Below are 72089 nucleotides of genomic sequence, written 5' to 3' on the forward strand. Positions count from 1 at the left end.
TGGTCAAAGTCAAAGTCCTGGCCAAAGTCAACCTTCCTGATTGACCCTACTCGCCGAGCCAACCCACTGACTCGCCGAGTTCCTAAACTCAAAAAACTCCCATATCACGACTCGACTCGCCGAGTCACCCCATGACTCGTCGAGTTCAACAATCTCTGAGTCCTATCATGTCCAACTCACTGAGTCACCACCCAACTCAACGATCTGAGTCTTAACCAGAAGAGGTTGGGGTTTTGCGTTCTGACTCGCCGAGTCCACTGCAATCTTCAACAGACTCGCCGAGTTGTTCCTCCAACTCGTCGAGTTCATGCCTATCTTCATATGACTCGTCGAGTCCACCCAAGTGACTCGTCGAGTCTCTTCAGTCCTTTATTCATACAGAGGCTTTTCGAGCCATGCAGGGGCTCCAAACTGTAGATCCACTCTTCTAGGGCATGACTCTCAAGTAAAGTTGCAAACTTTACGTGGAAACAAAGAGCTATAAGCCCAAATCAATCTAGGGCTAAGGTTTAATACAAGGATGCTTCACCAACAAACCAAGGGCTGATACTTTGTGAGTTTCTGGACCAAGACAAGTCTAGATCTGAAGTAGCAACCTCAGATCTAGACCCCTAACCCGAAATAGATCATTAACATGCCAAAATGGCCCCAAATCTCATTCTTGAATAGATATAAATGCAATAGAGTCAAGGTAACAGCTTGTTACCTCCAAAATGTGCCCAAGCTGTAGTAGATTCTGGATCTACACCAATCTCTTGATGCTAGCCTCTTGATCTTCAAGCTCCCTTCACAATATTCCTCCTCCAAAGCTCAAATCTCTTTAACAATGGAAGCTCACACGATTTTAGGGTTTACTGACTCTCAAGGGCAATAAGGGGGCTGAAGGGAGGACATATGGTCCTTTAAATAGGGTGCAAACCCTAAAATTAGGGTTTTCTCTTCCCAGCACCGACTCGTCGAGTCTCGCCGCCGACTCGGCGAGTTGGTCACTTAACACGTGGCCAAAACCCGCTCCGACTCGACGAGTTAAGATACCTACTCATCGAGTCTACTCCTTTATTTACACATAGCACCCTGAACTTGTATTCCTGAATTTGGGATGTTACAACTCTGCCCCACTTAAATTAGGCTTCGTCCTCGAAGCCTACTGCAGTGTACGATTCTGAATATACCTCTTGCACTGCAGTCTCCAATTTCCCAATCAACTCAGGTCCTTCCAGACCCTACCACTGTACCCCTTTTAAAATAACTTCTTCTCGTGTGGTATCCTTGCCAATACTCCCGGCCGACCACCGGCCTTTTCTACTTAATGTCAGAACACATCAATCCAGTATCACCCGGTGATACTGCCACCTTCCTGACATGAACACACCTTCGAGACTTGCAAAAATTAAACACCACAATAATCCACTGAGCTCTGCTATAACACTAATCCACCTTTCCTCCGCCCAAAATTAGCGATAACCCGGATAACCTGCAATAGGGAACGAATCCTGTTCCCATCCCGAATCTATTCCATTTTTACAATGACAGGATACTGCATCCTTCAGCTTCTAGCAACTCCCATGAATCAACCAGCTATATCACATAACCATTCGTACCTAGCTCAATCAGCCTCGGGCTGGGATAACAGGTACGCCTATAACGGGTCCAATCATCCCAAGGATGGTATACCCTCGCATTCTCAGACATGTTTGGCCCAATCAACCCTCAGGTTGGAATACCAAACACACCAGGTCCAATAAATCATAGGGTCTGGTCATCCTCATGATGGAATACCCTAGATTGGAATACCACTACCCACATAACCCATGCCTACAACCATACTTGAAGCCCAAGGATCCAACCTTGCAGCTCCCTCAATCTACTCTGATTCGACACATCCGAGTGTAACTCACCCAAATCTCGACATCACGTCTACTCCAAACGTACCATGACAGGGAACATTACTTTCGCGATCTCTAGGTCCACGACCTACGACTGGAATATCCTCACACGGTTCTTAGCGCCGGTCTAGACTGCTCCCGAGTCTATCAACTCCGCTATCTCTAGCTCCTCTGACCAAATCTCCAATCTGGAGCTACTCACCTTCTCCTCTTCCAAGGAGACCTGAACCATGACTTCACATCATCAGTCGGTGTCGAAATGTCGGAGCCTCACTCTACATCGTCCACTTGTGGAGCACGTCGCTATCCCATAACACGTATATATACTCAGAAACTGATTGCATAACCTACAATCCATAAAGAGTCTTCCGCATGCCCCTCAACATTTTCGACACTTGGGAACAACCCCGCTGATTGTTATAGCATAGCAGTATCCTCACTGCTCGCTCAAAGATCCACTATACATACAGGGTTCTTACCATAACTGGAACGCCTCATCGCACCACTTCCCGTAACCGACATCCAAACTGTGTCAGGCGACTTCCTTCCAAACCACGCCCCAACTGAGAATTTCCAATTCTCCCCCACTTAGAGCACTAACTACTGTCTACCGGCGGCGAAGCTGGTACGCGACTCAATCGTCCCAATCCGAGACAATGAACTTCAAGGGATCCGAGTTCCCGCTAATGATTCCGAATCTCTGGATCATGTCCTTCCTCTCTCTTGAATGCATCACCAGATACTACCCCTCTATAATTTCTCAAAAATAACTTCTCACTATCATCTACTATGCTCTAATAACTTATGCAGGAAACAAACAACTCATAATAACATGAACAAGATATAAAGGAAAAGACATACCGGCTGTCACCTCTGGCGCTGTCCCGATCTCCTCGGCCACAAGCTGATAATCACGCCCTGGAGCCTTCGGAGGCTCTGCTCGACCTTGACCCCCGTCAGTAAGTCTCAAAGTGGCTGGTGCTGGGACCTGCACTGGCCTGGCAGCCAAGAGAGGACACTAGGCCTTCATATGGCCCACCTGATCACAATGATAACAAAGTCGGACTCCGGCAGCTGGAGCCTGCTGCCTGCAATCCCTTGCTATGTGGCCCTCCTTGCCACACTTGTGGCACCTAGAAGAAGATCAGAAAACTCCATCATGTACCTTACCGCACTTCCCACAAGTGCGACTCCTCTGACTTTCCTGACGATAATCAGCGGCCCTCATCCGTTTCGGCGCAGGCTGCGATTGCACCGGGGCCTGCCTCTGCTCCCTCAGCTGGAGCTCAATCTCTAACTCACGCCGCCTGGCGGCCTCCTGCAACTGCAACAAAGTATCACATCTCTGTATGGACACAAACTGTCTGATGTCCCTCTTGAGCATGCTCAGATACCGGGTCATCTGAGCCTGCTCCGAAGCAAACTCAGGGCAGAACATCGCCCTCTCCGTAAACATCTTGGTGATCTCCGTCACCGACTCTGAATCCTGTCTAAGCTCCAAAAACTCCTGAGCCAATCTCTCCCGCTCTACCCGCGGAACATAACGAGTACTAAACATATCCCGAAACTGATCCCAAGCCACCGCAGCTCGCTGCGTGTCCGAGTATGATCCCGTAGTCAACCTCCACCAATCCTTCGCCCCGAGCCTCAAAAGGTTCAGAGCACACCTCACCCTCTACTCAGCAGGGCACGAACACGTGAAGAAACATCCCTCCACATCCGACAACCATCTCATAGCAACGATCGGATCCTAAACCCCATCAAAGGTAGGGGCTTCGTATTATCGAAGTCCCGGTACCGGAAGCCCCGACCGGCTCCTCCCCCTACCGTTGTAGCTGTCGTGGCAGCCCTCTCAGTAAGAGCTGCATAACGATCATCGAAGTACTCCCTTATAGCGGACTTAATAGTCCCAAAAAACTCCGGGATCTAACCCCGGACAATCTCGACCACCTCCTCGCGGATGATCTCCCTGACCCGATCCTTTGTCAACATTGGCTCCCCCTGGCCGATAATCTCAGGTGCCACTGGGGCCTCCTGCTCACCCTGTCCCGATCCCGATCCGGATCCGGTCACGACACGCCTTGTAACCACCATACTGAAAATAGAAGAGGAAGATATCAGACAATCCGCCTAGATAACCGGGGACCAACTCCCTTCTAAACCCTAGGGGTTGTGACTTCCTTGCTACGCGTATGGGTCCTGTGCTTTCAGTAGTACGGGCCCATACTACCTTCAACACCTACCCATATTTGTCTCAAGTATCATCACAACGCCCTAACAATATACATAAACATAGTGAGCGCTCAATCCTCACTCCTAGAGGAATGCTAAATATCTCATAACTGGCCTCCCGGCCTCACATAACCCACCCATCCATGAAGCTTCCACCAACCCTGCAACACTAGTGTATGCTAGCCATACATAAAGCTGGACCCCATAGACTTTTGAATATTCGATCCTACCCTAAGCCCTAATCAATAAGAATAGAACATAAGACCAAATCAAAGATTCTCAGGCTATAAGATCTTAATTATATACAGCCGTGATGCATACACAAGTAACTACGATAATGATGTCAATCTCATATAAGGAAAACCCTAGGCTAGCAGGCATCATGTATTCAGGCAATTCTATCATGCAATTCCTGAAGATCCTTAGCCTAGTACTAGCATGCTGTTCTAACATATCACATAATCAAATAACTATATGGTATTTTGGGGTCTACTTACTGGCTCCGGCTGATCGTACACCCTGCCTCCTCCTTTACTTATTTTGAAAACCATTTTAGATATCATTTTGAAAACCTTTCCTTGATTTGAGACTGGATTCACACGAATGTTCCTCCAATTCGCTCAAACCAAGGCTCTGATACCAACTTGTAACACCCATAAAATTCAAGCCAATTTAAAACATTTTAACCCATTCAAAAACCATTAAGTTATTACAACCTATTTTCAAAATAGTTTAAACATCAGAGTATCCCCAGAACCAAATCACAAAATCATGAAATATGAGGAGCGGTACGATCACGCCTTTGCCTTGCCACGATCACATGATGTACCTGAAACAATAAACTGGAACTGTAAGCTCGAAAGCTTAGTGAGTTCCCCCAAGATACCCGTACACACATAACCATACAAATACAACAATGAACATCATACTATGGGTCCAATCAACCGTCGGGTTGGAATACCCCAGGCCCTCAACTATCGGGTTGGAATGCCAACATACTACGAGTCCAATCATCCTCGGGATGGAATACTCTCGGCCCACAACCATCGGGTTGGAATGCCCAGACACCTATACATACAATAACTACTATGGGTCCAATCATCCCTCTGGATGGAATACCCTAGGCCCTCAACCATCAGGTTGGAATGCCCACCTACTATGAGTCCAATCATCCTACCGGGATGGAATACTCCTGGCCCTCAACCATCAGGTTGGAATGCCCACCTACTATGAGTCCAATCATCCTACCGGGATGGAATACTCCTGGCACACAACCATCGGGTTGGAATGCCCACATACTAGCAAACATGTGCACCTATCAAATAACCATATAACAGTCTACAAGACAACATACTAGGGCCCTATCATCCTACCGGGATGGAATACCCTCTACTACTGCTCAACACGTGCACATATAACAGGTAATCTCCTACCAGCATACAGACAGTCAGACCAACTACAGGTCACTAAGCATAGCCACATCCAATCTACCAGAATACCGATCTAACAGAGCATACCATCATTTAGCCATCCTATCTACCAAGATTCTGATCTAACAGAGCATACCATCATATAGCCATCCTATCTACCAGGATTCTGATCTAACAGAGCATACCATCATATAGCCATCCTATCTACCAGGATTCTGATCTAACAGAGCATACCATCATATAGCCATCCTATCTACCAGGATTCCAACTAACATATCACAGCAGTAACTATCTCAAATAACAAATCAAAGGGCCGGCCTTGGTGCCTTAGACCCTTGGGTATAGTGAGGATAACTCACCTAGCAACCGCCGAACCGAACCACGAAAGCACAATCCCAAAGCACTGCCCCAAACTCCAACACCTATAGCCATCAATGATCCATTGACATGAATATCCAAATTACCATAATACCCTTGAAGGCCAAATTGGTCAAAGTCAAAGTCCTGGCCAAAGTCAACCTTCCTGATTGACCCTACTCGCCGAGTCAACCCACTGACTCGCCGAGTTCCTAAACTCAGAAAACTCCCATATCACGACTCGACTCGCCGAGTCACCCCATGACTCGTCGAGTTCAACAATCTCTGAGTCCTATTATGTCCAACTCACTGAGTCACCACTCAACTCACCGATCTGAGTCTTAACCAGAAGAGGTTGGGGTTTTGCGTTCTGACTCGCCGAGTCCAAGAACAGACTCGCCGAGTCCACGACAATCTTCAACAGACTCGCCGAGTTGTTCCTCCAACTCGTCGAGTTCATGCCTATCTTCATATGACTCGCCGAGTCCACCCAAGTGACTCGTCGAGTCTCTTCAGTCCTTTATTCATACAGAGGCTTTTCGAGCCATGCAGGGGCTCCAAACTGTAGATCCACTCTTCTAGGGCATGACTCTCACGTAAAGTTGCAAACTTTACGTGGAAACAAAGAGCTATAAGCCCAAATCAATCTAGGGCTAAGGTTTAATACAAGGATGCTTCACCAACAAACCAAGGGCTGATACTTTGTGAGTTTCTGGACCAAGACAAGTCTAGATCTGAAGTAGCAACCTCAGATCTAGACCCCTAACCCAAAATAGATCCTTAACATGCCAAAATGGCCCCAAATCTCATTCTTGAATAGATATAAATGCAATAGAGTCAAGGTAACAGCTTGTTACCTCCAAAATGTGCCCAAGCTGTAGTAGATTCTGGATCTACACCAATCTCTTGATGCTAGCCTCTTGACCTTCAAGCTCCCTTCACAATATTCCTCCTCCAAAGCTCAAATCTCTTTAACAATGGAAGCTCACACGATTTTAGGGATTACCGACTCTCATGGGCAATAAGGGGGCTCAAGGGAGGACATATGGTCCTTTAAATAGGGTGCAAACCCTAAAATTAGGGTTTTCTCTTCCCAGCACCGACTCGTCGAGTCCCGCCGCCGACTCAGCGAGTTGGTCACTTAACACGTGGCCAAAACCCGCTCCGACTCGACGAGTTAAGATACCTACTCGTCGAGTCTACTCCTTTATTTACACATAGCACCCCGAACTTATATTCCTAAATTTAGGATGTTACAATGGCTATGACAAATTCACATGGATAGGAACACATACACCATAAAAAATCTAAGTGTCATAAGGTTTCTCTTCGATTCATGAAAATGATGGTAAGGAAACGCTTTCACTAAGTAGATTTCAGGTAGATAGAAATTGTGATATTTTCATTCTCAAAGTCATTAGTGGAGCGCGTGTGGTTAACCGACACACTGACATGGACTTGTGAGAATGGAAAAATGTCTAAACATTATGATTATGGTATCCTTCTTCATAATTGTTTAGACACACATGTGTGCTATCTAAGGAAAGGTGTATGATTTTGATAAAGACTTATCAAAGCATCTCGTATCAGAAATCTGAACTTTGGTAAGAAAGTCAATAAAGTATTGATTTCTAGAAGTCCAGTTGATTTCTGGGTACATGTCAGAGCTAGTGGGAGCATAAGTGTTATGCTAGTAAGATAATAATCATTATGATTATTATGTTTAGTGTTCCAAGTTAGCAATGTTAATTATAGAAAACAAAAGTTTCAGTTCGCTTTGAAAAGTTGTTTTGCTATAATTAAGGGAGAGGATTTTATACTTCATTTCATTTCTACAAGCTTAGATTGAGATTTTAATCAAATTTAGTCAAAAATATATATGAATTTTATGTTGTAATGGTTCAACATGAGGAAATTCTATATATGTTGCATTCTCAAAATTCGTTTATGATTACGGCATCCCTCTTCATAGTTCGAATTTTGAGAACATGACAAATAAAAAAATTATAGCATGAATCGTGTCCCATATGCTTCGAGTATAGGTTCGATTACATGTGCTATAATATTTATCCATTCTAAATTTTCCAAATGCCTAGGGCATTAAGAGGGAAAAAGGAATAGAACTGGATATGACTAAAATGATTAAGCAATTATCGAGGACAATCTGAGGTTTACCAAAGATTGGTTGCTCATGGACAATTGGAAGTATATAGTTAGGATATTGACATACTATGAAAATAGGCAACTCTTGTTCACAAGTGATAGTCAAAATGGGCATATGGAATTGTCTCCATACGTGGAAGTTATTCTTTGAATCTGTGTAAGATTAGAGAACTTAATGCAAGAAGGGTGTTCAAAGGAATGTACCTTGAATGTGAGACTTCGTTTCCATGGAATTGTTCTCCATTGGAATACTTTGTAATGTTTGTTGCCAAGTCTTTGTGACTTGGGCATAGTCATTATAAGGGGATCATTGCATATAAGTTTAGAATCTAACAGATTACGGTGAATGGCAAGAATTTGGTATTCTTACATTTACAAAGAGAGGATTGGGATTGTGAAATGAGTATCATTGAAATATTGTCATCGATAGGTTTCACAAAGTAAGGATCATAGAAAAACATAGTGTGCATACTTGGAGTATGGCATAGCTAGTGTTTGGACAAACATAGTGTGCATGCTTGGAGCATGGCATGACTGTTGTTTTAATTCAAGTATTAAGTTGATGAATCGAAACATTGAATAATGAGTAATCAATATGGTGCTTAGATAAAAGGTGTTTTTATTTACACTCAAAGTGTTGGGGCCATATAGGATTAGTATTATTCTTGTGTTTCACTTTGCATGTTTTGACTTCCAAAATAATTAGGTCATTCTTACCGAATGACTAAGTTATTCAAAGCATCCACAGTCGGTCATATGTTGGAAGTAGATATGAATCAAGACTGTCATGAAGCTGGATTGTAGATGTCCAAGGTATGGGACATAGCAAGAGTTGCTGCAACATTCATGAGTGGTCATAAGTTTTGAGTATTGGATTAAACCCACGCTCATTTGAATCACTTCATGGATTTTATCACGAGTGAATCATGAGACGATAATATCTTATATTCTTCAAACCTAGAGATATGAGTTGTTGACTATGAGTTGGTTATACATTGATTGCACGGAAACGCATTGGTAACTCGATGTTATAAAACGTGCCTTTGTGTATGATTCAACAAGTAGTTAGTACAAGCATATGAGTCAAAGTTTATCCATTCCTTTTAGCCGTAAAGGGATAAAAGCGATATCTGTGGGCCCCTCGATGATTTTGTGATGACTCCCCTAAGTGCTTGGCCAAGCCTGGACTGATTTGATTTGTTCAATTAGTCGGTCGTCATAAATCAGAAATCGGGAAACAACAAATGGACGGAGAGAATGATTATAATCCATGTCTCAGTCCATATGATATCTAGAATGGAGGAATATATGATCACTTATCTAATGGACGCGTCATTGATTTGTTCAGAGTTCGACAGCGGCTTTAAGAGCTACGATTGCTAGTCGGGTTATAAAGTCATACTTGCAATAATAGTTATTAGACGTATCCAAGTTGGAAACTGTTGGATTAGTGTCTAAGTCCATAACTATAATTGGTATATACTTGACCCGACCCGGCATGGTCCATTTGGGTTGCATGGCATCGGGACGTTTGGATAGACCTTTTCTGAGAAGAGGATATTTGTGACATATTAATATATTATAAGTTCTAATATATTAATATGCAATCATATTATTTAATTAGTATTGATCAAGAATTAATTTGGAATTAATTTAGTGATCAAAAGAGACTAATTAAATATATGGGGATTGATTGTGTAAATCATTGATTCTTGTATATGTAGGCTTATGATCCATGATTCCCATGATTCCTTATGTTGGGTTTAACCCATGTGGTGATCCATGGATACTCCATGGAGGTTAAAACCCATGGAGCATAAGGAATGGGTAAATTCATGAGTTACATGGTGTAACCCTAATAGCCACACTATATAAATGATGGGTTTCAAGCAATATATCAATCCTATGGTGTACATGCAAACCCTAATAACTTTGGATCTAGTTTGTCTAATGAACATGCAGATGATAAACCAAAGCCATAAACCCTAGATCTAATAAACTATAACTGAAATTAGGGTTTAGATCTTACCTTTTATTGTTATATAGCAATAACAATTAATCATTGGCTTCAGAAAGCTTAGTGCCTCAAGTGTTGCACCTCTAATGGAGTCACAAACACCACTAAGCAACTTGGATGAAGAGGGAGGCACCAAAAACGGCTGGAAACCCTAAAGGATTAGTTGTCCACGTTTTTGGGGCTTAAGGGTCCTTTATATACATGTAGGCTATTAGGGTTTACAACTAGGAAACCCTAATCTGGCTGCTTAAGCCCTAAGCAGCCCATGGACTCCTTTAACATATCCCTTGGACGAATTCCTTATGGGCTTCCCATAGAATTCGTCCAACCTATACATTATTAGGTGATCCATAGCCCAATTGTAATTATCTTATAATTACAACTCCAGTCCCCTAAGTTTAATTAATCTCTTTTAGTCACAAAATTAATTATTAATTAATTCTTGACTAATATTAATTAAACAATATGATTTTTCCTTTAATATATTATTCTTATAATATATTAATAAATCATAATTAAACCTTTCTCTCCTTAATTCATCCTACATATTGCTATGGTGAAGGCAACCCAAAAGGACCATGCTCATAATCGGGTCAAGTACATACCAAAATAGTTATGGACTTAGACACTAATCCAACAGTCTCCCACTTGGATAAGTCTAATAACTATTTTGCATAACTTCAGAACTTGATCAGCAATCGTAGCTTTCAAAAGCCGCTGTCAACTCTGATCTTATCAGATACGCGTGTCCTTTAGATAAGGCATCATATATTCCTCCATTCTCAAGATATCGTATAGAAACAAGACATGAATTTCGATCATTCTCTCTATACTGTTTCCCGACTTCCGATTTATGACGACTGATAACAGACTACAATTGAACACATCAACTTAGTCCCGGCTTGGCCAAGCGCTTAGGGTCATCACTAAATCATCGAGGGGCCCACAGATATCGCTTTTATCCCACTTTGGGTAAAAGGAATGGATAAACTTCGACTCAAATGCTCGCTTGCATTTACTGATCGAATCACACACAACAATAAGTTTTATAACACCAAGTTACTGGTGTGTTTTCTTATTATCAATGTGCAACCGACCAACAAATAACAACTCACACGTCTTGGTTTCAAGAATATACAATGTTATCGTCTCAAAATTACTCATGACAAAAACATGAAGTGATTCAAGTGAGCATGGGTTTAATCCAATACTCTAATCTTATCAAAGCACTCATGAACTCTGAAGCAAACTTGTGCTATGTCTAAACACTTTAGACAATCTACAGACAGATTCATGACAGTCTTCCTTCATACCTACTTCCAACGTATGACCGACTGTGGAGGTTCGAATAACCCAGTTATTCTGGAAGTCAAAACATGCAAAGTGAAACGCAATAATAATATTAATCCTATATAGCCCCAAAACTTTTGAGCGTAAATAAAAACACTTTTATTTAAACACCATATTGATTACTCATTATTCATGGCTTACTGTTTCAGAAAACCAACTTATTACTCGAATTATAACCACAATTGTCCCATGCTCCAAGCATGCACACTTTGGTTTCCTATGGTCCATACTTTGTGAAATAGATCAATTGAAAAACTTTTCCAATGAAACTCATTTCACAATCCCCAATCCTTATTATTAGTATAAGAATACCAAATTCTTGCCACTTTTAGAATATGTCAGATTCTAACATTTTATGCAATGATTCTTTCGTAATGTCATAGCACAAAAGTCACCAAGACCCGGCTAATGAAATTACAAAGTACTCTATCAGAAATTGTCACAAAACAATTCTATAGATGTGATGTCTCTCACTCAAAGTACATTCCTTCGAACATCCGTTTGCATAAAAGTTTCTAATCTACATAGATTCTTAATTTCCAACTCCCATTTATGGAAACATTTCCATATTTGCTATATGGCAACTCATTCTTAATAGAATCTTATCTATTCATAATAATGTCAATATAGTCCATCCAGTACTATAATTCCAACTACTCACAAGCGACAAATCCTCAGTGAACCTCAGATCGCCCTTTGATAGTTGTTTAATTATTTTAGTCAAAACCATTTCTAGTCCTTTTTCCCTCTTAATGCCCTAGGCATTTGGAAAATTTTAGAATGGTCAAATATTATAGCATATGCAATCGATCCTATACCCGAAGCGTATTGGACACGATGCATAATGTCTCACATAAAGACGTGATACTTTATCAGCCTTCTCCCATAATATTTTATGTGCCCTGTTCCCATAATTCGAACTATGAAGAGGGATGCCGTAATCATAATCGAATTTTGAGAATGCACTATGTATCCTTGACTAATATTATTAACATTTCTCGATCTAAGCTTTAGAATTTTGAAACGAAGTATAATATTCTCTCCCTTAATTATAGCAAAACAACTTTTCAACCCTTGCAACGTTGCAAAGTGAATCTTTGTTTTCTATAATTAATATTGCTAACTTGCAATACTTACCATAATAATCATGCTCCCACTAACATGATGATTATTTTTCTTACCAGCATAACACTTATGCTCCCACTAGCTTTGACATGTATTCAGAAAACAATTGAACTTCCAGAAAACAATGCTTATTGAATTCCTTAAGTTCATATTTCTAATACCTAATGCTTTGATAAGCCTTTATCTAAGCTTTTTAAGCTCATACACCTTTGCCTTAGATAGCTCACATGTGTGTCTAAACAATTCAGAATTTATGTTACTAAGTCCCAATTGTTCAGACCAATTGCCAAATCTCACAATTCGAACTATGAAAAGAGATGTCGTAATTATAATCGAATTTGAGAATACAATTTTCACAATTGCTATCTTCTTAAAATCTCTCTTAGTGAAAGCATTTCCTCACAATCATTTTCATGAAGTAGGGAAACCTTATGACACTTAGATTTTATGATGTATGTGTTCCTATCCATGTGAATTTGTCAAAACGAAGGTTTGCGACAAATCCAAACTCATATGGACCGAACTTTCTCAATCTTGATTTCTTGCCTCATGGTAACACGAGTGCCCACCATGTCTTCCAAATAGTTTAGCAACTCACCCTTACATATCAATGTACCTTCCATTGATCAAGGTGCTTGCCTTTATGCATACAAATGAGACTTCATAGAACTCAGAAGCATAACTAACTTAACTGGAATGGCGCAAAAAACAAAATTGTCATCCACGATAGGTTACAAACCTCAAGTCGTGCGCTAGTGATGATAAATTAGGTTTATTCTTGATTTATTCTTGAACCTTTTCAAGACCATTAAGACTCCCACTGACTCCTTGACATATAAGGTTCTCTTGTCAAGAAACATTTCTTGACAAACAAATATTCAAGAGTTAGTGTAGCTTCTTATCAAGCTTAACACTTCACACAATTGGTCTTAGTTGCTCTTTGACTTATCCAAGACATCACAACTTACCAATTTCAAATGTGCAAGAATATGAAAACTTTTCCAAATTCCACATTTGATGAGTGCCATAAACCTTCTTAAGACTTGTCACTCAAGTCACAATCTTAGACTCTAAGACTTGATATTGGAACGAAGTATGATTGACTTCTTGATTTAACCATTTCTACAATTCTCGATTCCTCTTCTTAGACATGCAATTGCACTAAGACTCACTTAGAGGATCAATTGAGACATGGTTCTTAATCATTAAGACCTATCATAAAACACAATAAAAGTTACTCTCCCTTCTTCTTAGAATAGAGAAACTTTTATCTTTCTCCCTACTAGATTCTTCTTATTCGTTCTGCTATTGATTGAAACTCTTTCAATCAACTCAAAATTATACTCAATCTTATAAGTATAACCATATTTACTAAACTTTAGTAAATCATGACGAATATCTTTATTACTCTTGTGGTGGACTTGATCGACGCACAACCTAGTGTACTCGATCTCTTAGTCCTTCACTTGACACTTTGTCAAGGAATTAGTCTAATTTTCAAATATGAAGTTTCTCATTCATCACACAATGCAGGTTGCATGATTCCAAGTTTCTGTCCAATTGAAACTTGGGTGATGAGAAACTCTCCCTATTTGGTAAATTCTCGACATTTCCACAAATAACACAATTAAGAATCAAATCCATTATTGCTAATAGAAGAAACATTCAAAAATCAATTTTTCATACATGCCATTGCAAGGATAAATAAATAAGACAAAAACAAATTTTATTTTATTACGGAAAAACTTTGTCCTTACAATGCAATTCAACTGAAAAACTATGCTATTACATATTTCTTAGAAATCTACCCTAACTCTAAAGTAGCAGCTCAAAAATCCGATCTTTGAATCCATGCGATCGAAATCCATTTCTTCGTGATCAGATTCAGCACGCTTATTCCTTAAGTTTCCTTTCTTTTCTTTGATCCTGCAAAACATCAAAATGTAATCTTATCACATCATGTATTAAGAACCAAAAATAGGAACTTATAGAGTTAGTTAATGGATTTTACCTAAAGTAGAGCCATACGTCTTGACTCTCCCATCTCTTAGATCTCTCAGGTAAATAGGGCAGCTTCGTCTCCAATGCCCCTTCTCTTGGCAGTAAAAGCAAATGGACTCCTTTGGTACATAGCAAGGGACAATCTCAGCCTTTTCTGGACTTCCAATGTAGCTAGTGTCCAATGAAGCATGGGAGTTTGATTGACCAATCAAGTTTGCTTGACCAGTGCGCCAAATCATCACTGATTCAGCAGCAATAAGCAAATAGGTCAAATCAATGAGGGTCATGTCGTGAACCATCGCATAGTACTCTCTTACGAACTCACTATACGAATCAGGAAGTGAATAAAGAACCCAGTCAACAACCAACATCTCTGAGATATCGACACCCAACATCCTTAACCTATCAATGCGTGACTTCATCTCTAAGACGTGTACACACACAGGTTTTCCATCTTCGTGCTTACTTGCCAATAGGGATTGAGTGAGCTTGAACTTTTCAAGCCTTTGAACTTGTGGGTCAGGGAGAACAATTGGAGGAGGTGGAGGAAGTGAAGCATGACTCTCATTTCCTTGATCGTATCTTGGAACTTCATCTTCATTTGGAAAGCTTGTTCCAATGGATTTGGGAAGACCATTGTAAGATTTAGACATCTACAAAACGGGAGAAAATTCAGGTTAGTTGATAAGGATCCTTGATGCAACACCCAAATGAAACATCAAGGCTAGGATCCAACACAATACTCTACAACCTAGAAGAGGGATGTCGTAATCTAGTTGCAGAATATTTGAAGGTAGGTAAATGACGATTTACCAATTTCCACCATGAAAAACGAAAAAGAAGTTTAAGTTTTAAATGAATTGAAACTCCTAGATCTTTTGAGATTCATTGAACTTTTCAATGGCGTGTTTAATCTCGATTATGCCCTTCAGGTTTGCGACTGGGATGCCGAGGATCACAAACAAGGTGTGAATAACCATGCGAATCTACGTGGTGCACTCAATGCTACTACCACCTAATCAATGTGCCGGTTAGCCACACATTCTTCATTGATCTATGATAAACATCGAGCCACCCTTCGCCACCAATGTCAATCCCAAATTTGTGTGCCGGTTAACCACACACGCTCCACTAGCGTTTGACAAGGGTACGAAGTGTAATTCCATGGATTAGCATACAATTTCACATTTTGCCTAAAGCAACTAGAGTTTGGGAATTTGTAAAAGCATGTAGTTACTTTGTACTTCATTATACTTATAATGGAAGGTTTCGTCCTATCCTACCCGTTCGGTTAACGACCCTCCACTAGTCAAGAGTACGGTGGGTAAGAGTGGATACCCATTCAATCGCCATTTTATAGGCAACTTCCTTAAACACCCCTTATAGACCAGCTTCGTGAATGAGGCCTACTAACGGTAAGACTGACTGTTTACTTATACATATATAATATTAGACTTTTAATGTCATATATACATAGTGTAGGGTGTATTTTAAACTTTTTAAAATACTAGGTGGTCTAATTTAATTAATTATACTTTTAATTTAATTAAATGTAAACCAAAACTTTATGGATTTATTAACTCTCTTTTAATTATACACTTTAATTAATTAACAAACCATAAGGGTGTAATTTGAACTTGTCCAAAAAATACGAGGGTTTTAGAATTTAACATTTCAAAATTAAACTTTTAATCAACTTTTAAATTCCAAAACTATAGGGCAAGTTTTGAAACATTTCAAAACATTAGGGTTTAGAATTTAAATATTTCAAAATTAAACTTTTAATCAAAAAATTTAAATTCCAAAACTTGAGGGCAAGTTTTGAAACTTTTCAAAACATTAGGGTTTAACTATTTAAATTTCAAAAACAAAACTTTTAAGTTCAAATTTAAACTATAAAACCTAAAGGGGAAAATTGAAACTTTTTCACAAGATAATTCAAATCTAAATTACAAATAATCAATCTTTATCTAATAAAACAAAAGATTATCTAAATTTTGACAATTATCTTCTATTTTGGTAAGGATAATCACCCAATATCAATAAAAATCAGATTTTATGAATTAAAAACGTTTATGGTAAGTATCCCAAGCCAAAACAGCAAGAAAATCGCCAAAAAACGTTGCCAGACTCGCTGACTCGTCGAGTCAGCACTGGACTCGTCGAGTACCCAGTGGACTCGGCGAGTTCAGTCATGGACTCGGCGAGTCCAGCCCCAAAATTCAAAAATTTTCGTTTTTCAGCCAATTTTCGATCAAGTAAGCATCAAATTCACTAACAAACAGCCCTAGGCTCTGATACCACTGATGGGTTTCAAGCAATACATCAATCCTATGGTGTACATGCAAACCCTAATAGCTTTGGATCTAGTTTGTCTAATGAACATGCAATTGATAATCCAAAGCCATAAACCCTAGATCTAATAAACTATAACTGAAATTAGGGTTTAGATCTTACCTTTGATTGTTATATAGCAATAACAATTAATCCTTGGCTTCAGAAAGCTTAGTGCCTCAAGTGTTGCACCTCTAATGGAGTCACAAACACCACTAAGCAACTTGGATGAAGAAGGAGGAGAGAGGAGGCACCAAAAACGGCTGGAAACCCTAAAGGATTAGATGTCCACGTTTTTGGGGCTTAAGGGTCCTTTATATACATGTAGGCTATTAGGGTTTACAACTAGGAAACCCTAATCTGGCTGCTTAAGCCCTAAGCAGCCCATGGACTCCTTTAACATATCCCTTGGACGAATTCCTTATGGGCTTCCCATAGAATTCGTCCAACCTATACATTATTAGGTGATCCATAGTCCAATTGTAATTATCTTATAATTACAACTCCAGTCCCCTAAGTTTAATTAATCTCTTTTAGTCACAAAATTAATTATTAATTAATTCTTGACTAATATTAATTAAACAATATGATTTCTCCTTTAATATATTATTCTTATAATATATTAATAAATCATAATTAAACCTTTCTCTCCTTAATTCGTCCTACATATTGCTATGGTGAAGGCAACCCAAAAGGATCATGCTCATAATCGGGTCAAGTACATACCAAAATAGTTATGGACTTAGACACTAATCCAACAATAAAGACCCCATTGGTTGGTGAAATAGGCACTAGTGAATACACAAGAGGGCAAGTCGATTTCTATGAGTCAAGTATCCTCTCTCATGGTTATGCCAAGATGTTCATGGTGTTGTGTGAACCATTTGAGGTGTCACACTTGGGCCACTAGGTTGTTAAGCTCCATGGAATCAAGCTACAACAAAGATGTATGTATTCTATCTAGTTTTGTTGTCCTAGTACATATGATTGTATGCTAGTTAGGATAATACCTTGGAATATTCATATTTGCATGTATAATAGAGAAAACATAGATCCAAGGTATTTAGGGTTGCGTGTACACTTAGGAGTGTTAGAATGCTCAAAACCCAACACAAACGCCGAGTAAATTCTGGAATCATCTCCCTGATGAAAGCCATAAAATGTTTGTCCAAGGGATGTGCATCATACTTGGCATTCGTAATCGATGCTAAGAAGGAAAAGAAAAAGGTGCAGAATATACCGGTTGTGTGTGATTATCCGGAAGTTTTTCACGAAGATCTTCCTGGATTACCACCTGATAGACAAGTGGAGTTTCGTATAGACTTGTTACCAGGAACAACACCGATAGCAAAGGCACCATACCGATTAGCACCGACGGAGATGAAGGAGCTCATGACGCAACTTCAGGAGTTGTTGGACAACGGTTTCATTCGACCTACTTCATCACCCTGGGGAGCTCCAGTGCTATTCGTGAAGAAGAAAGACGGGAGCATGAGAATGTGCATAGACTACAAAGAGCTGAACAAGGCAACGGTAAAGATCAAGTACCCATTGCCGAGGATTGATGACCTATTCGATCAGCTGCAAGGTTCGAGCTATTTCTCAAAGATCGATATTAGGTCAGGATATCATCAGCTGAAGGTGAGAGATCAGGATATTGAGAAGACTGCATTCAGAACGAGATATGGACACTACGGGTTCTTGGTTATGTCGTTTGGACTAACCAATGCTCCAGCAGCATTCATGGATTTGATGAACAGGGTTTGTAAACCATTCCTCGATAAATCCGTGATAGTGTTCATCGACGACATTCTGATCTACTCGAAAAGCCAGGAGGAGCATGGCAAGCATCTACGAGAGGTGTTGGAGGTATTGAAGAAGGAGAAGCTGTATGCAAAGTTCTCCAACTGTGATTTTTGGACCCGAGAAGTCCAGTTCTTGGGTCATGTGGTTAACCAAGAAGGGATAATGGTTGACCCAGCAAAGATCGAAGCGGTAATGAAGTGGGAATGGCCAAAAAGTCCCACGTAGATTTGAAGCTTTTTAGGATTAGCCGGATATTAGCGACGATTTATCCAAGGATTTTCTTCGATAGCTGCTCCATTAACAACTTTGACCCATAAAGGAGCTACTTATACATGGAGCGAGAAGCACGAAGAAGCATTCGAGAAGCTAAAGAAGAAGTTATGTGAAGCACCGATTATTTCTCTACCCGATGGAGTCGAAGAATTCGCAGTCTACAGTGACGCATCTGGAGTCGGGTTGGGTTGTGTTCTGACCCAAAGAGAAAAAGTGATAGCATATGCCTCTCGACAATTGAAAGAGCACGAAAAGAACTACCCCACTCATGATCTGGAGTTGGCAGCGGTAGTTTTTGCCTTGAAGATATGGAGGCATTACCTTTATGGCACGAAGTGCAAACTTTTCACTGATCATAAGAGTCTCCAGTATCTCTTTAATCAGAAAGAATTGAACATGAGGCAACGACGTTGGTATTCGGTACAAACCGTCAAGGACTGAAGGTATTCCAAGATCGGATCTGGGTACCTAAGACGGGAGGAATAAGAGACCTTCTGATGGAAGAAGCGCACAAGACCATGTACTCGATTCATCCCGGTAGCACTAAAATGTATAGGGACCTAAAACCCTACTACCGGTGGCCGACGATGAAGCTCGATGTTGCGAAGTATGTGGCCGAGTGTGTAACATGTGCGAGAGTTAAGGCACAACATCAGAAACCATATGGGAGTTTAGAACCTTTACCTGTACCCATGGGTAAATGAGAAGACATCACCATGAATTTTGTGACTAAACTGCCCAGGACGAAGAACGAACACGACATGATTTGGGCGGTCATTGATCGTTTCACTAAGAGTGCACACTTCATAGCAGCCAACGAGAGGTGGTCTATGGATAAGCTCGCAAATGCTTACGTGAAGGAGATAGTAAGACTTCACGGTGTTCCTCTAACGATTGTATCCGATCGTGATAGTCGTTTCACGTCGAGGTTTTGGAGGAGTCTACAAGAGGAACTGGGTACGAAGTTGTGTTTGAGTACAGCTTACTATCCGCAGACTGATGGTCAGAGCGAAAGAATGATTCAAACGCTTGAAGATATGCTGAGAGCATGTACCCTAGAGTTCCAAGGTAACTGGGATGAACACTTACCTCTGGTAGAATTTTCCTACAACAACAGTTTCCACTCGAGCATCAAGATGGCAACCTATCAAGCTTTGTACGGACAAAAGTTTCATACGCCGTCTTGTTGGCTTGAGGCTGGAGAAAAGCAGTTTATGGGCCCCGAGATAGTCCATGAGACTGCTGAAAAGTTGAAGGTGATTAGGGAAAGAATGTTAGCAGCTCAAGATCGTCAGAAGAGCTATGCTGACAAGAAAAGACGACCGATGACGTTCGAAGTTGGGGATTCAGTTTTGCTCAAAGTCTCACCGTGGAAGGGACTTATAAGATTCGGGAAACGAGGAAAGCTAAGTCGAAGGTTTATTGGACCGTTTAAAGTTCTTCAGAAGATTGGGAACCAAGCTTACAAGCTCGAATTACCCGAAGAACTTGATGGAATTCATAACACCTTCCATGTGTGTTATCTGAGGAAATTCACGGGAGAAGTTCCCGACATAATTCCAATCTCAGAATTAAGAATGGATGAGAATAAGAGGCTGATTGAAGAGCCCGAGGCAATTGTTGACCGTAAGACTAAGAATTTACGACGCAAGATGGTCGACTTAGTGCTAGTTCGTTGGAAACATTCGAATGGGCCGAATCTCACTTGGGAAACAGAGAGTGACATGATGAGTCGCTATCCGCATCTGTTTGCTGATGCATGATTCCAGGAATCATCCTAAGGGGGAGAGAATTGTAACGCCCGGGTTTCGGGGCTAAGCATTTTTAGACGATGTAATAGTCTAGGTCAACAATTGTAACTCTTTTTGATGTAATAAAGATGAAATAATTGAGTATTATGTGAATTATGTGAAATTATATGCTTATTATTTAGTTATAAATGTATAATAAATAAGGAATAAAAATAAGCGTCAAAATTAAAGTGTGAGATAAACCCGATATCTTTACATAAAGTTATAGTGGTCGAAACAAGGATTCTGGAGATATAAAGAACACCGAAATCCGAGTTATAACGAAGAAGTTATGACCCGTCGAAGTTTCACGATGGAACCGACACGACACTAGGAAGCGTAAATAGTGAATTTACGATAGAACGACTTTTAGCCTTAGCAATCTAAACAAAAGTCGTAGAATATGTTAAACCGAGAGCGTCCATAAAAAGAACGCCCAAATCTGACTTCGTATGAGGAAGTTATGATTTTTCGAAGTTTCGGCTTAGCGGTGTACAACCCGAAGTTCAAATATTAGATCGAGCGGTTTTTAGCCGACACAACCTAAACGAGAATCGAAGATCTCGTTAATAGTAGCGTAACGATAAAAAGACAGACGAAAACGGAAGTCGGATGAAGAAGTTATGAATTTTTAACGGACCAATCATGTCCCGGCCTGTTAAAAATATAAATTTAAAATAAATTCAAAATTAGCCGACGGAGTCTAAACGAAAGTTGTAGAGTACGTTCCCGCCTACGCGTGGATATAAAGAACGTCGGAAACAGAGCTCGTACGAGGAAGATACGAATTTTTAAAGTTTAGACTCGAATTTGCGAAGCCTGTTGCTCGATTGATGACATGGCAAGATCCTAGCCGTTGCTTGCTGATCACGCCTCCCTTCGGATGAAGGACACGTCGCCTCGCATTACGCCCCGCGTCCGAAGTTGGGTACGCCCGGCGTACTTGGTGTTGTGCGGTCCGAAGATGGCCACGTAGCCCCACCGAGACTCTGCCACGTACGAAGCCAGCTGGTGACTCTATCTGAACTACGCCCCGCATAGTGCTATATGCCCAGCGTACCACTGAAGGCTCGCGGTTATAAATACCCTGCGAAGGCAGTCGGCTTTCTTGCACCAAAATCACTTCTCTCTCTAGTTTCTTTCTCTCTCTAGCCTATCTTAAGCCCCCTAAAGCCTAGGTGAACCCCTAGTACTCGAAGGAAGCCCCGAGGCTCCCGGAGTCCCGAGAAAAAAAATGGTATTTCGGTTCGGAAACGCTGCTCCAAGCGAAGCCCGATTTTCTTTAAAATCCAATGTAAGTGAGCTACGCCTATGAAAATTTTAATATAGCTTTTAAATAATTATAGTAATGTTATTAGGTCCTTAAAATAATTATTTGGGCTATTATTATGAGTTATATAGAGTGTTAACGCTTATATAATAATAATAATAGCTAGACTATTAATTAGTCACGGTTAACGTTAGACTAAACCCTAGTGGTATTGATACTAGGTTTTGTCGAGGGAAAATTATTTTGAGATAACGAAGCGCTGTTCTAGTGAAGAGTCACCACCTTTCAGGTGAGTGCATAGTTACTTTCAGCTTACATATAGATATGAAGTATTTTATATAAATTACGTGGTGTGTGTGCATATTAACTGTATACTTGCTATCTATGCTGGATGAACGATTTTATACATGTTTTAAACTGTATATGTATTTTATATCTACAAAATGTGTTGGGTAAAACATGGGTAGATGTAATAGTTGCTGTGTGACAAAATAAAATAATGAGAGGCCTCGTTATAGATGTTATTGATGATCCAGTCATCTAGCGGAGTATAGATGACGACCACGGACTATTCTAGACAGTCCAGTAGAACGCTAGCAGGCTCGCAACCTGTAGGTGTTTATTTGAACTGTGTGTTTACCAACAGTACTCCATCCCCCACATGGTTGCCTTATTTGACATGAATTGCTGAGGAATCCCCGAAGCATGTGTTGTCATCCCGATGAAAGTCATTAGACTAGGTCCCTTGTGTTAGATATTTTAGGGACGTAAAGTGAGGATAACGGGAATGGGTAATCGGGTTTGTTTGGTTTGATAAAGTTAATAAACTTATTTATTGTGGGTTGAAAACCCTATGTGCTCACCAGGCTCCCAAGCCTGACCCACTCAGTTTTCTTGTATTACAGGAAGTGGAGCATTAGCATAGATGTTTGGATGAGAGATAAGGGATTATAGGCCTGCAAATACGAAATAATATAGTAAGGCTTATGTTGTACTGTTTATGCTTTTGATCTGTATCGAACATGACATCCCGAGTCTTTTAATGAAATACATTTCTTTGGAAATGCTTTTGATAAATCTTTATCATATTTTGTTTTGGGACAAATTCCGCAACACTTTTATATAAAATGTTACTCTGATTTTCATACAAGCATAAACAAAAATCGGTCTTTTCTGGCCGTGAAAATGGGGATGTCACAGGTGGGTGGAAGGCTTCCAATGCATTGTAGACGACATAGGATTGATCGTTGAGGGTTACTTTATCGATTATCTTGGTAGTGGTGGTGGTATGTTTATATGTGTGTTCTTGATTATTGAAGAACAAACCAATATATGTGTTGGTTGCTGACGCGCGCGCGAGAGAGAGAGAGAGAGAGAGAGAGAGAGAGAGAGAGAGAGAGAGAGACCTTTTATATATTTAATTATGTTTAATTTTTTCTTTTTTTAAAAAATACGAGAAAACATCATAAATGGTCCCTGTGGTGGTGAAATGACGAAAATACCCTTCAGTTAACGGACAAACTTAACGGAGTTAGCAAAAAGGACCAAACATCAAAAGTTTTTAAAACACAGGGACCATCTATGAGGTTTTTAAACCACGGGTACTAAACTTCATATTTTGGGTAACCACAGGGACCATTTATGATGTTTTTTCAAAATAAAAACAACAATTAAATAGTGAAAAATAACAATCATTTTATACATGACATAGAGGAAAATAGTAACAATAGTATTAAGGAGTACCCCTGTTACACCCTATGGTGGGGTAATGTGGCATTGCGGGGAAGTGGGACAACACCACACCATCCAGTTTGATGAATGCAGTAACCTCCTCCGTGAGAATTGAAACCACAACAATAACTTTTTCTTTTTTCGTCTTCCTTCTTTCCATTGTTTTGACACTTGTATATTATATTATTTCATATATATATATATATATATATATATATAAGAAATGTGGGGTGACTATTTTGTATGTAAGAGGTGAATGACATGACACTAATTTGACACGTAAAAACAAGAAGAGTATTTTCCAAAAGGAAACTAATTTTCATCTGTTCATAAAAACCCTAAGAACTTTATAATTGCGTAGAAATTCAGGATAACCAGCAACATACAAGAACGATGAGTCCGATCTTTGTGGAAGCAATCAAATTATGATACAATGCATGTTCTTTGGAAGATGACATGTTTCCAAATAAAACTAATTGCCGAAAGAAGCTAATTTCCGGATGAAGCAATTTGTCACCGCCGCTTTGCGCGGGTAACGGCTAGTATATATATATATATATATATATATATATATATATATATATATATATATATATATATATATATATATATATATATATGGCTAGGTTATAATGTGGATGATAAGTATTGTGTGGATGTAAGGATGAATGTGGACCAAGAGTTTAAAATACATACTCTAATTGAATATAAATTCTGACAGAATACATATTCTGATTGAATGAACATTTTCAAGAATAACAAATTTTTGAACCATGAGTGGAAGAATAACAACATTCTTAAAGAATAATCATCTATTATTAACATTATTGAAGAATCTAAGGTCCAAAAATAAACAAAAAAATAATATATACTGTCACATTCTATAAAAATACAATGTTATTTTTTGAATTTTTGCCACATTCTATTAGAATACAAGCTTCATAGTGAGTCATTCTTGAAAAAATCTTCATTCTATAAGAATACAATGTCATTCATGAAAGAATCATCATTCTCATTCTTGAAAAAATCTTCATTGAAATCACCTGGAACAACATACACAAATTTACCAATGGTCAAATCAACTGGAAATAGATATCTGAAATAAAAACATTAACTTATTACCATTTTGTGGGTCCCATCACATTCATATCTTTTTATATAAATGACACCATAAAAAGAAAATGTAAAAACTGTAGTGATCTAATCAAATCGATGAAAGTAGTTTGTTATTTCTATCATATAATCCTATATAAACTAAGATAGATACAACAAATGGGAAAGGTTAACATTCACATACTTCTTTTTGTCTATGTCAGGAATGTCGGATTTTTCAGCTTTATCAACAATCACCTGAAACCAAAATTTTACTCAAGAGTTAAGAGACAAATAAAATAGCATAAAGTTTGATTGATAAAGAAACACAATGTCTCACTGGAACTCTATCAGGATACTTCTCTCTGATGCGAGAGGATTCTGATTTCCTCTTCTCTACATAAACAAAAAGGAGAAATTCAGGTTTAGCAATTGATCTTATTATCTAATTGCACATCTTGATGCAATAATCGTTTAGAAAACAGACATCAAAACACCCAATTAAACAAATATTCTTATCTAATGATAAAGAATGAAACAGGAAAACAACAAAAGAAAAGGAAATTGTGATTAAAGGCACAATACCCAATGGGTGTTCAAGCTTGAACGAGCATTTAGCCATATCTGCACTCTGATTGCTTTCTGCAGATTTCAAACAATTGAAAAACATTACAATAAAACCCACAACAACTTAATTGAAAGCTTAAAACGCGATTAAAGAAGAAAACAAGGTTATCATAGAAAAAATACATGAAACGTGACAGAGTTGCTTCTTTAAACCCAATATAGAACGCAGCGATAATAAATTAAGATTGATGGGTTTACCTGTCAAAATCAAGAAAAGAACAAAGATAATGATTGGTATAATCCAACTTTGTAAGGCTTCTTTAAAGGAGAAATTGAGTACAGGGAAAGGGGCAGGGTTCTTGATTCCAACACAGAAGGAGATGAAGCAAATTTTGGGTTTTCCCAACTCTACACGGAATCCTTGTGTTGCTGATGAATAAGTGAAGGGGTAGAAAGGGTCGACGACTAAAGAGTCAACGATGAACACTTTAGTGAGGATCGACGACGGACTCAAGGGCTTACGGCGACCGGAGACGGCTTGAAGGTGAAGCGATGATGAAGATGGACTTCGTGGAGAAACCTCTGATCTGATGGTTGGTACAGCTCGCCGGAAAGCAAACCTAGCAACCACTGTTGCTCGCCGGTTCTTCCTTGGTGTTACGAACACGGCGATAAAGATGATAATGGCGGTGATTGTATACCCTAATTCTAATGGTTGAAGGCGATGATGAATCAATGTCGTCTGATGGGGCCGAAGGTCGATGCAAGCAGGAGGATACGATTTTGTGGGTGTCGATTGATGAGGCAACATGGTTTTAAATAATGTAATTTGCCTAAATTAAATGGTATATGATTTAATTAATTATTATTAAAATTAAATAATACTTGACCCATATAAATCCTTACATCCACATTCATCCACATTTGAACCTACCTCTCTCTCTCTCTCTCTCTATATATATATATATATATATATATATATATATATATATATATATATATATATATATATGGGATGACTATTTTCTATATGAGAGGTGAATGACATGATATTAATTTGACACGTAAAAACAAGAAGAGTGAGGGGAGTACAACATTTGGCCTAAGGCCTTGTTCTTGAGTTTTTTTTTTTAATTTTTTCTTATGAATATAAGGGATGGAAGGAGAATAAATAGAAAGGAATCGAAGAATATGAAAGATAAATATAAATAATTAAATAGTTAATTGTGTTTTTGATTTAGAAAAAACATAAACAATTTAAGCCTTTTTCGTAATTTGCTAAAAAATAGACATGAAAGAGACTATCTATTTTGCTTTCACTCCTTTCCATTCTATTTTTTTTTTTTTTTTTGAAAAAAAGAGAAGTCAAAAAACACATTTAACCTATCTATAGTTTTATATCCTTCCATTTCATTCAACCCCTTAAATCAATGAAATCCTGAAAAAGGTGTAAAAAATGGTCCGAGTGGAAAAATAAGAGGATCGAAAAGGACGGTATACGTAACTCACTCTTCTTACTTATGAGTGGTGTGACTAGTGAGCATCAAGACTTCGTAGTTTTATAGTAGTAAAAAATGGCGCTCGTTTGGTCCCCTAACGTTCTTCCCTCTTCCACTCCCACCGTAAACCCTAATTACACAGTCCGTCACAAATTCCCCATCCACCATATAGCGCGACGTTCTCCACCCCGGTTCTCAATCCGTTCCACTTCGGTACCATGCCTACCAATATCACCGCCTCTTCAATTTTCTGTATTCATCTTTTCTAGTTGCGGAAATTTGGTGATTCATATTTGGGGGTTCATCATCGATAAGTCCAGAATTCATAAACAAAAAAAAAAAGGATGAATTATTCGGAAAATTTTACACTTTATTGATTAAAATTACGATTTATAAGGAGAGTACTTTGGCTGCCTTACATTCCCCCAAATTTTATCACCGAAATTCCATATTGTATTTGTGACTCATATTCACTCAAATATTTCGCATATTGAAGAGATCTCGTAGCTGCTGCTTGCATGTTCCAATTGTTAATGAATTGGGAAAAGAATCCGACGAGAGCAGTAAGCAAGGTGAGATCTTTTTGTACATTATCCCGTAATGAAAAGCTTGTGATCAATCAAAGCTTATAACAAACGCTACAAAGACAGAGTGTAATAAATTTGTACCAAGTCCACCAAATTGGAAACTAATCTACTAAAAGCTCAACAATTTCCATTTTGGGTGATCCATACTGATTTTGACCTTTTTCCCTGTTTGAAACTTTGATGTGAAAGTTGCCCATTTACTTGTTATCTTGTGAATTATTGATGATATTGGCTTTTACGTTTTATCTATGTTGTGATTGGTCAATTGTCTTTTAGACATTTGACTTGTTGTCATGCACTCTAATAAAGTTTAACCACTCAACTTTCATATCTGTTCCATTGTTGTGAAATTTTGTATTTCTTTTTTCTATTTTTACGAATCTTTGTATATCTTGTTGATGTTGCTCACTAATTGAAACAGTTTCACTAAATACTAATCAGCTTCAGTTTGTTCCTAACTTCCTATGTTGTGAAAATACAATTAGTTTTGTGATTTTTTTTTTATAGGGGACAACAGTGAAGACTTAGGAGTCAAAGTGGCATTGTCTATGCTAAGGTTTTACAAAAGTGAGTCTCCAATGCACACCACATGATGTGTCATGTTAGTATTAGTAACATGTTTTGTGGTTATCTGAAACAAACAAACAAACAGGGGAAATTTCACCATTAATGCCAAAGAGCTGTCGATACGTTCCAACTTGTAGTGAGTACTCCATGATTGCTTACAAGAAGTATGGTGTTGCTAAAGGCTCCATCTTGACAGCCTGGCGCCTCTGTCGCTGCAATCCCCTAGGTATTTATCTTTTTGTTTTGTATCTATTTCTGGATGATTTATGAAATGCATACTTTTTCTTCTTCTTCTTATTTTTTTAATTTTTAGGTGGATCAGGATTTGATCCTCCAAGATGGTTTGATGAGCCAAGCCCACCAGAACAATGAAATACACTGTGTGGTGGTAAAATCAAAGAAAGGCCTGTGTTTATAAAAGTATTTTTGGTTGAGATGATTCATTATGTTGGTCTTAATGACCCATTTGCTTTTAGTGGGGACAATACAAAAACCAAATTTGCAGCGAATAGTGATGTCATGTTGGACCATTGCGAAATGTGGCTAGTTTTGTTCTTTTCTCATTATATTTGTATTGGATAGTTTGTTAATTACTTGTATGTTTATAGGTTAATGATGAATACATATTTTACTTCATTTTCATACCCTTGGTATATATTTTTTGGTTTAAACAATTATGTTTTTATACTTAAGTGAAAATGGTTACCATAACACACAAAGTGTAATAATGTATACTCTATTGAAGTATAAACATTATGAAGGATGAATTATTTATTTATTTACTTAATGAGCGGCGTTGGTATGAAAATCAAAGTATGTTGCTATTATGCAAAATACATTATTCTTTTATGAACAATGGCGTTTATTGAAAATTTGGTAAAGGGCGAGGGATATGTTGGATATGGGCACTACTCACTGAAATGAGTGAAAGAAGTTTATTGACTAAACTAATGTCGACACTTAAGTCAAGAAATCAATTTAAAGTTAGAATCCTTAACAAAGTTCAAATACTTGAACAGTTGTGGGATTGGAATTAAAGAAGTTGGCATTTGGGCTAGAAATGGAATTAAGGTAAATAGGGGAAATAAGTGCCTCTATGTGATAAAGGGTGGCATGGTCCCCTATGTAGCCCTGGAGTATGCTATCAATGATTTTAACATTACAGGACAAAATAAAATCAGAGAGAGTGTCTCACATCCAAAATTAAGAGAGACCACTTTCTGTATCAAATTTATGAAAGGATATGACAGAAGTTTATCAATGTAATTGGTAGAAAAAATAGTTTAATAGTATTTGGTAGAAAAGACACTTAAATAACCAAAAAGCTACCCAACAAGTTGGAGCTTCAAAAACTTAAAGTTGGTTATTCAACATCGGAAATAAAGGTTTAGATATTTTTATCTAAACTATTGAATAAAATCTAATCTACTAGACTACTACTATAAACTACTCCTTAATTCAACATATGTCCATATGACGGGGGTTTGAAATTTTGAACCTTCAACCTCAAGGAAGGAGGACAACATTATTTTACTTATTTAAATCAAATATAATGTTAATGTATCTCATATTGGTATGATAAGGCCATATATATCTCTATATATATTGGAGTTTTCCCTCTCTCCATAAGAACTCTTTTGAAGAGTTAATATAGGATTCCACATATATCTTACATAGTATCAAAGCCGACGTTTGCAACTAATATGGCTTGCCATATTGTGTGTGATTTACTATATATAAAATAATAAGATTTTAAATTTATAAAATGATTTTGTCACAACCGGACAGTTACATACACTAGCCAGTATATTTAATCATGTAATATTATAACTGATGTAAGACTAGGTATCGAACACTATGGAATATGATATGATTTGCAATAAAAAAAATTAAAAACTAGATTAAATCAACATATCTAAAATGCTCTCACTTAGATTTCTAATTCCTCCTCTGGATTATGGTTGATTGTCCTAAAAGTGCAATAGATTAAGTTTGTTGGTTACCAATTCCTATCATAATTAGTTATCTCGGTCCGATTAATTAATCCTAATAATTATTAACACAATGGTCATGTAGTTAACTATCTAAAAAATTAGTGTTCAGTTCGTATTATGACCAAAGGGCTTCTAGCCCAGCGGTATCAGGTGTTGCCCTCTCTCCTTGAGGTTGAGGGTTCAAATCTCGTCGGAGACATAAGTGAATTTAGGAGTAGTTTAGGATTATATTGTATTTGACGTTCAAGAAAAAAATAATATCTTACACATTAAAATTTATTAATTATCACCTAACCTTAGGATTTTGCCTATCATTAGTCATGATCATAAAGTAGTTAAGACACAAGCGCCCGCACACACACACACACACACACACATATATATATATATATATATATATATATATATATATATATATATATATATATATAAAGAATAAATTAAGATGTAAAAGAGATAAAGACCTTTAAACAAGCATAAAGAATAAATTAAACAACGTGTAAATCAAATCTATTAATCAAACCATAATCTCAAGAGGTTTATCTACATCTAAGCAAATGTAAAAGAGAATTACCCCTAATCACGAATGAAAGGCATAAAGAAATCAATATGAAAGTGCTAAACTTGATATTAAAGCAAACTAAATTGACGTTCCTAAACTCTTGATCTTCAAACGTTTGCTTCAACATTGTTCTTCAGCTTCCAAAAGGGTTGTGGTCTTCAAAAATCGTCTCTAATTTGTTCCACAAGTTGGTATATCTCTAGGGATGAGGAGATGCTCTATTTATAGAATCTGTTTTCTGGTAGAACACATCGTGTAAGGTAATGGAACGTGTTGCGTAATATGAGGTTTTCGTGTTTGTATAGACTTTTATAGAGGCACTGGCTATTTGTAGGTGAGGTTGAAGGTTCGATTCTTGCAAGCTCCATTTTCCTTGGATTAAATCAGTTTTATACTTTTATAGATATTATATATAATTACTCATAAACACAAACACGAAAACATTGGTGGTAAAGTAAGGGTAACAAATTCATTGATTTTTCTCATCAACATAAGAAAGTGACCTAGCAGCCACGCCAACTACAAGTCCTAGTCAGTCTCACGTAGGCGAATGATCTCCTTAGAAGGTAAAGGGGCAAATATTAAGAAATCTTCCTAAATATTAGACATTAGTGCACCACAAATCATCACATACACAAAACCACAAAGCCGACAAAATTTATCAAACTTAAAAACTTTTATGTTAATATCATTATTTTATTTTTATGGGAAAACCTCCGAAAAACCCAACGTATTTTCATCAAATCCTTAAAAAAAACACTATATTATTTTTCTAGTACACTAAAACTCTTATATTTTCTAAAGTTCTTATTTAAGGTTTTATGACCTTAGAAAAACCTAATCTATTTTCACGAAAGAATTAAAAAAACCATTATAATATTTTTTTAATGCATTTAAACCTTCATATTTTTTTTGAAAGTTTTTAATCTAATGAATTGTAACAAACCAAACGTTGAGAATCCATTACATAGCATTTTCTGTTATCTAAGATTTACCGAGCTCAATGCCTTAGATAAAAATATGTTGGGTTTTATAAGGTTTTTTTTATTTTTATCTCTTTACAAAATTAATATTTTTAAGAAATTATTTGTTTATCGCGTGAATAGTTGAATATTCTTATATTCATGTGACATTATTCCTAAATGAAACAAAGTTTTGGTTGATTGTAAATGCTCGGATTAACCAAATTTAATATCAGATGTTCTGATTCACTTGGAAGTTTAGAATGAAAGATTTGTTTTCTTCTTGTTGGACATTGCTGCTGCTGCTGCATGGAAGAAGAAGTGCCTAAATCTGCGGTATTTCATTCTCTTTTTCTTGGTTTTGCGTTCGAGTGAGTTCGTCTCTTTCTTCGACCACACCGCTTTTCTGTGATTGTGCGCCGATTTTCTCATTTTCGCCTATTTCTGTTAATCTAAAGATTGGTACTCGACATGATGCAACTCTGATTAGTATTCCGTTTCCGATTCGTCTGAATTGAGGGGTTTTTTCCGTAACATTTCAGATTAGGAGTTCATGTAGGGTTTTTTTGATTAATTACAAAAAGGCGTTTACTAATTGCTACTTTGATTATTGGTATTTGGAGTTTGATTTGTGAGATTAGTAAGATAGTGAGGCGATCCGTGTATGGGGACTCAAACAATGGGATCGAACGGTGGAACACAAAAACCTGTGTTCGATGGATTGTCAAGGCAAGGATCTCTGTATAACCTAACTTTAGACGAGGTTCAGCAGCAATTAGGCGATTTAGGGAAACCTTTCAGTAGTATGAACCTTGATGAGTTTCTGAAGAATGTTTGGAGTGCTGAAGCTAATCAAGGAATCAACAATGGCTCCTCCCCTGATTACTCCGAACTCACCCAACTTGCTTCTGCTTCATCTTTGCCTAGACAATTGAGCCTTACATTTACCAAGGATTTAACCAAGAAGACAGTCGATGAGGTCTGGCAAGATATCCAACAAGATCAGAAGAAAAAGACGACGAATGGTAGTGATAGCAACATTAACAATACTAGTAGTTGTAAGAGACAAGCTACTCTTGGTGAGATGACACTCGAGGACTTTTTAGTCAAGGCAGGGATCGTGTCTGAATCTTCTTCTCCTGGTAAGAAAACCCATGAGCAGAACCTTGATCCACCAGAAGCACAGTGGATGAACTACCAAATTGCTCAGATTCCACAGCAACATGTTGTTATGTCAGGCCATTATCAAGTACCACAACCCCTCCCTCTGAATGTAATAGACACTGGTTATCTGGAGACACGTATGACAATGTCTCCCACCCCTTTGATGGGGAGTGTATCTGAGTTTGGAAGGAAACGAGTTGCTTCTGGAGATGTGATAGAGAAGACTGTGGAAAGGAGGCAAAAGAGAATGATTAAGAATAGGGAATCTGCTGCACGTTCTCGAGCAAGAAAACAGGTATAATACTAAACTCCTGTCTTCTTTTCTCATTTTACCTCTTATAATTATGTGATGAGAAAATGCTGTATTGTTTAACAGGCTTACACACATGAGCTGGAGAACAAAATCTCACGTTTGGAAGAGGAAAATGAAAGACTCAGGAGGCAGAAGGTATGTATATCTGTTTCTCATAGTCCTTTCTCTCTTTTTCATGTTATCCAGTCTCTTCCTTACAGGAAATGTCTTAATGGGAATGTTACTTGTATGTAGTGTTACTGTGATAAGATCTGGAAATTATTTGTGTATTTCTTAGTTAATGACCTCAATTTATATACATAGTGGGTTTAGTGTTTTCATCACCTAACCCAAGTAATCTACTCCAATATGGGATTAATACATCTCATACACTCGATGTGTGTAGTTAAGAGCTTACTTCATAAATTGTCTTCTTTTCTATGGGTTTAGAACTCATAATTCTCACATTCACATGCATTGAAGTTTCTCTCCACATTTAGCTCAATCACTCAAATTCCCCCAATTTGCAAACCCTGATACAACTACATACAAATCTATGAATATGATTAACTAATCGGAGAACACGATTTAAAGAACTACCAGCACTAGTACTCTACTTTTTCCGATTAAGGCATTGTACTTTCAAATATAACAAAATCATTACATATCTCTCAATATGTTTACTCAAAATGACTTAAAAGTACAACAACTTATTACTTATCATTACCACAAGAGTTTATGAAATAATAAGTTCTCAAAAGTTTGGGGTATTATGAAATGGCAGATAAGAAGTGTAGAGAGTAGGATGCCATGTGATGAAGTTTTGTAATAGTTGATATAATTTAAGTGACACTGGTTAAATGCTTGCTTATTTATGCAACAATGTTTCACTATTTACCTATTTATGCAACTGACACAAATTTTGCAACTACGTTTCAATTGGTTAAACTTGTTACTTGTAAAATGTTGCATTTTTTTTTCATGGTTGCATATTTCATCTGGATAACAGTTTTGTTGCATAATTTGGCAAAAGGGTGAAATGTCATGATGTTTTATAAGGTATAAAGCTTATTGTATGTGTATGTGCATGTGCATATTTGCAGGAGGTGGAGAAGGTTTTGCCATGTGTACCACCTCCCCAACAACCCAAGTATCAACTCCGAAGAACAACCTCAGCTCCTCTCTAACAATTAATCATCTTCCTTTTCCTTTATCTGAAGACATGTTGGTGGGGTCATGTAGGGGTAGCCTTTACCTTTTTCTTTTTTAAATTTGTTGCTTAGGTCTTGTGTACATTAAATGTTTGTTCTTACTTCTTAGTTTTGTTGATGCATCTCATTTACAACAATATTTGAATATGAATGTGAACTCTTCAAATAATGATAATGAGCTTACTTTAACATCCAAATAAAATTTGTTGTATTCAATAAAATACAACAGAATGAAATAACCCGAAAACAATAAGGAAATTAGTTGTATTCAATATCTTTGCTCACATATGACAAACACTTGGAAAACAGAAAACAATGATACTCCAAATTTACATCTATAAAATGCGGTTTACCATTATCACCTTTTTTTTTTTTTTTTTTTTTTTTTTTATAGTTGATGAACAGTTTGGGTCTCATGTGTGATTATTTGTTCATCACATTTCTCACGTTCACTAATGCAATCTTCTTTCATATCAAAAAGAAAAGGAGAAGGGTGAAGATCCAAGTCTAGACTCCCTTCCTTTCGTTTTGAGTCACTTTCAAACTCATCATACTGCAAATTCTGTAGAATTTCAGGAAGTGAAATCCCACTCGATTCTGAAAACTTATTCCCCATTTCAATGTCAATCTTTTCCTTTGATGTTTGTATAAGATCCGAACTTGTCTCCTCAATCACCATGTTTTCATCTTCATGCACAATCGCCCTAAAATCATTCAATGAAGGAGGAATCTTCGATAGAAAAACTTGTAAGAGATTCCTTGTTATGCCTTCATGATACGGATTCTCCTTCTTATCATATCTATACCGGAAGTTTTCATATGTTGTCTGCATCAACCATCAAAATCAAAGTTCCATAAGTGTCAAAAACTAAAAAACTCTCAAATTTGAAGTTTTTTAAGAGAAGAATGAAGATCACCTGGTTTGAGCAAATAAGATAAAAATGGAAAACAGAAAGCCCACCAACAAACCACATGGTGATGAAGCAGTAAACGATGAGGACATCAGACAAAATATCCTTTGACATGGCCTTCAAAACGTTGCCTTTTTGGACGAGGTGGACCCATGAAAAGGCAAACACGTATACACACAAGATTGTTGAGGTTGATATAAACATGTAGAAGAATCGATAGTTTCGCTGCAATGAAATGATAAAAGAAACACAATCCCATTATTTTTTGAAAATAAATGAGAATGAAAATTAGACAATCAATGAACTTACTAGTCCGATGCATTGACCAACCCAAGGACAATGATGATCAAATTTCTGAACACAGTTGTTGCAGATGGAGCAATGTGAGGCACGTGGAGGACGATATAGCATACACGTGTCACAGTATTTGACTTTAACCGAATGACCATTCACCACAACTTCTTTAGTTTTGGGTAATCTCAAATGAGGAGTTCTGTCATTCAGCCATTCCATCGAAGGGGTGTTCATATCAAAGGCTTCATCACATTCCGGTGGGGTTGAGTTTCGTGGGATTATTCCCGGATCTTTACTCGAAGTCAATAAAAGAAACAATATATCCTAAAAGATATACAAATTTAATTTATCATCAGATTTGTTACAACTCCTTCTTTCTTTCTTTATTAACCAAGTCAAACAGCTTACCAGAAAAGTGAGAATGGCTGCCACAAGCAGAATGATGTACCAGTATCCAACGTCTTTTCCATCTTTCTTGTTGACGTTAATAGTGTGGTAGACTTTAAAACAGAAGGATACAGCAGGGCCTGCAACTAGGAGTATGGTCAAAATCAAGGAAGCCACATCTGGACCAAAGATCAATCGTCCCCCACAAAAGAATCTCTGAAACGGAAACACCCCGATTCAATTCATCGATCATCATCGGGAAAATCAAACCTAGCTAAAACCTCTTAAGAAATTAACTCTAGTATGAATGGATGAATAGATGAAGAAGATTAACAACTTACATTGCTTCCTCTCCAGACCTGATATAGTCTTTTTGGCTTTTCTTTCCCTTCTGCAATCGACATCGGAGCTGTGATCTGGATTAGAGTATACAAAAGCTTCGGAACTCCTTGCTTCCTCTTCCGATCAACTCAAAACCCATGTCATGTGGAAAGCATTCAACAATTCGAATGAATTTTATCGCTTTGATAGTTATATATTCAATCAATTCTTGGAGTTGTGTGATTGGGAAGTGAAAAGCCTTTCAGAAATTAGCTGCTTTGCCTTGTCTGTGTTTGTGTTGATTTTACAGCTATAGGAAGCAACAGCTTCATATCCCTTTCTCTTTCTCTCTGTCTCTGGCGAACAAAGCTAATTCGGCGGATGTTCCAACTTTGTAGCGACATTCCCGCGGTAGCCTTTTCAGGCTTTCTTTATCTTTTGTTCTGCCTAATTTACTCCCCGGATTATAGACCAAACTGCAACTTTAGTCCTTCAACAATATAACATTATAGTTTTTAACCTTATTCATCATCTTCAAACTTAACTTTATAAATTTTGTATATTTCTTTCATTTTCCTTCTTGTATTTTGTAAACATACATGCAACTTGTCAATTCCTTATAGTAAGTTTATTTCTATATAAAATTTTCTATCAACTACAGCAATAACTTGTTTCATGTGTGTTGATTATTTCTTAGAGTGTTTGCTTTATTTATCAATTATCTTTGTTTTGAAATTTTGAGTTTTGAAAGTGTTTTCAAACTAGTATTAACGAAGAAAACAAGTGATTGCCTATGTTAATTTGTGTTTCATATATCTTCTTTAATCAATATATAAGATCAAATGTGTTGAAAAATTGTTAAGTTCTGAGAGTCGAATGGTATTTTGGTACAACTCAAAAGTCCACATGTGAACATATAACAAGAAAAAAGCTTTTATGTAAAGAGCCAAGTTGAGGACTAAGGATGTCAATTGCAAAAATTGATTTACGGTTGTAGAAAAAGAAAGGAACATGCATTAGGTGCAAATCGAGGTAGTGTCCACAGAATCAGGTCCACACATATGCATAGAATTTTGTTGATACTTGCAAAACAAAGAAAATTTGCATATGGGCTATCGTGAAATTTTATCGATCGACATCCATAGATCTAGAATGTCCACATAATGAATTTTTCAATCAAAAACATTGAGTTCATGTAAATGGTTGTGTACATGTTTTTAAGATTCATAGATATCTTGGTTGAATATTCTCTTTTTCTTTTTAATTAGTTGGAAAAAAAATAACTTTTATATAGAACAAGGTGATTTATAGGCTGCTACAATGAAAGAATTAATGTTGTAGATTAAAGCTGCAAGTTAATAAATAATCCAAGGACTAAACTTGTACCTTGCTCCTTTATTTATTTATTTTAAGAAATAGTATATTCATTGTCTTTTTAATTCCACATTGAGAGAAAAGAAGCATCCGATCGTGAGGGCACAAAGTGTACCAACCAAGTTTATAAAGTATCCCCTAAAATCAAGACCTTCGTTAAAAAAATAATCCAATATTATCTATTACCTTTTGCTTTTCTATAAAATAGAATTATGTTAGAAAAATAAAATAGATTTATAAACTTTATTAATTTACTAATAAGTCATTATTACTGGATGTTGGTTACCCCATTATGAAAAACAGTTTTTTAAATCATTTTTTGGGCTTACATTATGACTGAAAAGTTGGAATCATTATTATAACAATAGTTTGGATCTTAGTTAAGGTATGGTAAATTTGGTGACTGATATACCTAAAAACAGTAAATTAAATAAAATATATATTTTTGAAATCCATAATTTTCAACCTTAAGATGAGTTATTAAAAAACAATTTAATATATGACTTCAATTAACAACTAGAAAAAGAAACGTATATTCTCAATCATTAATTAAGATAGATATATTTGAAATAATTATAAAACCATAACTAGGTTCTTGTTTATGTTACCTTATATTTATAACAAAGACATGAGCAATAATGTACATTATGTTCCTGAAATAATAATAAAAAAGTTTAAAATTGCAATAAGTTTGAAGGTATACATGCCACAAGTTGAATATTTTATAACAATAAATGATTCTGTCGATTTCGAGCTAAGATGTATTTTACTATTTTATATCAAAGTATAACTTTACACAAAAGGATGTCTGTTTATAATTCAATTTCATTAATGTATCATGTATGGGTATTTAAATATTAATAATGGCAAATCTGTCACCAACAACCAAATAAATAATGGGTTGTTCCATGTATAAACGTGCTGCCACAACATTAATTCAATCCTTTTAAATGATCCAAATGCAGACTGTATTTTTGTCCAAACCGCACCTTTTTCAAACTGTATTTTATTTTAAGAAGAACAAATATTTGTTTACGATGAAAACCATATATAAGTGTTTAATAAAGGATTAAATGCACACAAGTGTCAAGCGTGGCAATATTTAGGTGCAACGATGTTTAAGTTTAGGAACAAAAAAGTAAATATTTTAAGTTTAATGATTGAATTGCGGTTGCATAATTTGTTAAAAAATAAAACATTATCACATAAATTGATAAACAAAAAAATATAATAATAATAAAAAATAAAGTAAATTGCAAAATTGGTCAATGTGTTTTCACCAAAAAGTGCAGTTTTGGACCATTTTTTTTCACACACGTATAGTCCAAAATCGAAACTGCCGTGCAGAATTGGTCCCTCCATTTAACAACCTTCCAAAACTCACGTTAAATCTCTCCATGTGCGACACACGACAATGAGCATTTTCTCCATTTCATATTCTTTACTTCCATTACCGCCAATATGTTTCCTTTTGCATAATTAATCTCTAAATATCACTTGTCCCCTCGTTACCCTCATTAAAAGAGTTTGATCCGCTAACTCTGTAAAACCCTAATCGATTATAATCACTTCATCGTCTTTGTTGTACACGAGCTTCAAAATGTGGCAATTCCAACCTCATAAGCATAGAGTAGACACGAAATCGTTATATAATAAGTAGATGATCACATAGCTTTTCTTGATGATCAAGAGAATTTGTAAGATTTCATGAGTAAAGAAGATTTTCTTATGGATCAAAATGTATTGGATCATGAGGATATGGTACAGAATAAGGGAAAATGACTTACAAGCCTAACGAAAATTTCCAAACCGTTCAAAAACTTCAATCATGTTTTGTCTGTTCAAGAAAACCCAGCAAACTTAACATTTTGTCTAAAAAAGCCCAACGAAATTTCCAAACCGTTCAAAAAACCACAATCATGTTTTGTCTATTCAAAAGATTAAGTTCGTTGGGTTTTTTTTAACAGAGAAAACATGATTGAGATTTTTTGAACGGTTTGGAAACTTCGTTCATCTGACAAGTCATTTTCCCGATATGGTAATAAGTCATGTCATCTGTTTCTCTTATTTGACTTCCATAAAATTGAACAAAAGTGTAACGTAGTTGGGTTTTTTTAGACAAAATGTAAAATTCGTTGGGTTTTTTTGAACAAACAAAACATGATTGGGGTTTTTTGAACGAGTACTTCATTGGGCTCGTAAGTCATTTTCCCTACAGAATAATTGCATGGATGACCAAGATTTCATGGATGAAGAAGAGAGAGATTCCTAAACAAGAAAGAGAAATCATTGTATAAGAACTTGTTATGGAACAACAAGAGTACAATGATCAATAAAATAGTGACCAAGAAGAAAGAGAGAATAGTGATGGTATTTAGAGTAGTGATGGTAGTGATGTTAGCGAAAACAGTGCTATTGGGTAGATGAGGACAACTATAGCAATGTACTTTCAAAATACAATGCTATAATACAACTTTTAAAACTCAAATTGCTATTTATGTGGGTAATGATACATATTATTACATTTTAATGCATGAAGGATGTTATAATACAGTAGGATGCTATACTAAAAGTAAGTCGCTTGTTATTTTAATTATGAAATGAAAGATACTACCCTTAAAATGGCCAAATTTAGCACCGCTATGTACTATTGAAAAGGGTTTGTACAACTTGAATGTCAATATTAATGAAATGCATGTACACATTTCACCTAGAAAAAAAAAATAGTAAACCAAACCTTTATCGATAATTGATGAACATACATCGATGCGGGAAGCAACTTTTAGTTTAATAAGAAATTTTAAAGTTATCAAAAAATACTTATTAGTTATACTATTGGGCCAAAGCCCACGTCATCACTAAAATGGGCGAATGGGGCATCAAATTCGGCCTAGCTATTAATAGTGGTATTTATTTATTTATTTTTATTTTTTGTATTTGCTTATTGGTCCAAGTAAATGAGTAGGCTGTCAATTGGGTATTTGGGTTTTTGCAAATCAAAAAGCTAATACTTTGCCTTTGAGTTTTTGTAATTGGAGTAAATTACACGAATGGTCCCTAGGATTTGGGGTAATCTACACGCTTGGTCTCTAACTTATTTTTTTACTCGGAAGGTACCTACAGTTTGTTTTTATTACTCGTTTGATCCCTACTTTTTGTTTTTGTTATGCGTTTGGTCTCTGTCTTACCTAAAAATATTATTATTGAAATAGGAAAAAAATGGTGGGATATGTAAGGTAAGGTGAGGGGAGTGTGGTTGGGGGTCTATTTATTTAAATAAATTAAAAAAACCAAGGGCATAATAGTCTTTTTAAGTATGACAGAGACCAAACGCGTAAGAAAAACAAATAGTAGGGACCTTCCGAGTTAAAAAAATAAGTTAGGGACCAAACGCGTAAATTACCCTAAACAATAGGGACCATTCGCGTAATTTACTCTTGTAATTGTTAATAGGGTTACAATATTCGATGTTAAAGTATTTATTTCTTTGTTTTTTTTTTGTTTTTTTTTATATTATTATTTTTAAATCAAGTTTGCCGCATTGGCTCTTTGTATTTTTTAATAGGATTAGAGTATTTAATTGTGTTGCTTGTTGGAGTTTAGAATGATTATTCATTTATTTGCAAATCCTTTTACTAATACCTTGCCTTTTTTCTTATTGTTAATAGGAAATGAGCATTTAAATGTTTATTAGAGCATTTTAATGGTTTTTTTTTGCAGATATGAAATAAACCAACAAAAGGCACAATATGTATTTTTTTTGCACATCAGTTCACCAATCCAACTTCATATTTCTTTTCTATTTGTTATATTTATGCTTCATATTTGTAAGTTTTAGTTTGTATGTATATCGATTTTTTACCGAAAAAAATATATTGCTATTTTGTTTTATAAATCTATGGGTATATAGGTTCGGTACAAATATAATATGAAATAGCTATGGACCGGCAATTGATAAAACAAAATTTTGATTTAAACCGAAAAATAAATAAATAAATAAATAAAATTAATGATTTTTCTCAGTTATTGTGACTATATAAATCCACATATGCATCAAGGTTTTCTTTTCCCAATTTACACGACTCCGGTATCCTCAGAAGGGACGTTCCGAATACACGCTACTCATATATTCTCTCTTCACCCTAAAGAAGCAGAAAGAAATATCGATCGATCAAGAATGGCTGAAAGTGCTTCTTCTGCCAAGCGATGGCTTCCTCTTGAAGCAAACCCCGATGTTATGAACCAGGTTCTTTCTCTATATGTATTATGTTTTCAATCGTCCCTTGTTTTGTGTTTCTGCTGAATCTATTAACTCGCCAATAGTTACCAACAGACATTACTTTTAACGATTTAGTAATTTTGTTATTTAGCAAATGTGTAGCAGATGCTTAGAGAAATTAGGGTTCACTTTGGTTGATATCTTCTATAAAGACTCATGCATGAACTAAACTAATTTGATCTACCATTGTAAGGTCCCACACTTTGTACCTAATTCAAATGTATCTTAAGGAATTAATCAGTTCACAAAAATGAAAAGCCTCGAATTCCTACATTAAGAGCTTGACTTACTCGGGAGATTCTTTGTAGATAGGCCAAGATAGAGTTTTTTTAAGCTAGGGATATAGAAAAAAGGCATACAGTAATGGTGAAAATTCAAGTAACTAAGTTGTAGGAATATTTGAATCATGACTTTGAAAAGTGATCCTTGAGATGTGTTATGATTAGTTTAGATCAAAATCTGCAAATTTGTATCGGTTTCTATAGATCGATCATGTGTTTGATTTTTTGATTATGGTTTTTGTATCTGGATAGTTTCTTTGGCGCCTTGGTGTTCCTCCTGGTGAGGCTGAATGCAATGATGTATATGGATTGGATGAAGAACTGTTGGAAATGGTCCCAAAGCCAGTTCTTGCTGTGTTGTTTCTTTACCCTATTACACCAGAGGTTTGTTATCTTGTTATCCCAAACAGGGTTTTTTTTTCTTCTATGGAAATGTATGTATATGTTTGATTAAATGAATGTTTTCATCTTACTTATGTTTCAGAGCGAAAAAGAAAGATTAGAGCAGAACAGTATTAAACAGGTGATATTTACCATCAAACAATATTTAACTTTAGCTAGTGAATGTATAAATAACATACTCACTAGTCACTTCATTAACCATATCTTTAAGGATTTGTTTTCTTGTATTTGTGGGTGTAGGATCCTTATGATGGGGTTTACTTTATGAGACAAACAGTAGGAAATGCATGTGGAACCATTGGACTTCTTCATGCTATAGGCAATATCACCTCAGAGATAAAACTTGGTAGTTCTCTTTTTATGATTTCTCACGATTCTATTTGGTTTAACTTTTATTTAGCTTTAAACTGGTTCAAGAAAGTGGTCAAAATATATTAAACTGTCTTTTTTTTTTTCTCAGACGAGGGCTCATTCTTGGACAAGTTTTATAAATCTACTGCAAGCATGGATCCAATGGAGGTATTATGTTTTTTAAAATATATTTTTGATGGTTTAAATATTGTGTTTTTTGTATGACATGGATTTGATATACGTATGCAGCGTGCTCGATACCTTGAGAAAGATACAGAAATGGAAGTTGCACATTCAGAAGCAGTAGCTGCTGGTGAGACTGAGGTGAGTTAAATATTTTCTTTTAACTAATTTATTGAAATGATTAAAAGATATATATAAAATGTGTAATTTGTAAACATGTACATTTACTCAAAATTCACATTTCTTTGTGTAGGCTTCTGACAATGTGAATGATCATTTTATCTGTTTTGCATGTGTTAATGGTAAGCAATCAAGTTAACCTCAGATTTTTATAACATAAGACATTTATTTCACTCTTTTTTTGGCAAATAATATTTTATAGGAAAATTGTATGAGCTTGATGGAAGGAGAAGTGCACCAGTTTCACATGGACCATCTTCACCAAATACTGTATTGCAGGTAAACTTTTGATAGTTATGGACAACTGCACCATTTTCACATGTTTTCAGAATAAAGATTTTGTTTATATGTTTTGCAGGATGCTGCTAAAGTGATAAAAAGAATGATTGCAAAAAATCCTGACTCCATGAACTTTAGTGTGATTGCTATCTCAAAGAAAGTCGGTGGCTACTGAAAACATGATTATGTTTTGGTTGTTTTTTTTAGCTTAGAACTTGAGTGACCTTTGGTTTTATACAAATCATAAACTTAGAAAGGATCATAGATGCAAGATTTAATTATCTATTTAGTGTTTATACTTGATATTGATATGATCCAAAGCATGGCACCTGTTATCCGTCTTATCTTTAAAAATTATAATCTTTCTCAAACTCATGTGTTCTTGCAATTAGTCTTGAAGGATTTAAGAGAATTCTATGAAATTTGAAGTTTTTATGCTTTCTTACCTTTTGTGTGTGGATTGGTTTGTTCCATATGAGTTTCTCTGTTAAATTACATTCCTAATTACTTTTAAATTCTTGTCAGAAAGGGTGTAAGAAAAAGGTTTTCCTTTAGTGGATAGAGAAATGAGTCCATTCTTCCATTTGTCTTCACTGAATGTAAGTGGGGAAATTTCAAATGAACCCTTCATTTCTCTTAAATAAAACCCCAACAAGTCACTTCTATCTCCTATCAAAATCATTTTGTATTTGTTTGTTTTTTTTTTTTAATTATTTTATTGTAAACCAGTGGATATAATTACTGTTAATCTTTTGTTTTTTTTGTTAAATCAATCATTTAAATTATTTAACATCATCTTATTATTTATTCTTGAAGTGGGAACTTTGTCTTGATGGTTCTTGCTATGAACTCACCTCTCACAAAAGATCAAACAAGAACTCACTGATAACAAAGATCCAAGAATAGCGAAGGCATTGTAATAATAATACTCAGTAAATATTTCTCAACAATACCTAAAAGATTACAAGAACTAAAGATAATTTGGTGAATTCTAGAAGCCACTCTGCCAAATGAATAAATTTCAGATTTCACAAAAAGGATCCCAACCCCTTATTCTCTCCACTATCTATAGACCAAAAACCCTAACAGAATTTAAAGAGAAAATACCAATAATGCCCTTCCAGTAAAAGATGCTGCTTGTAATTCCTTTCTTACCCTTTCTAGAATAAGTGAGAGTGAGTGGAGGTATAGTAGGTTCCTTGTAGCATAAAACTCGTGGATCAACAAATTTAAACACGTTTGAGCAACTTTGTCTAAGTGGTTGTTTGGGAGGCGGATGAACGATAGTTTCATCAAACTATTTATCCTTCATAGAGGAGAGTGGTAACTTTGGAGTGACGGAATTATAATTTCAGTTTTGAGTAATTACTGTATAATTTTAGAATTATGCAATTATAATTTAAAAAATGTGTGTATTTTGGTGATATTTTAAGCATCAAATTTCTCTACTAGATTTCTCATTTGAATATAATTTCCAGATTCCCTTTTTATCTTAGTTATATATTTCATCATGCATCAGTTCTTCTTATAAAGTATAAACAATAAAATATCCCTAATATTTGTTTTAAACCAAAAAAAAAGTTATAACACTAATATCCTAAAGTGATACATAGTAATAATAACAATAAAGTAAAAGGTTTATACAGTAGAATTTCAAAATAAAAATGTTAGTAGATAAAAAATAGATATCTGGATTCTATATTTTAATTAATTTATAGTTGATATTAAATTAATAAATATTTTATTAAAAACAAAAATATATTTTTTCATAAAAAAAGCTTGATAGTATTTAATTACTATAATTTACTTGAGGTAAAAATTTGATTACCAAAAAAAGTTTTAATTCCTAAAAGGGGTTGTTTAGCACTATCCACAAACATTTTACCATCTTGTAAGGTTGTACTTTAAAATCTTTTTTTTAACAGCTTTATTGAGTAGTTATCTTGGTTTACTTTGGTTTTTTAACAACTTAATCAACAATCTATGTTGCAACACTCGTTGGAGTAATTTCCATAAATGAGAATCTTTATTTCCATGAATTTTCAATTCTAGTATGAAAAGTGTCATTCACATGACTTAAGAGTTTGAATAGGTGTATAATCCTTAGTGGTTTGCACATCGTTTTGCTTATCTTCATTCTTTTGGTTGATATGTTGCTTATATAATTTACCTTTGAATTTCGTGATTGCATGCCTTCTTGTAGAAGATCACCATGACGAATTTTAAACTAACTTAAAAAAAGTTTTAAATTCTTTATGCTGAATTGTAGATAAAACCATCTAACTTGAACTTATAAGACTTTGAAATGAAAAGGGGCTCTTGAGTTGGCAATGTATAAGTTGACTTTCTTGTAACGACCCATTCCATGGCATGGACTTACGATTATGCATTAGATGATTTATGAAATTGCAAGTCCATATCAAGTTATATAATGTATTCTATACTTGAAACATAATCTATAGTTGAAGGAATCACATTACGATTGATTTGTGACTAAATTGATAGTGATGTTGAAGGTGTGCGATATAGTTTTGGTGATTATAGATATGTTGACTAAGAGTACTACTTCTTGGTGATGTGAATGATTTTGTGGAGAAATTTGCTAAAGTATATGTGGATGGATTGATTTCAAGGCATGGAATGTAATTATCTATAATATTCGATTGTGATAGTTGTTTTACATCAATATATTGGGAGTCGGAAAGGCCAAGAATAAACTTAAGCACACCATATCATCTCCAAACTAATAGTCAAAATGAACGTACCATTTAAACCTTAAAGATATATTGTGGTCGGAAGGTAAAAACTTTGGAGGGAATTGTGATTTACATCTATCATTAATGGAGTTTGCCTACAACAACAATTATGATCCAAGTATTGATGTGGTATCATTTGCAACTTTATATGGTAAAAACGTTTAGGAAATTGACATTTAGGTAAAAGGCATGAAGAATTTGTGTCATATCATTTCTTTTCTAGGTTTGAGGTTGCAAATTGTCTTACGTTAAAAATATTTTAACAAGTTGGTTGCTAATCTTATTATAATATAATATATTTTATATCTATTTTAAAAAAACGGTTAGTACATTGTTATTTAAAGCAATTCATAACGATTAATACGTCTTACGCTAAAAATTATAACACTTAATTATTAAAAAAAATGTTATCAAAAGTAAAGTACCAGTATTTTCGTTCAAAAAATGTTATGATGGCCCTCACATAGTTTGTTTAATATGTAAATTAATGGTTTAATGTCATAATGAATAACAAACTATGTAAACTAGTCAAAAAAGACCCACGACCACTTCAAACACCATGCACCACCACCCATCACCGTTTACCACCACTACTCACCACTACCACCACACATCACCGTTCACCACCACCAAATCGAACCTAATAAAGTAATTATCTTCTTTAATCATTTAGTGTTTATTTGCATTCTTCAATGCAACACTCGGTTATCTTATTCATTTGTATTTCAATACTTCTTTAACAAAAATCTTCAACATTGTCGAGCGAAACGCATAATCTTTAACACAAATCTTCAACACCGTTGAGAGAGCTAAAGAAATCTTCAACAAAAATCCTGTGAGGGATACGAAGAATTTAATTATTAAAATATTTGGTGATAGATTTTATCCATGTACAACGGCACTATTGATGAAAGACAGAGAACTTGAGCGAAACAAACGGATTACGTCCCCCTCATGTTAAAAAAAAATTATTTACTAGGTTTCTTTGGTCTCTTTTTTTTTATATCCTTTTTCCAGTTTTTGAATCCAATGGTCTTTTATTGAGATTCCCATGGTTTATCATGATCAACATAATCAAAAATTGTGTTTTAAGTTTAATTTTAAACCATCTTCATTCAAGTAGTTGAAGAAGCCGATGAGTCATGTCCATAAGGGTGAGTCCATATGTGCCTTAGGTGGTAGGTCACTTGATCTATCTATATTTTTTTTAATAAAATGTGACATATCTTAATGTTTTTGCCAACTAGTCTTTTTAAAGTGAAACTACCTTAGGGTTGTTTGATAGTTACTGATTGGGTTATAGCTAAGTGGATTAGAAATTCTGACTGAATCTACGTCTAATTGAAACCATGTTGTATGATTATGCATTTGATTGGCTGTGTTGAATGATCATAATGACCATTTTACCTTTTTGTTATGTTTGCAACATAACATGAATCTATTTAGTTATAGCAATGTCGTTTAATACAAAAACAATTCTCACAACTGCACTTGAGGTAAAAAAATTCAAAGTAAATTTTTTTCAAAGCACATGAAATAGAAAACATTTTTCTTCATGGTTTCACTCATGTTATTTGGTTGTTGAATCAAATCATAAGCACCTACAATAATTGCCATGTTATATAAAACATTATAATAGGTGCCAAAATCATACATTGCTATTGGAATACTAGTAAAAAGTAAAGTACTTTGCTATTAAAACACTTCATCTTATGTCCTACAATGGTATTTGAAATTACCATGATAACCAATAGTTTGTTTTAGTGTTGGGGATGCCCTTCCAACATACTCAACTTAAGAATACGATTTGCACCTGATCTAAAAAAAACATAAGATCCCAAAACTGATAATTGCAATAGAAAATCAAGCAACTTCAGAAAAACTTATCTAATGACAAAATCTGTCAATTTTACCTTTCCACTGATTTGATAAATGTAGAGCATAAATTGATTTCATAAATGTAGAGCAAATTTAAATTTCATACATATATGATACCAACATAGCATATATGAAATCTGTTGAAAACTGATTTATGCACTATATATGTATGAATAAGTTGAATCAGAATTTATGCTATGTTTTTTTTTTCTCTTCCAAAAAAAACATACCATAAATTTTGATTCAACTGATTCATACATATATAGTGCATAAAAAAAACATAGCATAAATTCTGATTCAACTGATTCATACATATATAGTGCATAAATCAGTTTTCAACAAATTTCATATATAGAGAAATTCACCTCGACAAGAGGGAGGAGCAAAATTCATATTTCATCCATTAACACTAACATCAGTTTTCAACTGATTTCAGGAAAAAAATGAAGAAGACGAAAATGTCTGGTTGTTTGGATAGAGGTCGATGTTCTGCTTCAGGCGGCGGCGGCGACGACGGCGATGGAGAGGCAGGAGGGAGGAGCGGCGCCTTCAAAGCGGACAAGAGGAACAGAGCAAAACAACGAGTGTTCTTTTTTCTCAGGGCAAAGACTTTTTTGGGTCACCCACATTTCAAGTAAGGACCGAGTCATGAGATATAGCGATTGCTGAGTCAACCAACATTGGGCCTTATCAAATAAGCTGACAGAATCAGCCAAAAAGTGTTGACCGACCCAGTCAGCTATGTATTAAACACACCTTCAATGTTTTTGACAACTAGTATTTTTGATTTTTTTTTAGTTTTAATTAAATAATAGATCATATGGTTTTACGTTCTAGACTAATATCCTCATCCAAATTAAAAATACTATTTTTGATACGGAGTAATTTTCAGTTTTGATGGTGGTGAACGAGGTGGTTTTGAACATTTTAAATAGTGGGTTGCTTATTTATTACATTAAGAATTCAATTGATGGAAGTTACATGATGTTTTTTTTAACAAAAAGAATATCAATAACTTGGCATGTCTGGTCACCACTCACCAAACACTCCAACCATACAGCAGGTTGGAAAAGAAAGGGAGGAGACGGGGAAAAGAAAGAGGAAATAAAGAGGAAAGAGCAGAGATTCTGAAACACGATAGAAAAGATTCTGAAACACGGGTCAACGTCAATTCGCTTCCTTGTTCAATGCAGTTCTGCCATTGATCCCCCAAGATTACCATATATCACTAATCATTGAGATCGGTTTCAGCAAGAGCCAAGAGTCAAAAATCACATACACACACTCCAGAAAGAAATCCCCAAAAATGGCGGGAATCGTGCGGCTGCTCATATCTGATATAATCATGTCGTTCATGTGGGTGTGGTCAAGCGTCATAATCAAGCTATTTGTCCACAAGGTTTTGGGGTTTGGCCATCATGGCTTCCCTGTTGAAGTGTTTAGGTCTTCGCTTTCCATTCTCAACATGTTCTTCTTTGCTTATCTTGCTAAGCTCACCAATGGCGGAGCCTATAATCCCCTCACTGTCTTGTCCTCCGCCATCTCTGGAAATTTCGCAACCTTCCTCTTCACTGTTGGTTCAAGAATCCCCTTTCAGGTTACCTATTATATTCTCTTCTCAAAATCTTTGACTGGTTTAGATATGAACTGCGATTGGGATTGCATCAATCAAGTCCGTTGACTAATTGATACAATTCTTGTTCTGTATGTTTTCTGATTTGGGTTGCATTGCACTTTGGAAGATCACCAATCCCTAATTTTGTTTTATCTAGCCAGATACAAATTAGGGTTTGGTTTTAACCATGAAGAAGTTTTTCTAAAAAAAATGTTGGTACTTTCTTTGGCAACAAACTCTTTAAAATATGATTGGTAATACCTTAAAAGAAAGAAATGAAAGTAGGATGCTATTATAAACTAATGGTGGTTGTGATTTTTAGGTGTTGGGATCGATAAGTGCGGTGAGGCTTATCCTGGGTATCTTTCCAGAAATAGGACGTGGGCCCCGACTGAATGTTAGTCTGTATGAAGGTGCATTGACTGAAGGGTTGTTGACATTCACGATTGTCCTCATCTCACATGGAGTCTCTACCAAAATACCCGGAAGTTTCTTGAGGAAAACATGGATCAGTAGTGTCTCAAAACTTGCTCTTCATATACTCGGATCAGATCTAACTGGTGGTGCTATGAACCCAGCTTCTGTAAGTACTACTTCCATTATTCATGCTCTTGTATTTTATTGTATGGTTGAATGCGTGTTTATTCAATGGTGTTTCACTTTTTTTTTCCCCAATTATGTTTAAACGGTTAAAATTGGTAAAAAAGTGTTGAGGGTATTTTTGAGATTTATAACTTGATTGGATTGGATGGTTTTTCAGGTAATGGGGTGGGCTTATGCACGTGGTGATCATATAACGAAAGAGCATTTAGTTGTTTACTGGGTTGCCCCTATGGTAGCAACCCTATTAGCAGCATGGACCTTTAGGCATCTTGTACGTCCCTCAGACTCAAAACAAGACAAACAGAAGAAGACTAATTGAAGTTGATTTGCATTTGAATTTTCAATTTTGAAGTCGATTGTAGTTGTGTGTTCAGAAGGAGCACATCACATCGTGCTTGTAAATTAATTATTCTTCTGGGTAACTACTTTAGACCATGTATTATGGGCTTTTTGGTGAAACATGTCTTTCTTTTTAGCACAAGTATCTAAATGTAGACATGTTGTATTTAATGATTCAACTCAAATTTCAATCTTGTTTCATTAACATGAATTCTGTTATATTCAATTGCAAATCCGGTTTTGTCATTTGTGTGTTAAAAAGCTAACATGGTATTACCAAGTGTTTGGCAAAATAGTTTATTGCTTATTAGCTTATAAGCTAATAAGTGTGAGGTAACTTATGAAAAAATCGTTTATTAGAGGTTTCCACCGGAATAAACTATTTTTATCCAAACACTTTTTAGCTTATAGTTGTGTGGAACCACTAATAAGCTTAGCCAAACACCCCCTAAATAGTAACAAAGTTTTATAGTAGTTCCATTCAGGGTCACTCGGAGTTCCTTTAAAAGATTTACACTCGAGTTCCAATTTTGTTGGTTTGTTTATTTGTTTTTGAGAATGCAGGGACAATCTCAATAAATTACAAGTTTACAACCAAATTTAGGGGTGTATGGGATTGCTTATGTAAAATAGTTTTTTTTTTTTTTTTTTTTTGTATAAGTGATATTTGGTGTCAAAACAGTCATCTACAAGCTAATAAGTTGTTTTTTAGAGTTTGACAAATTCAAACTTATACATATAAAAGGACCGAAAAAAACATCATTGAAAAGCTATATGAATAACATTCAGATACCATATTTTGCAACGAAAAGATATTTATAAACAGGTAAATTAGATATTTGTAAACATTGAAAAGATATTCACAAACATGTATTTTTTAACAAACCAAAAGGAGTCAATCAGTAACTCTTATTCAAACTATGTGTTCGAAAGTTGGTTTGAAAAAGAAAATACTGTAAAAAGCAAAAAAATGTGATGGGAGGGAGATGAACGAGGGTAGGATGTTCCCGCTGTGGTCCAAGATTTAAAAAGAAAAAAACAATGATATATATGAGATAATTTGAAAAATAAATTATGTTTTTTTACCATTGTATCGTGAGTTTCTAGAGCATAAATGAGCATTGGTAAACATCGTAAGAATTCTTGAGAAGAATATAGAAGAATAATCAATGATATATAAAGAGTATTAGGTTTAGATAGGGATAAATAAGTAATTTTATATAAACAACCCCAAACACCCCTTTAATAATTAATACAAACAATATCAATAACAATTGATAAACAACCCATTACTGAAATCCAAATGCCATTGCTGAACAAGGAAAAACATGGACAAATAATAAAAGATCAAACATGAAAAAAATAACAATGTACTTTCAATGCTGTCTAAATACAACGCATTTTATCACTGCTATAACTGGATAGATTATTTGTAAATATAATGTTTGATAAGAAAAAGAAAAAATGCTATAATTCCAGACTTCTCAAAGTAGATTGCCTTAACATGAAAAGAATTGAGGTACAAGGCTGTAACAAAACAATAAGAACAGTAAGATTGTATAATACAAGAATAAATAGAAATACATAGCTGTTTCTTGCATTTAGCCCATTACAAAAAACAACATGAAACATCAAGCAGAGGAAAGATGAATCAATTATAAGAGGCAACATGAAACATCCCAATTAAGGATTATAAAAAATGGGCACCTTTCAGTCCCTCTTCTCACCAAAAAAGCAATTTCTTTCATGCCAATTCTTCATAGTTCAAACAACACTATATTAACAACAAAACTTCCATCATCAAAACTTTGTTAAAACTCAAGGCTAACACAAAGTAGAAATAAAAACATCACCTAATCATCATAATAAGCAACATAAAACATCAAAAAAAGGATTAATCTTTGGTACCCTTTTAATCCCTTTTATCACCAATATATCCTTCTTTTCTCCCTTCAAATCCAGGCCTCATCAATTTCTTCTCCCTCTTGGCAATCTTCCTAGCTTTCTTCTGGTTAGCCCTCTCTTCAATATTCCCTCTCCTCTTTGACTGTTTCTCCTTACTCAACTTGTCCTGTGTCTCAACTCTCTCCTTCCATTTACCTGCACTCTTCTCACGCCTCTTCTTATCCTTCTGTAAACTCTTCTTCAAAAGCTTTGGATCATCATGAACCTTCACTCCCATCGCCTTTTCAGTTGCAGCCTTCCATGAATGCTTTGTAGCCACCACAACATCTTCCTTCTTTGCTTCCTTCAACTTCTTTGCCTTTTCCAACTCCTGTACTTTTGAACCCTTCTTCACCTTCTTCTTCTTACTCCCATCTTCATCTCCTAATTTCACTTTCCCAAATTCAAAATCACCCTCAAACTTATCTTTATCCTTATCCTTATCACCACTACCACTACCCTTACCACCATTATCATGATCTTCCCTCTTCCGTTTCTTGTCTGTAAAATCACCCCTTTCCCTCCTTTCATTCATCATCATTGTTCTTTTCCCTTCCCCTCGATTCGCTTTAAGCATTTCAAGCTTAGAATGCAATCTCTGGCGTAGCTCTTCATAGGTAACAGACTTGTTACTTGTTTCACCATCGAAATTTGTAATGGGCTTCACTTTAATTTCGATTTCTTCTTCTTCTTCTTCATCATCATCATCATCATCAGAATCCTTGTTACTGTTTTCATTCTTGCTAATACTTTTTTTGAGGAGGTCTAGAGTTGTGGTTTGTGATTTCTCAGGGTCAAGGCGATCTCGGCGGGATTTCTTGATGTTATCTCGTGTTTGTTGTTTGAGAGAGGCTTTTTTGCCTTTGCTCAGGCCTTGGAACCAGGGTTTTGAATCTTCTTCAACGGGAAGGTAGAATTTTGCAGGGATTAATTCAACTAGTTTGTCAAAGAAAAGAGCATGATCGTGGATTAGGGTTTTGAGGTCATCTGTAGATAGTGTCCCCTTTTGCAGCTTCTTCTTCATTGCAAAGGAAAAAAAAAAAACGAAACCTGAAAAACGTATCTAATCGTTAAAAGGATATAAATCGTTAGATGTATGCGTGTAAACGCAGAACCGCATCAACACCTTTCAAAAACAACAAGATCATAATTAACCATATTATGGGCAGCTTAACACAAAAAAAAAATAGATGAAGACGAACCTGTAGCTGGTCGAACGTCTCCGGGTGTAGCTGTTGCGGCGTAGGCGATGGAGAGAATCAGACAAATGGAGGCGTTGTTGTGTCTTGTATTAGGTTTAAGCCGTATATTGCTCAGTTTCTTAAGTGAAAGCCCGATGGACCAAGTTCAAGCCTATTTTCGTTTTCATAAACCGTCTAAATTTTCTCTATGTTAAATAATAATGAGATTGTTTTTAATTAAATTATTGTTAAATAATAATGAGATTGTTTTTAATTAAATTATCAAAACCATTTGTTATATTAAAAGGAAAGAATACCATCTTTAAAGAAATTAAAATTCTCAAGAATCAAGATAACTTAAATTTATGTTAGGGTTATTGTAATCGACAATCGGAGTTTTGAAGAACCATTTATTTAGTCATAATAGTTCAAATTGTGTTAAATAAGATCCAAAATATGAGTTTGCAACTTAAATGACCATTTTAGACCAATGGTTGTAGGTTTTTCCGGTCAACCCCCACATGGAATATGGATTTGTTCAATTTTGGAACTAGACCAAAATTGAAATAACAGAAAATGAACTTTTCCTATGATTAAAGACCGAACCGATGTAAGGGAGTCGGTTCCAGTTTGGTTTGAGTATGGTACGAGTTAATCGGGTATGGAACCGCCGAACCGATTATGACCAAAACTTGTTGGCTTTGCATTGGAACCGGTTGCGGGTTTGGAACAGAAAATAACGAAAAACAATGGTTGTTCGGTAGAAAATGTGTAAAAAGATTGTTTGTTACTTGTATTTTAAATGGCATATACCTTGCCAAATGTGAAATAGTTTGCAAATGAAATGAAGCAACAAATTAAAAAAATTACAATTAACTAATTAAGTTATTACAATGTCAATTTTCCATTACTCTTCATTGTAGGTGATTAAACACCCGATTATATGATCGATTTGTTAACAAAGGTTTCTTGAAGACAATTGTCACTTAAAGAAAAAAACAAATGTTTCTTGGAGTCTAGTTTCTCTCGTTCGCATAAGGTAAAAACATGGGCAGATGGGTTTTCTATTAGCAATAGTCGACACATTGCAAGAAGTGAAAAGCCATTTAAAATTATGATTCCGGGTTTAAGACTCGAAATACCCGGTATTCATACCTGAAAACATTTATTTGTGTTTGTTTTTTTTTTTGCAAAAGTTCTTCTTGACCTCTTATGTCTGCGCCGCGCAGACAACGCGCAGACGTTTGGTCTCGCAGACTGTTTGTTCTTTAGAAGACCGCAGACCTAAAAAGGTCTGCGCGTCCTCTTCTTGGCGCAGATATAAACATATGTCTTCTAACATCTTCTAGCATTTTCTTACCTCTTCCACAATATGTATTTAACTTTAATATATATATATATATATATATATATATATATATATATATATATTTGTAATTTTAGTGTCATTTTTTATTTTTTATATTTTTGTCCTCCTCTTTTTTTTATGTATTTATTTGTTACTTTATTTATTGTTTTTTATATCATAATTATGTATTAACCCAAATGTTTATGTATATGATTATGTATATGTTTTTCTATTCAAATAATATATTTATCCAAATAATTTTGACATAGTTTTATAGATATTTTTATTTTTGTGCAATGTAAGTAAATCTGGTAACTTTTTTTTTATGTTATTTAGGATAGAAACAATATCATTGATTAATTAGTTATATATATATATATATATATATATATATATATATATATATATATATATCAAAAAAATTTATGAAGTTTTATTTTTCAGTTATCATAATTTATACCACATTAATAACTATGTTCATTTAATTTTTTAATTATTGAATCCCAACATAGTTTTAGCCCTTCAAATCATCATATCATCGAATTTTATATCAGTTTCAGTTTATTATTTTCGGTTTGTTGCGTTTTTATCAAATTTTTTTATCGATTCGGTTTTTGCTCACCCCAAACTATATTTGTAAATTAGTTGTATGTTTTATTTAGTCGTTGAAGTTATAGTTGATGAAAATTTTAGTTTTTTGTAATATTTTTATGTTTAAAAAACTGGTATATCTAAATCTCAATATATTTTAACAACACGTAGACGTTAAAAAACAAACAGTCTTTATTTTACAGATTGCAGACATTTGGTCCACCTCTTCTACAGCAGAGGTTTGCAGATGTGGTCCGCAGACTGCAGACATTTTGTCTCCGAAAAAACAAACAACACCTTACATACGATGATACTATATTCTTACTATATCAACACTTTGGTAATGGGTTTATTAGGATAGAAAAACTTTTAGTTTTTTGCACTGTAAATTGACAATTATTACCTCATTATGTTGACACTTTTGTAATAGTTTTCAAACATGCACATATGCTATTATTCAAAATCCATCGTATCAAACTTGGAAAAACTTAGATATATGATATATCATTATTATCTTTCTATCATGGAGAAAACATGACACACAAATAATAACATTCAAACCTAGACTACAAAGAAATATATTGTATTGATATCATTCATACCATTAATACCTTTAATGTCATACAAAAGGCACTTCCATGACTAAACACTACATTGGTTAGTGCTTATGGCAAACATAGCCCCAAATACAGCGAAAATAGCCTAAATGTATAATATATGTACATTTTTCCATATAAAATATGTTGGTTGGGGTTTTGGACCAATGAAATTACTTCTAAAACACAACAATAAAACTTAATCAATACATATAAAATGCAGCAATAAACTTACATCTAAAACACAACAATATCTCAAATGTATAAAATATGTACATTTTTAGTGTCATATCTTTCAAAACCAAGTCATGTGTTTTGAACTATTTTTCATACAAAATGTGAATGTCATATACATTTTGCCCCACTTTAACTACTATAAGTTGGTTGGGGTTTCAAACCACTAAAACTACATCTAAAAAACAACAATAAACTTAAATTATACATATAAATTGAATTCTATGAGATCCATTAGTGAATTAATGAAGTTAGGGTTTCAAGCCACCCCTAAAGCTTCATGAACACATTTTTTTATCATAGAGATAAACTTTCGTCATTGAAATTAGTGTTTTCAACTTATAATTCAAAACTAAACTTGATAGAATCATGAGTTTCATCATAGAATTCGTATTTGGAAAACAATGAAGCTTAAATAACAAGGAGGTGGAAGAATGCTTACCTTTCAAGATTTACATTGAAGAATTTGACTTAAAACTACCCTAGATTTTTAATTTATTTTAGATTATACTAAATGCTCCAAAAATCGATTTTAAATCCATACCCTAATTTCACGATCAAGATTCTAAAATTTGTTGGAGCACTTAAGGAAATGCTATAACTTATAAGAATGATTTGGAAGACCACAGAACATCCTAAACTTCTCTAGGACATTGGAAAATGATCTACCACTTTTCATAAAGTCTTGAAAATACATGTAGTTGCATAAAAAGATCTAGATTAAACTTTAATGTGACATGTAAATAGTAATCTCTGGAAACTTCCCAAGATGAGGTGTAAGGAGACTATAAATAAGGAAGGAGCTCATTTGCTCCAAACCATCGGAAGTTGCTTTGTAATCTCTCGAGTTTTTTAATATAAATTCTCTTTAGTTTGTAGTAACTATAAAGCTTTAGTCTTTTTCTTTCCAAGTCATTAGTACATCCAAGGTGTAACGCCCGTAGATCCGGGCTAGTCAATTTAGAGAAGATAAGCATCAAAAATGACTTTTTGATGGAAGCTTATTTAGAAGGATTAATCTTAACCAAGTTGTAGTATATGTCTCAAGGTTTCCGGATATATAAAGAATGTCGAAATCCGAGTTATAACGAAGAAGTTATGACCTGTCGAAGTTTCGCGACAAACCGGCACGGTGCCCAATGTCGTAAAAAGTGAGTTTTTGATAAACTACTTTTTAGCCTTAGTGATCTAAACGAAACTCATAGTGTTCGTTAAACCGAGAGTAGGTATAAAAAGAACGCCCAAATCTGACTTCGTATGAGGAAGTTATGATTTTTTTGAAGTTTCAGCTTAGTAGTAGACAGCTAAAAACTCGAATTTTAGATCGAGTGATTTTTAGCCGACACGACCTAAACGAGAATCGAAGGTCTCGTAAATAGTAGCACAAAGGTAAAAAGTCTGACAAAAACGGACGTCGGATGAAGAAGTTATGAATTTTTAACGGATTTCCTGTCCCGGTCTGTTAAAAATAATAATATTAAAATAAAAGTCAAAATTAGCCGACGAAGTCTAAAGAAAATTTGTAGAGCGTAATTTTACCTACGCGTGCATATAAAGAACGTCAAAAACGGAGCCCGTATGCAAAAGTTATGGATTTTAAAAGTTTGGGCACAAAATCCGAGGAATTTATCATGCATGGCTCGGAATTGGCCACGTACGAGCCTTGCATGCATGACGCGTGTCAGCCGCTGATATGACCGAAGGGAGGTCCAACCGAAGTCCGGCGTGTGTCGCATCCGTGGAGGCGTCCGAAGCGAGCCACGTCTTGCCTACGAGGTTCCGACGCGCCTCCTACACCTCGCCTCCATGTCTCGCCCTCGCACCAACCACCTGTCCCTTCGCATCCAAGCCACCTCCGAGCCTCACAGCTGCCGCGTGGAGCTTCTTGAGCCATTGATCTTCGGTCTCGCACCCTATAAAAGGGGGGGTTGCGTGATCTCCCGGCTAGAATTAGAAACTTGGCATTTTTCACCCCTAAACTCATATTTTCACTATTTCGACCTCCTCCGAAGCCCCGAGATCATTTCGAACACCCGGATCACGCCCCGGAGTGCCCGAGAAGCCCGGGAAATTTATTTTTTCTGTTTCGAAGCCCGACCCTTCGCAGAGCCCGGTTTCTCAATAAAACTCCCGGTTTTATTAGAAACGATCGTTTTAGGAAACGAATTGCTGCCCGGTTTTCATTAAATCAGGTGAGTGTATAGTTACTTTCTTCTAACACATAAATATGAAGTATTTACTATGAAATACGTGCTATGTGTTTATATATTGTTTGTTTATTTGAGATGGGTGTGGTATGAATGTTTTATATAGGTTTTAAATAAGTTAAACTGTATATGCATTTTGTATCTACGAATATGTTGGGTAAACATGGGTAGATAAATGATGAGGTATGAAAGATAATTAAGAATAATATTGGCAGATGCACCAAATAGAGAATCTCAAAATACTAGCAGATACGCCTAAGAATAAAATTGGCAGATGAACCAATCAGTGAATGTTGTAATCCTGGCAGATGTGCTTAAAGGATAATGTCGGCAGATGCGCCTAATAGTGTATGTCGTAATCATGGCAGATGCGCTTAAAGGATAATGTCGGCAGATGCGCCTAATAGTGTATGTCGTAATCCTGGCAGAGGCGCTTAAAGGATAAAGTTGGCAGATGTGCCTTATGTAGCAATGGATTTTGTGCCAATTCCTCAGGTCAATCCTTAGGAATGAATGAATGAAGGATAGTTGATTCTTAGGGTAAAACCTTAAGAAATAAAGAAGATAATGGGGATGGGTAATTGGGTTGATTGTTTGATGATTGAATATAATAATTGTATTATTGTGGGTTGAAAACCCTATATGCTCACCAGGCTCCCAAGCCTGACCCACTCAGTTTTCTTTGCATTACAGGTAAAGGCACAAGAGTATAAGTTGGTTGACTTGACGAGAGATTCTGGATTATAGACCAATAGTTGTAAATAACTGTTGTAAGGTCTATTTTATACTGTTTTATGCTTTTGGTCTGTATCGGAACATGACATCCCGAGGTTTTGTTATGAAATAAAAATATATATTTCTTAAAGAAAGGTTTTGATAAACTTTTATCATATTTTGTTTTGGGGACCAATTCCGCAACATTTTTTAAAAATATTTCTCTGATTTTATTTTAAAAAGCATAAACGAAATCGGTCTTTTCTGGCCGAGAAATTAGGGGATGTCACACAAGGAAATGTAGTAAGTCTGACTTAGTCGAAGATAAGCTAAGTGGCATATGGTGATTGAGTCGTCCTGTGACACGTGGTATCAGAGCCACGTTTGAACAAGTAATAGACTATAACCATGGAACGAGCAAGTGAAGTAGCCAACACCCCCTCTCGTCGAGGAGAACAGATGAAAGACCAAGAAGAGCAACCAATCAGTAGATGCCTTGGCAATATTAGAAAACAAGCTTACACCGATGAAGATTAACGTCGGTGAGATCCTTAAGTGGAAGGATATCTTCGTTCAGTTTGTCGATGATATAAGCGACACGGTTGATGGAATGAAGGAGATCATTGGTGTCATCAAAGAAGATGTCCTTGGATTGATCAACACCTTGTGAAATGAGATAAAATTTTGTTAAAATTCAAGGCTAACAGAAAGTACACGTAAAAAACATCACCCCTAATCATAATAAGCATCATAAAGCATTCAAAAAATGGATTAAACTTTGGTACCTTTTTCACCAATATATCCTTATTTTCGGACATTAAATCCATATCTCATTAATTTCTTCTCCCTCTTGGAAAGGTTCCTAGCTTTCTTCTGGTTATCCCTTTGTTAATATTCCATATCCTCTTTGACTATTCCCCCCCCCCCCCCATCAACTTCTCATGTGTTTCAACTCTATCCTTCAATTTCCCTGAAATCTTCTCACGCCTTTTCTTATCCTTCTATAAACTCTTATTCAAAGTCTTTGGATCATCATGAACCTTCACCCCCATAGTCTTTTCAGTTGCAGCCTTCCATGAATGTTTTGTAGCCACCACAACATATTCCTTCTTTTCTTTCTTCAACTCCTTTACTTCTGAACCCTTCTTCACCTTCTTCTTGCTCCCATCTTCATCTTCTCATTTTACTTTCTCAAATTCAAAATCACCCTCAAACTTATCCTCATCCTTATCATCACCACCATCACCACTAACACTACCACTACCACTACCCCTACCATCATTATCATGATCTTCCCTCTTTCATTTATTGTCTGTAAAATCGCCCCTTTCCCTCATTTCATTCATAATCATTGTTCTTTTCCCTTCGCTTGTAATGCCCCAAATTTCAACCCCAAAATATTTCAATTTAAAACTTAAGAATTTATTCAATTCACAACCACAGGATCTTAAAACATTTATCAGAGTATCATAAAAAGTTATCATGTGCATAAGTCCCCCATTAATCCGATGCAATCGAGTCGTGCCCCTCCTTTAATATAAGAAAACCTAAAACATGTAAACCACAAATCGTAAGCACAAAGCTTAGTGAGTTCCCCAAAATACCACACATAGCATATCACATGTAAACAATTATGGGTTATCAGCAACCCTGAAGACTAGGGGTGTGCAAAAAAACCAGAAAAAAAAACCAAGCCGATCTGACCAATCCGAAACCGGAAAAACCGACACCGAAACCGAAAAAACCTAGTATCTACGGGTCAGTTTCGGTTTTGATATTTAGATATTCACGGATACCCGAACCGAACCGTCATATATATATATATATATATATATATATATATATATATAGGAGTGTTCAATCGAGAACATTTCTTACTGCGATAACATTTGAGAACAAAAATTACCTTTTAATTTAACAAGGTGACAATTTTTTAATTAATTCAAAACTAGATGCAAAGCAAATAAAAATTTAAAAATGTGGGGGTTGGGGGCAATATTGTAAATGCAAAATGAAACTGAATCCTTCGTCACATAACTACTCTCATTCCCCCTCATTTTGTTCCCCATAACTTTTCTCTCTACTTTTCTGGAAAGAAAACCCTCGAGAGAAACCTAAATCTTCGCTGATAATCATCAAAATCGAACAACAAAATCTTGATAAAATCAAAAATGTCGTCAACGACTGATTTCCTGAGAACAAATGCTTCAGATCAAGGTAAAAATCGACGTATTCCTTGATTTTGTTTTGAACTTACAACAATAGGAAATGAACTTTACACTAGTATTTGAGATGTCGTTATCTGTCTTCAAAATATAAACAGTTACCGAAAGATTTTAGTTGATAGCACTCGATTTTAAATGTTATCGAGTGTTTTATGTAGGGTTTTTTTTAAAATTTATACTCTATTTTTCAATTACGAGTGTTATATATTGATTATGATGACATCGATTGATCATTTGTGATTATCTACTAACTATTGACCTAATTAAGTTGAATAATAGTGGATTTTATCTGTTATCTAGGATTTTTTTTATTGTTATGCTCTGTTTTTGATTAATGACTATTTATTTTGTTTATCTACTGATTACAACGATAATAATCCCGCTTTATACATGCAGAAAAACCAAAAACATATGAAAAAACATACAAAAGAAAGAAAAAAGTGATAAAAAACAATCGATACATGCAATATTATGTTCTAAATCACATATGATTAACATTGTGTTATATTAATACATTTGACGGTCTTTAATCATATATGATTTTTTGATGTTTACTCATATATGATTTTCTGATAATATCTATATTAGTAACATATGATAGAAATCATATGTGATTTACATTCAATTATGATCAATGAATTTTTATTTATAGTGACTGTGTTCAATCTCGAATTCATTTGATTGAATTCATAAGTCATTTACACATTTTATACTCATAATAGTTTTAATAATATATGACTAAAATCACATATGATTAGAAAAACAAGTTTTATTCATTAATCACATGTTATTATTGTCATAAAAAAGCATATTATGGTTTAATCACATGTGATTATCATCTTACATATATATCAAAAACATATTAAATCGTATGTGATTACAATATTTTATGAACAATCTTACATGGCAATGGCTGTGTTCAATCATATATGATTTGCTGATGAATTTGAACTTATAATAAATTTATACATATAACAAAGATTGAATCACATGTGATCACAATCTATATAAATAGTATATTATTTATTTGTCATGACTTGAAATAATCATATATGTTATTCTTATAATACATGTATTTGTACATCTCAGAAACCAATAAAGAGACTAGTACTCAAAAATTTACAAAAGCAACAACCAGAAGACCAAATCAAAATTGTAACACTTAAATCATTCAATAATCAATTGTGATTCATATATTTTATGTGTATAATCAAATATGATTTTCTAATTATATCTGTATATTTTCTTTCAGAACAAAACAAGGAAAATCCTACACAGAAAAAACATACCGAAAAAACACAACAAGAAAATTAACAACAAAGATAGTTGAAAAAGGTATATTTCAATCAAATATGATTATAGAAAAAAACAAACAAAAAACAACACTTTGTTATTAATCACACGTGATTATTACCTCTTATGTAACAAAACAGGTTCAATCACATTTGATTATTATCTGTTATGAACACTATATATACACAAAAGATATTTAATCACATGTGATTAAAATTATTAATAACATGTGATTTACATATATTAATAACAATATGTTCAATCACATGTGATTAAATATATATTTATAATAATTTATTCTTTTTTATCATTTGTCTCTCTAAAGGAAAAGGAAAAAGAGCAAATGAATAAGACACAACAGAATGAAAGTCTAAGTTAAAACACGACAAGGGTATAGTTCAATCACATATGATTATAATATGTATTTAAAGTTACATAATTATTAATTATTACTTCATTATTAAAACTTGATGGTCAGTTATAAATGTATTAACATATGATTATTATTTTCATAATAGTTGTCGTACTACCTGAAAAAAACCGAGTCAAGGAAGAGAAAAGTCATAGCTTCAAAAACAAAAGACAACTAGTTAATGAAATGAGAAGATTCGGATTCTGAAACAAAAGAGATAAAGAGAAGAAAGAAGAAGATAGTAAAGAAGCATTTTGATACAACCAGAAACAGGTATAACTTTGTGATTAACAACTTTATAGAAAAAAATAATTTTATTAAATCATATGTGATTTAATAATAACTTTATTAAATCACATGTGATTAATATCTTTTATATACGAAAAAATCAATCACATCTGATTATACAAAAAAGATAATTTATTAGATCATATATGATTCAAAAATCAATCATTTTTTATTCTTAAATAATTTTATTAATCATATATGATTCAAAAATCAATCACCATGTGATTAATATCTTTTATATACAAAAAAATCAATCACAAGTGGTTATACAAAAATTTATCATATCATATATGATTCAAAAACCAATCACTTGTGATTATTCAAAACATATTTCATGTCTTTACAGTTAACCCACATGTGATTAAATTATCGAACATGTATAATAACTTCATTAATTCTTATTATAACATATAAATTAAATTCATTAATTGATATTTTTGATTATTGGTGTATAACTGGAGCTTTGCTATCAGTTATACAAGGCTTCAATGAAGTTCAAAAAGATTGTGTGAGACAGATGGGTTTTGGGGGGATATTAAAGATGAAGATGACAGAGGTTCCAGGGACATTAGGCTGCTTTGTTCTTAAGAAATTTAGCTTAGAGACAAAGAAGATAGTTCTTCAAAGAGGAGTGATTGATGTCACCAAAGAATCAGTGAAAGAAATTCTTGGATTTCCTTTGGGAAGAAAACAGTTTTGAAAACTTCCATTCATAACAAAAGAAGATAAATGTTGTGAAGAATGGACAAACCAGTTTGAAGACAAGAAGATGATTCAACTTCAAGATATAAAGATGAAGCTTGTTTCCACCAACAAGGCATATTTGAATTTCATAGCTTTGTTGATCAACTCGTTGATAGAATCAAGCTCTTCAGGAAAAGCAAACGTTAAAATCTTAAATTTTTAATTATATATATATATATATATATATATTAATTCATTTATTATGTAGGCTTATGAGGAAATGGTTATGATTAAGTATAGGAAGTTAGATATGCTGATTGAAGATGGAAAAAATAAATTCCCAGAAAATGTAACCTTGAATCATTTGAAAATTAGTTTTGATGCAATTTTTGAAGATGTGTAACATCCCAAAATATGCTCCCAAAAATTTCATTTTTAAAATAGACAAAATAGCATTTTCAAATATCATCCATACATCTCAACATAACCAATGTATCAAATGTTATTAAATCATAGTAAAATATCATATGCGGAATCCCAATGGTGTGTGCGATGCAGTCAACCCGAGCTCTTCCCCTTGGATCTGGAAGTACCTAAAACATAAATTGAAAATCATAACCACAAAGCTCAGTGAGTTACCCAAACTACCCCATACCATACATACTAAATCATACAGTGGGCCCCCGCCCAACATCGGGCCTTGCCCAGCATCGAGCCCTGCTCGACATCAAGCCCCGCTCGGTACACAAATCTGTTACTCTCGGGCCTCGCCTGTTACTGGGCCTCGCCCGCTATACACATACAATCAATATCACATAATTATGCTAACACACATAATGATCATAAACACTAGCATATGTTCCAGTCCTCAGGCCTCGCCTGGCATCAAGCCCCGCCCGGTATACATAGCAGCACATAACACATGCGAGGGTCACGCAGACTCCTGGCATCCTAACATAATCAATAAGGGACGACATTGGTGCCTTAGACCCTCCAAACCCAGTGAGGAAACTTACCTCAAATGTTGAATCTCACAGAAAGAAATCCATAGCTGCTTCCATGATGGCTTCTCGAGCTATCAGTACAAAATAACACACAATCAATACTTGGGTCCCAACTATAATCAATAATTTATACTTGGGGTAAAATGACCATTTTACCCCTAGCCTAGCTTGATCCAAAACTAAGGCCCAAAACCATAAACCAATAAGGCCCAAAACCAAAAGATCCACAAAGGCCCACTTATGGCCTAATTTTCCAAATTGGGCCCAAACTTCCAAATGAGCCTTGCCCTAACGCCCACTAAAGCTCCTTAATCCAAAAGCTTAATTCCAGATGGCCTAAAAGGCACAAAGCAACAAGGTCCAAGAAAATGGCCCAAACCGAGGCCCAAATGACGCCAAGCCCAACTGCCTGAGTACGCAGGGCGTACTCAGCTGTACGTTAAGCGTACACGTTGCATGGCTTGTACACTACACGTACGAGCTTGTACGCCCAACGTACTCACCCAATAATCCATTTCTCCAAAAAGCTCTTAACCACTTAAGACCAAGAATCCCAAACACATATATGAATCATATACAACATCTTAAACCATAAAGTCGACAACTTGGTGGCTTTGTATGCCCCAAATGGGCCCAAACTCGAGATATAACAATCTACCTCCATAAAAATGGCCAATACTATAACATCGTAAAACTTTAGAACCAATTTTTCATTTTTAAGACCTCATAAAACACATGTCATATTATTAAAACACCAAATATCAGTTTAACAAAGTTTTCAAAACATTGAATCAAATCCAGGATCCATGACATAACTCCATCTCAATTGTGTGTGTGTGTACAATCATGTCGGTGCCTTCCCGCGATTCTGAGAAAACCTGAAACACATATCACATAACACGGTAAGCACGAAGCTTAGTGAGTTCCCCAAAATACCACATACACATATTAGCCTCTCGAGGCTATAGCACTGTATGACCTTCCGGTCAATGTGTCTCAGTGGACCTTCCGGTCCCACAGCTCTGGTAGACCTTCCGGCCCTGCCATGACTTGCCTTCCAGCCCCAACTCTGTTTTCCTTCCGGCCCAATTCATACAGCATATACATATCACATAAGTCACATAACTCATACAAATACATAAGACCTTCCGGTCACACATAATTACCATTCCAGGTAAAGTATAGTGAGAAGACTCACCTGACGAGCAGCAAGTAAATAACCTCGCACCCGAATCTCGAACTAGCATCCGCCTAATCACAAGGGATGAATACTCTTTTCACAATTTAAACAACTGAAGACTATTCTTTCTCTTTCTAACTCTTTGAAGTGGATAAAAGACCATTTTACCCCCTCCATGGTCCTTATTACTCATGTTGACCAGAACCCCACAGTCAACAGAAGTCAACACTCGAGTCAACAATCCAAGCTTGACCCGACTCGTCGAGTGCACTCTTGCGACTTGTCGAGTCCCCTCGTATCCTCAGAAGTCTCAAAAGGTCTAGCTCAACTCGTTGAGTTGACCCCCAACTCGTCGAGTTATCACTTAATCAACCCATCAGGACAAACCCTCACCGACTCGTCGAGTCAAGCCATGGACTCGGCGAGTCCCTTCGATCAGATTCCTCATTTAAACGATTTAAGGCAGATCCATCACCCCAAACACTAGATCTACCATCCTAAGGGTCGATTGTCACGTAAAGCTGCAAGCTTTACGTTTAAACATGGCATATAAGGCTCATAATGCCAATATAACTCTAACAAGGATGATTAACCACAATAACTCTTTTATGGTTAAATAAAGCTATAATCTTTGGACTTTCTGGACCTCACAAGGTCCAGATCTGAAGTCTAGGCCTCAAGAGAGACCTTATGCATACAAAGTACCAACAATAGTGGAAGAAACCATAATCTTCCATATTTACAAGATCTAAGCAAAATAACAAGAAAGGTGCAAGCTTTTACCTCTTACTCAAGCCCTTGCACGAAGTTACACCAGATCCACTGATTCTCTAGCTCCCTTGATGGGTGATCTCCTCTTCTCCTCAAGAGATGCACTAGTCTACTGTAGCACCTGGTTCCTGGTATGTATTTCATTTAAGTAATTTTTCATTTTTGGCCTGGGACTCGACGAGTTGATGGCCCAACTCGCCGAGTAGAATCGGGATAGAACGCGGGATTTAAGTTTGGGACTCGTCGAGTCGGGTCCTGGACTCGACGAGTAGGCTCTATCTGGACAAAAACCCTAATCTTAGGGTTTGCACCCTATTTAATCATCTCATTCAGCCCCCACTCGTCCCTATTTCTCCCAGAAACCCTCCCTAGCAAACCCTAAGTGTTTTGGTGCAAGATTCAAGGCTTTTGAGTGATTTTGTGGATTTTGATCACACGGAAGAAGGAAGAGCATAGAAGGATCAAGAGGAGACTGAAGGATTCAAGTTTGGTGCATCATTTGCTGTTCTCAGAAGGTATAAAGTCTATACCTTGCTTGTTCTTTTGTTAGACCTCTTTTTGGGGAGATTTAGGGCTTTTATAAGTCATTCTTGGTAACCAACCATGATTGCAAGCATGGTTGTGGGTTGAAACTTCGGATCTAGGTCCATGGAAGGGTCACAAGGCAGTTAGGGGTTGCTTTTGCACCCATGGAAGGTCACATGCATCATAAGAGCCATTTTAGGGCCTTTTAGGCTCAAAAGTCTCATGCATGCACGTAAAGTTCGTGACTTTATGTGTTAGATCAAGCTTAGGGGTTTGGATCTATCATTTGGACAAAAGTTGTACATCAGAAATCGGGAAAATAGGACTTGGACGTTATCGACTCGGCGATTCCGTTCTTGGGACTCGACGAGTCCAAGGCATAAAGTCCCCATATCTGTTGAGGGTCAAAAGAGCACAGTTGGGTGTTAGAAGGGTTGTAGAAGGTCCAAAGGAGTGACCCAACGTACTGGACTTAGCCTTCAACCTGGAGTTCATGGGACTCGGCGAGTCCATGAACAGACTCGGCGAGTCCAATGCAATCTCCCAACTTTTGAAGATGAACTCGACGAGTTGTTCATACAACTCGGCGAGTCGAGGACATGACGTGTTCATAGGATGAAGATGGACTCGACGAGTTGTTCATACAACTCGGCGAATCAGATGAAGGTTCATCAGGGGTTGTGTAGAAGGAGAACTCGTCGATTCGTTGCTAAACTCGACGAGTAGAGTCGTGGGTGAGGACAGTTGAAGAGAAAGGGACTCGACGAGTTGGCGGCCCAACTCGGCGAGTCGGGTCAACTGGAAGTTGACTTTGACTTTGACTTGGACTTGGTCAGGGGTAAAATGGTCATTTTACCCTAAGAATATATATCAGACTCTGATTAAGTGTTTTGTGGGGGTTATAGCCGGAGGATTTCCGGAGCAGCAGCAGACAGAGATTTCCCGCACAGATTATCAGCAGCTACTCGTTCGAGGTGAGTTACCTTCCAGTAGCGGTGGGTCTACGGCCACAATGCCGACCCACCAGTAGGAGTTGTATGATAGATGATTGTCTTTGTGATATTCATCTAGGTTTGCTACTACCTGTTATGGTATGTGCTAGTATGATATGATGTTAGCAGTAGGGGAGATAGTCCCCAAGATTTCCGGTCGATAGGGCCGAAGGGGGTAGTCATACCCAGTCATGCTAGATAGAATATGATTATGTGTTACATGTTATGTGGTAGTAGTAGTGGGGTGAAATAGTCCCCAGTATCCGGTCGAGAGGACCGAAGGGGAGGCCATCACCCAGATATGCTAGGCAGTATCCGTTCGAGAGAACCGAAGGGGAGGCCAGCACCCGGATATGCTAGGCGACATCAGGTCGAGAGGACCGAAGGGGTAGGTCGGGCACCCAGATATGCATGACAGTATATGTATGTTATGTGATTGTATGGTATTCGGTACGATGGGGGAACTCACTAAGCTTCGTGCTTACAGTTTATAGTTTTGGTTTCAGGTACCTCTTCAGCGAAGGGGAAGGAGCTGGCGCGGTAGCAGCACATCATACACACTCGCATTGATTTTCCGCACTTGAGATATTCTGGGATTGTACTCTGACATGATACTATTTTATGACTTGGGTTTTCAGACATGATATATGGATATACGGAATGATATATTTTATGTGGTTTTCTTATGAATGCTTTTATAATCAGTTAATTAAAATGAAATTTTTGGACTCGAAATTTTGGGATGTTACATCTACTCCAAGTTTTAGCTTCTAATACTCTCATGGCTCTCTATACACGTTTAGGGTTTGCTCTCAAGGAAGGGTAGCCGCAAATGAGGCTATAAGTTCCTTTAAATAGCTCCCAAACCCGGGAAATTAGGGTTTCTCTGCCCAACACCTACTCGGCGAGTCAGCTCTCTGACTCGTCGAGTCCAATCATTAATCCCACGTGGACACTCGACTCTACTCGACGATTTGGACTCACAACTCATCGAGTCACTCCATAAATCTCAATATTAATCACACAATAATATACCTGAAAGTCTGGATGTTACAATTCTCCCCCACTTGAATTAGATTTCGCCCTCGAAATCGCTTCTCAACATCACATAGATCGAATCCAATAATCGAAAAGCACCGCCGAGAGGATCTCATACCACACAACTATCTCCCTCCATGGACACCTAAATCCAAACAGGAACTCCCACCCAGAAAAGAACAGACCCTTCTGTTGCTACGATAACCCTTCTGACTCTCCATAATCTGGAAACTCTAGTGGCTTGTCTCACTGCCAGACCGCCTTCTCAAGATATCACCATGCTATTCGCTCCTCGAATAACAGATCCTGACAACTCACTGCCCCTCTGATTCCCTTGTTGCGACTGATAAAACAAGTCAATGCCCAAAAATTGACTACCGATCACTCATGCCAGACATGTTAAACAATTTATATCATACTCCAAAGAATGAAAGGGTCACATCACACCAGGGACCCATCCACTGTACTGCAATCAAACCCATCTGAGCAATGAACTCTCAACACCCTGTCCTCAGACACAAGACAATGATCATGTTTGCACTGAATTATCCTCTGACATCTAACAATCATAAACCCCAGCTCCCTTCTCCAATATCCCTTTCAACACTGAGCACCAGGTCATCTCCCGACCTAGCAGTTGAACCTCCAAAGGTTAGCCATTGCATACCACAACATGTCTCACTGACTTCCTTCCCACATGAGCTATCTCGGCCCAGTGTGATACACAAGTCACGAAATCCGTTTACCCCGAGCGATTACTACAATTCCAACTGAATATCATCTCACCCCGACCTCTGTCGTCTACTACTCGTTGGTTCCATGCGTCTCGCGATACCTCCCGTATCAACGAACTGACCCACTCAGGCCTAAGTCATCAGATGACAAACGATGCCCCTCAAAATGGAACCCCTTCTCTGGATCCAGAATCTCATTTCGTCTTCATATTGTACCATTAGAGCCAACTCAAACTCGAGAGTTTGGCCTACCGCGAAATTGGAACCACTCGCCCCAACGAAGCACTCAACTCATAATCCATGCTTCGCAACTCTTTCGCGTACATCATTACATCCAATTTCTTTTGATTTCTATCACCACACCGAAGCTCTGAATATGATAACTTTCGACCATCAGGGAGACCCCAGTCTCGCCCATGGCCTGACCACCAGGCCCACAGACCCAAAGATAAGGCTACTCATGCCTAGGAACTCTTCTGCGTCATGCTCTGACTAGTGAAGACTACGGCTCCCCGTAGTTCCACAATGCTCTCTCTTACCGCTTGGCGAATACTACGGCTCCCCGCAATATCGCCACACCATCTTGCTGACTGGTGGACACTACGGCTTCCCGCAGTACCACCACACCCTCTCACTGACTGGTGAATACTACGGCTCCCCGTAGTATCACCACACCCTTTCACACTAACTCATGGATGCTGCAGCTCCCCGCAGTCTTACAACACTTCCTCTTACCACCCCACGATCTCATCATCAATCGATGCTATAATGCATTCACTAACTCTTGTTCCACGGCCCAACCTTGATAGGTGCGCACACACCCATCCAACAGTAAGCATTCACTACTTCAGACGACAACCGCCATAACAAAACTCCTTTTCTCGCTGCAATCCACATTCTTAAATAATCTTGCTTGTCATCAATTTGCCGAAGGGCTCCCACTGGAACCATAGATACTTGCTACCCATTTGCCATCTCTTAACTCAAAACTCAAAATAATATGGAATTAAGAACATCATACTCGGATACCTCGATACACCATCACAGAATCTCATGATGTTCTGCCTCAACCACCGATCTCACACTCACGGCATCATACTCAAATACTGCATTGCTCATTCAGAATCTCACAACCGATCTTCCTTTCGCATCACTCGTAACCTCAGAGTATTCCATTTCCGATTTGAAACACAGAGGCATCGTCAAAGGTTCAGAACACGTTGACGAAAGCCCGAAGCTCCACCCTATATTGATCACTACCCATACGAAAATACTCATGTCGATCCTGAAATTGGTTGACACATCATCTGCTGCCCTTCCTGGGGTATAGATTACAATCTATACCTATACTTGTATATCTCTGCTATTGCACCCTGAATCCAGCGACCCCATCACACTCGAACTCGACATACGCAATTTCTGAAAATCGTAGG

At 36.1% G+C, this 72089-nt stretch overlaps 6 protein-coding genes across 7 annotated transcripts; 4 read left to right on the forward strand and 2 right to left on the reverse strand.

Moving 5' to 3' along the window:
• Positions 1-26921: 26921 nt before the first annotated feature.
• On the forward strand, positions 26922-28719 carry LOC145135706 (membrane protein insertion efficiency factor). Its single transcript, XM_079069952.1, has 5 exons — positions 26922-27136; positions 27420-27495; positions 28018-28077; positions 28163-28303; positions 28391-28719. The coding sequence occupies exons 1-5, from the start codon at positions 26999-27001 to the stop codon at positions 28447-28449; spliced, it is 474 nt and encodes a 157-aa protein (XP_078926078.1). The 5' UTR covers positions 26922-26998; the 3' UTR covers positions 28450-28719.
• Positions 28720-31793: 3074 nt separating this feature from the next.
• Positions 31794-34431, forward strand: LOC145136114 (ABSCISIC ACID-INSENSITIVE 5-like protein 3). The gene is made up of 3 exons (XM_079070307.1): positions 31794-33054; positions 33136-33207; positions 34155-34431. The coding sequence occupies exons 1-3, from the start codon at positions 32260-32262 to the stop codon at positions 34236-34238; spliced, it is 951 nt and encodes a 316-aa protein (XP_078926433.1). The 5' UTR covers positions 31794-32259; the 3' UTR covers positions 34239-34431.
• A 74-nt stretch (positions 34432-34505) lies between these two features.
• LOC145136113 (putative protein S-acyltransferase 4) lies at positions 34506-36564 on the reverse strand. Its single transcript, XM_079070306.1, has 5 exons — positions 36196-36564; positions 35876-36070; positions 35483-35791; positions 35180-35398; positions 34506-35088 (listed from the first exon to the last, which is right to left on the reverse strand). Exons 1-5 carry the CDS (start codon positions 36256-36258, stop codon positions 34651-34653), a joined length of 1224 nt encoding a protein of 407 aa, XP_078926432.1. The 5' UTR covers positions 36259-36564; the 3' UTR covers positions 34506-34650.
• Positions 36565-41609: 5045 nt separating this feature from the next.
• Positions 41610-43947, forward strand: UCH3 (ubiquitin C-terminal hydrolase 3). The gene is made up of 9 exons (XM_079070264.1): positions 41610-41795; positions 42362-42493; positions 42594-42632; positions 42752-42857; positions 42972-43030; positions 43112-43186; positions 43299-43347; positions 43428-43504; positions 43584-43947. The coding sequence occupies exons 1-9, from the start codon at positions 41727-41729 to the stop codon at positions 43677-43679; spliced, it is 702 nt and encodes a 233-aa protein (XP_078926390.1). The 5' UTR covers positions 41610-41726; the 3' UTR covers positions 43680-43947.
• Positions 43948-49293: 5346 nt separating this feature from the next.
• SIP2;1 (small and basic intrinsic protein 2;1) lies at positions 49294-50886 on the forward strand. The gene is made up of 3 exons (XM_079074290.1): positions 49294-49735; positions 50076-50336; positions 50514-50886. Exons 1-3 carry the CDS (start codon positions 49445-49447, stop codon positions 50673-50675), a joined length of 714 nt encoding a protein of 237 aa, XP_078930416.1. The 5' UTR covers positions 49294-49444; the 3' UTR covers positions 50676-50886.
• A 1492-nt stretch (positions 50887-52378) lies between these two features.
• LOC145138003 (Surfeit locus protein 6) lies at positions 52379-53991 on the reverse strand. 2 transcript variants are annotated; one of them, XM_079072144.1, is made up of 2 exons: positions 53842-53991; positions 52379-53689 (listed from the first exon to the last, which is right to left on the reverse strand). In XM_079072144.1, exon 2 carries the CDS (start codon positions 53661-53663, stop codon positions 52608-52610), a length of 1056 nt encoding a protein of 351 aa, XP_078928270.1. In that variant the 5' UTR covers positions 53664-53689; positions 53842-53991; the 3' UTR covers positions 52379-52607. The 2 variants fall into 2 exon arrangements, with proteins under 2 accessions (XP_078928270.1, XP_078928271.1); XM_079072145.1 differs by having other exon boundaries at positions 52379-53765; positions 53842-53973.
• Positions 53992-72089: the final 18098 nt, after the last annotated feature.

This window comes from Lactuca virosa, chromosome 9 (assembly GCF_052849685.1).
Source record: "Lactuca virosa cultivar CGN04683 chromosome 9, Lactuca_virosa_CGN04683_v6, whole genome shotgun sequence".
Taxonomy (NCBI): Eukaryota; Viridiplantae; Streptophyta; class Magnoliopsida; order Asterales; family Asteraceae; genus Lactuca; species Lactuca virosa.

What these genes read in the sequence shown, in the direction of transcription:
- LOC145135706 (XM_079069952.1), top strand. Translation starts at nt 26,999, where the DNA reads ATGGCGCTCGTTTGGTCCCCTAACGTTCTTCCCTCTTCCACTCCCACC. An exon ending in TATGCTAAGGTTTTACAAAA is followed by an intron (nt 28,078 to 28,162) that starts GTGAGTCTCCAA and finishes ACAAACAAACAG; the next exon opens with GGGAAATTTCACCATTAATG. An exon ending in CTGTCGCTGCAATCCCCTAG is followed by an intron (nt 28,304 to 28,390) that starts GTATTTATCTTT and finishes TTTAATTTTTAG; the next exon opens with GTGGATCAGGATTTGATCCT.
- LOC145136114 (XM_079070307.1), top strand. Translation starts at nt 32,260, where the DNA reads ATGGGGACTCAAACAATGGGATCGAACGGTGGAACACAAAAACCTGTG. An exon ending in GTTCTCGAGCAAGAAAACAG is followed by an intron (nt 33,055 to 33,135) that starts GTATAATACTAA and finishes ATTGTTTAACAG; the next exon opens with GCTTACACACATGAGCTGGA. An exon ending in AAAGACTCAGGAGGCAGAAG is followed by an intron (nt 33,208 to 34,154) that starts GTATGTATATCT and finishes GCATATTTGCAG; the next exon opens with GAGGTGGAGAAGGTTTTGCC.
- LOC145136113 (XM_079070306.1), bottom strand. Translation starts at nt 36,258, where the DNA reads ATGTCGATTGCAGAAGGGAAAGAAAAGCCAAAAAGACTATATCAGGTC. An exon ending in CAGCCATTCTCACTTTTCTG is followed by an intron (nt 35,792 to 35,875) that starts GTAAGCTGTTTG and finishes TATATCTTTTAG; the next exon opens with GATATATTGTTTCTTTTATT. An exon ending in TTGGTCAATGCATCGGACTA is followed by an intron (nt 35,399 to 35,482) that starts GTAAGTTCATTG and finishes ATTTCATTGCAG; the next exon opens with CGAAACTATCGATTCTTCTA.
- UCH3 (XM_079070264.1), top strand. Translation starts at nt 41,727, where the DNA reads ATGGCTGAAAGTGCTTCTTCTGCCAAGCGATGGCTTCCTCTTGAAGCA. An exon ending in CAAGCATGGATCCAATGGAG is followed by an intron (nt 43,031 to 43,111) that starts GTATTATGTTTT and finishes ATACGTATGCAG; the next exon opens with CGTGCTCGATACCTTGAGAA. An exon ending in CTGTTTTGCATGTGTTAATG is followed by an intron (nt 43,348 to 43,427) that starts GTAAGCAATCAA and finishes AATATTTTATAG; the next exon opens with GAAAATTGTATGAGCTTGAT.
- LOC145138003 (XM_079072144.1), bottom strand. Translation starts at nt 53,663, where the DNA reads ATGAAGAAGAAGCTGCAAAAGGGGACACTATCTACAGATGACCTCAAA.